Source organism: Suricata suricatta, chromosome 1, assembly GCF_006229205.1.
Source record: "Suricata suricatta isolate VVHF042 chromosome 1, meerkat_22Aug2017_6uvM2_HiC, whole genome shotgun sequence".
NCBI lineage: Eukaryota > Metazoa > Chordata > Mammalia > Carnivora > Herpestidae > Suricata > Suricata suricatta.
In genome coordinates, this window is record NC_043700.1 from 37038441 (window position 1) to 37110529 (window position 72089).

General features: G+C 39.8%; 1 protein-coding gene and 1 pseudogene across 2 annotated transcripts; one reads left to right on the plus strand and one right to left on the minus strand.

Moving 5' to 3' along the window:
- Positions 1-12925: 12925 nt before the first annotated feature.
- Positions 12926-29322, minus strand: CHRNA6 (cholinergic receptor nicotinic alpha 6 subunit). Of its 2 annotated transcripts, XM_029940512.1 has the most exons (6): positions 29244-29322; positions 27227-27366; positions 17852-17896; positions 16819-16928; positions 15739-16717; positions 12926-14180 (listed from the first exon to the last, which is right to left on the minus strand). In XM_029940512.1, the coding sequence occupies exons 1-6, from the start codon at positions 29320-29322 to the stop codon at positions 14049-14051; spliced, it is 1485 nt and encodes a 494-aa protein (XP_029796372.1). In that variant the 3' UTR covers positions 12926-14048. The 2 variants fall into 2 exon arrangements, with proteins under 2 accessions (XP_029796372.1, XP_029796439.1); XM_029940579.1 differs by lacking the exon at positions 17852-17896.
- A 1646-nt stretch (positions 29323-30968) lies between these two features.
- Positions 30969-31345, plus strand: LOC115300755 (annotated as a pseudogene).
- The last annotated feature ends 40744 nt before the right edge of the window (positions 31346-72089 follow it).

The following is a 72089-nucleotide window of genomic DNA, read 5'->3' on the forward strand; positions in this document are numbered from 1 at the left end:
CTTCCTTTTCTCTATATCTTCACCAGCATTTATTATTTCATATCTTTTTTATGGCTGTAAGGTGGTATCTCACTGTGGATTTGATTTGCATTTCTCTGCTGTTGAACACCTCTTAAGGTACCTGTTGGCCATTTGTATGGCTTCTTTGGAAGCATGTCTATTCAGATCCTTTGCCCATTTTTAAATTGGGTTGTTTGGTTTTCTACTGTTGAGTTATATGAAATCCTTGTATAGTTTGTTAGTTTGTATACTAAATTCTTATCAGATACATGGTTTCCAAATATTTTCTCCCATTTCATAGGCTGTCTGTACATTTTGTTGATGGTTTTCTTTGCTACGGAGAAGTTTCATTTGATGCAAATCCACTTGCTTATTTTTGCTTTTGTTGCCTTTGATTTTGGTGTTAAATAAAAAAAATTATGGCCTCCTTTTTGTTTCCATGTGTCTCCCTACCCCTCTGGGAGCACTGCGTCCCCCAACTTGTAACTCCCTCTTAAAGATTCATCACAGAGAGTCTGTTCAGGTGCTTTTTGCCCTCCAAAATTGCTGCTGCCAAGTCCTGGATTTTAGCTTGAAGTATTTGCTCTTTTTTCCTAGATTGAAATCTTAATCCCTTCTGGACTATTTGGTTTGGGGCATGTTTCTCATGAACAGTTTACAGCTGACACTTGGGGTTTCCCCCTTTCATATATATTGTTATCACCCAGATGGTTAGTCTTATTCATGCTGTTTTGTTTTGTGTTTTCTGTGTAATGTTTTCTTGTTCTTTCTTTTTTTATTCCTTTTCTGCCCTGGCTGTATTTGTCTGCTCTTTCTTCTTTACTGGTTTGAAAGTTATACATCCACTTCTATTAAAACATATTCAGATTTCTTTCAGTTGATGTTGGGATTTAATGACCATAGGCACCACTCTTGAAATGAAACAATTTCTGGGATACCTGGGTGGCTCAGTCAGTTAAGCATCTGACTTCAGCTCAGGTCATGTTCTCACGGTGTGTGAGTTCAAGCCCCACGTCAGGCTCTGTGCTGACAGTTCAGAGCCTAAAGCCCAGATTCTGTGTTTCCCTCTCTCCTTGCTCCTTCCCCATTTGTGTTCTATCTTTCTCTCAAAAATAAATAAACATTAAAAAATTAATTTAAAAAAAGAAGTAAAACAATTCCTTCAGCACTTTCCCTTTTCCTCTTCTTTTATCATCTTTTATATTTTGTCTAAATGACCCAGAATTTTAGTTCCAGGTTATTAACTTTTTATATTATGTGTCTCTTTCCTCTGAATAATTTATTGGCAATACATTTTGTCCACAACCACATTATAAAGAAGTAATTGTTTTACTCATTTCTTGGTTTCACAGTTTTTTTTTCTCCTGTTTTCCTCTTTACTTGATTCATTTCATTATCTCAGAAGAATACATCTCCTAGCAATTCTTTTAGAAAGTTTTGAGTGTGGTTACCATTCTGAATCTTTGCATTTCTGAAATTGTAATGTATCTGGCCCTTATAGGAGAGGTCAATTGGGCATGGAATTTTGAATTCAAAATCTTTCATCCTCAGAATTGTGAAGATATTATTCTATAATATCCATGTTCTGGATAAGAAGTATTGCCAGAGTCCAGCTCCAGCAGGTCGAGGGCTTCCTGAAGGATGGACGGTGTTGGTGAAAGGGAGTGAGAGAGCCTCAGCCTCTTTCTGCTCACCAGGCAGGCATCTCTGCACTGACCTGAGAGTCATCTTTATTTATTAAAAAAATGTATGGGATACAAAACAGAAGTGGCAATCCCTTAGACAATGATTTCTGATGACAAATTCATTGGTATGTAAAAATTTCCCAGAACATAGATTAGTAGAGGACTTATGCATAATCTTTATCAATAGTGATTGATTGTAAGTGATTTAGATGCTTATCATATGGGGAAGGAAGGTGTCCTCAGCATTCAAATACAAGGCAATGTTTTTAGCATAGCAAAAGCAAAGGTTAGTCCTTTGTGAGCAGCGTTCAATAGGCTGTTTTCTTGAGGGGAAGAAAAACAGGTTTCCCAGGAAATGTAATATTTGCTCCCATAAACACAAAAGAAATCCCTATAATCTCCTTCACAAGGTATAATTTAGCATATTTTTAGCATAAGGAGACAAGTCACTGATGCCAGTTGGCAATATGCCCTGGGGGTCAGTGCTCAAGCAGAAATGGTTGAATGGGGGTAGATGATGGTTGCCATCTGACAGCGGAAGCCTTGCAAAACCAGCCATACCTCACAAGGAGATTTTTCTCAACTCCGTCAGTCCAGAAACTAGTTCCCAGCAAAGTATGAAAGTTCTTATTCCATATTCCTATAGATTCCTGTTTTTTCCTTGATGAAACTCTTGGATTTTTTTTTCTTTTTTTTATCTTTGGACTTTAGAAATGTCACCTGAAATAAAAAAGAAAAAATGTCACCTGAATGCTGGATGTGTCTAAATATAGGGCTCTGTCTCTCTGTCTCTCTTTCATTCTCTCTCTTTCTCCCTCTCTGTTTTTATCTTGGAACTTGATGACTAATGTCTTTCTTCAACTCATGAGAATTTTCTTCTCTTACCTTGCTGGGAGCTGCATCAGTCTTGCTGGATGACACAGTCACAGTGAGGAAATGGCAGACGTTTGCACGGCTCCTGCCATGAGAGGCAAAACTGGTATCTCCTTCTACTACTACTGCTCATGTTGATAATAAGCCTATTGTCATTAATGAGGCCTTACAGCATTCCAAATCAGACCAATATTCCCTAAAAGTTACCCCATGAGAAAAAATATTTTCCTGTCCCTGCATAAGAGATTTTGGATCAAAACACTATAAATGTCTGACAAAAGACTTTTCTAATGAGTCTTTCAAACCCAAAACATAGGCTTGAAGGGGTTAAAAACACAAAAATTGCATTTAAGTCTGGCCTGGAGAAAAGAAGCCTAAATTAGAGATGAAAAATAGAATACAAGGTCAAAAACATAGTCCATTTGAGTCTGGTCTGAAGAGTATTAGAGCCTAAATTGGAAATTAGAAGTAGAAGACAAGGACAGAACATAGTGCCTTCCCAAGGTCTACATTCTACCTTGTGCTGACTTCAGTTATGAGGATGGATAAGGATGTGAGAAACCCAGGTCCAAGGCCAACACACATGGGGCCCCCAGTGTGCTTGCATCAAAGAAAGGGCTTTCTCAAGCAACTTGTTAACAAGCATTCTTTTTCTTGTGGTTTGTGAGCCTAATGAAATGGCTCCTGGCCTATCTGTGTACAGCTTGGCCTATGTTTTAATCTTAGCTTTACTGGCTTAAATATGTATATTTTCCTGGTTTTTGCTGAAGAGATTCTGTTATGTTCTTGGTTGTGGGATTTGCTCAACCTCACTGTCAGTGCATTACATGACTTTGTTGTAATTTGTTAATCAAAAACAAAGTCATAATTATTGGCAAAAAACCAACCCATACAAAATGAGATAGATAGGTTTGTCACTTTCTTAATCTTGGGGACTGATGCAAAAATCAAGGAGATAGTTCTCTGTATAGTGTCGATGATTAAAGTGTCTTATCATAAGAAATTAGTCATTATAAAAAATTTCTATTTTTCTAATGTCATCACTTCCAATGATTAAAGCATCTTATCACTAAGAATTAGTCACAATAAACAATTCCTATTTTCTGATGTCATGTTATTGCTTGATCAAAGAGACACCAAAGCACACAGAGCAGAGATGCCTGCCTGGTGATCAGGAAAGAAACTTGTGGCTCCCTCATCACTCTCTCGCGCCAACACCATCCATCCTTTCAGGGACCCCTGGACCTGCTGGAGCTGGACTCTGGAATTACCTCTTTTATTATTTCCTATCCTCTATTCTCTACCTCCTCTCCTTTTGAAGTTTCTAATAGAAGGATCTCGGTATTCCGGCATCTGTCTTCCATGTTTATTAACTTATTAACTCTTCTCGCATTACTTTTTATTTCTTTAATTGTTTACATTGTCAGCTTGATGATACCACTAACTAATTTGATATTTAGTCATTGTCTACTCTGCTATGTATCCCACCTACCAAGGTGAGGTTTTGTTTGTTTATGGATGAATCATGTATCTGATATCCAAGAACTCTAATTCTTATTTTTGGATGTCATATCTGCTATAATAACTTGGGAGCATACTAATTATAGTTATTTTTAAATCTTCTTCTGTTGTTTGTATTAATGGTTTTTCTTCAGGGGTTAATTCTTCTATTGATACTTTTTATGTTTTTTGTGGTAGTTTTATTCCAATGTTGTTGGTTTTTGACATTGTTTATTTACCTAACAGTGGAAATTATTTCTAATGACAGAAAACCAGGCTCTAGTTGCTTTCCTTTACTGTCTATATCCAAGAAAGCAATTTTCTAGGGTATGGTTACTCAGCAATTATACCCAAAGTCTCCTCTGTGTATAATCTTAGAATTATTGTGGGGTTTTGTCAGGAAGAAAGTAATTTCTTTGGTGGTCCTGTCTTTCCTTCACAGGACCAAAATTCCACTTCTCTGATAGGTTTTATCATAAATCCAGTCTCCAGTCCTGCATATTTTAGCCATTCCCCACCAATCTGCTCTATGAAGATACCTCAGCCAACATTCCAGTGTAGTCATGGATGTATTCATCTTCCATTTCTTTTGATATATCAGCAGGATTTGGAGGACACACACACATAAAAGGAAACAAATCAGCCAACCATTTTTTTAAATGTTTACTTTTGAGAGAGAGAGAGAGAGAGCATGAGCAGGAAAGGGGCAAAGAGAGAGGGAGACAGAATCTGAAGCAAGCTCCAGGCTCTGAGCTGTTAGGACAGAGCCCGATGTAAGGATCAAACTCATGAACTGCGAGATCATGACCTAAGCTGAAGTCAGGTGCTTAACCAACTGAGCCACCCAGATGCCCCCAGCCAACCATTTTATACAGCTCCTTTCTAAATATCAATCCTTAATATGCACACCCAATTGTATATGGAAACTATGACACTGAAAAATCACCACAGGTGATTATGCCATGAGAAAAGTGTGGATCTATTTTAAGGACTCTGATTAATCTTGACTTTACAGGCTGGCAGATGCTGGACACAATAGGGACTGGAGAGATGATTCTGCTAGGAATAAAGTTGCTAATTATTGACCAAAAAAAAAAAAAAAAAAAAGGGAAGCACATCTTCAAGTCAATGACCCACATATGTTGTTAGATTTGGCAGGACATCCACTCTAATGGGATTCTTCATGTCTGGCTGTTTATAGTCTCCTGAACATTTGCACTAGTTTCCAAACTGTTTTTCCTACTTCCAGTCAGACCTCCACCCTGTTCGTACCAACTAGTCCTTGTGCTTTTCAGACCTAATCTCTCCCTCCCTCGTGCCCTTGATCTCTCCTCCTGGAAATGGTTTCTTTAATTACCCTGCTGTCTTGTAAGGCTCCCTTTCCTAGGCCTACAAAGTGCCCAGATCCGCTTTCATTTTAGAACAAACACAGGCCATAGTGAACAGAAATAATAGAATTTTTTCTAATAGCCCAGACTACTTTATTAGAGAGATTCACGCCATTCTAATCACCCTCAAAGTTAGTTATAAATTCCAAAACAGAAATCACATTTATATCTAAGTGTGTAAATAATATTTAACATGGTCAATTTCTTTTTCAATATACACCAAATTTTTACCATAGGATTATATTTTTATGTGCTATGCACACACATTAAGAAACGTTGGGCTCCTTGCTTGATCTACATATCTACTATTTTTCTGCACTGGGCTTTTAAAAGGGAAACAACATGGTGAAGTGGAACACAAGACTCTAAGATGCAAAGGGCTCTAAACCAGCCATTATCTCACTGTGTGGGCTGTGGGGCCTTATGTGGGTCACTTGCCCTCTCGGGGGGGTTTTAGTTTTCTGGTCAATTAACTAAAGGTTAAGACTCATGGTTCTCTCCTGCTCTAAAATTCTATACTTTGGAGATTTTCACAATTTTTAAAGCACACAGCTTCTAATTATAACTTTGTTCCTTTGGGGAAATGTAATCTTTTTATCACTGCTTTAGAACAGGATTTGTGGGGATACATTGTGATGAAAATCAAGGATTCTCTGCTTTAAATCCCTGACCAGATTGTGGATTCAAAGGGCACATCATTGTTCTTTCCTTTATTGAGAACACTGTTTACTTTAACTCATTACTTAAATGTATCTGACTCATTAGTTTGCTAGATAAATGACAATATTAATCTTAGAAAAATGCATTTAAATTCATATTCAGTTTTAAAGTGTGATAAATACTGCATGAAACACTTTCTTCAGCAAGCCTCTTTCTGACCAGACACAAATACAGCAAAGGTCAAACATTTATATGCATACACACAGCTTTTCAAATACACCCCAATAACCCAAAGATAGTAATGACAAAAGATAACCTTAAAGCAAAGAAATTTTCATTTCGAATGTATAACAAGAAAAACCTTTGGGGGTAAAAGCAACCAGGGAGCAAGGGCACAGAAGCATGTGGTTCCGGGGGGGCTCGACCAGATGGGCAGCGGTCACTCACTGCTGACAGCGTCCAACAGCAGAGAGACTAGTGGTGATGGAACCAGAAAGGATTGTATTTCCACGAGGCCAACACTGGAAAGACAGCAGGCTAACATCTCAGACTGTCTGCAAAGTGCTGAAAAAACTTTCAGGTTTGTATACAGAAAATGGGGGACAAACATCGTGGGTAAACGTAGGTAACCAGTAAAGGTCAAGTGGACCAGTGTCTTGGAGTCAATCACATGGAGTCTTGCTGGCCACAGAGCAGTCACTGTTATTGCATGAGGGGTGGTAGGTTCAGTCCCCATCACAGGATGCTTTGCCCCCAGCAGGGTCTTTTGCCAGAGTTAAGAGACGTGTTGGAATGAACTTAATCAGTTAGTTAGAAAGTACAGACTGCAGTGAAAATGGAGGTCGGTAGTTGAAGTCCCCCTCCACTACTTCCAACAAGTGGCTATTGTGAGACCTGTACCCGTCCATCACAAGTGTGAGCGTGCGGGACACACACCTGTACAGACCCACAGAGAGCTGTCCTAAATTATCCTTATCCTTCACCTCTCTGCTCACACCCCACCTCATGAAGCCTCAGAGAACATGTGCCCCCGACTAAGCTCCCTGTCTCTGAGAGCCTGTGGTGTTTTCAGTCTTTGCTACAGAGTATATAGAATGTGATTGTCCCCTATTATCTTATCAAGTGAATTTTATTTTCTTAGCTATATCATAGCATATAATCCATTATATCCCCAACAGCGTCTCTAATAGAACTGGGTACATGGTCAAGGCTTAATTAATATCTGTTGATTAATTTTTTAATGTTTTTTTTGAGCAGGACAAAGCATGAGTGGGGGAGGGGCAAAGGGAGAAGGAGACACAGAATTCGAAGCAGGCTCCAGGCTCTGAGCAGTCAGCACAGAGCCCGATGTGGGGCTTGAACTCACAGACCACGGGATCATGACCTGAGCCAAAGTCGGATTCTTAACTGACTGAGCCACCCAGGTTCCCTGTTGAGTAATTAAACCAGTACCTAAAATGAGGGCAAACTTATACTCTTCCTTAGTCAGTCTCTCCCAGTATTTCCAGTTCTGTGTGTATGCTCATATGTGTAATTTTCAGTCTGTGCCTTAAAGAAACATTTTCTTACATTAAAACATTTCTAAAATATTATTACCATACTTAGAAAAATTAATAATTCCATACTCAAACTTCTAACTATCTGAAACAGCCTAAGCGTGTAGCTAGCTTGTTTAAAGCAGCATTCGACCCATAGTGTCATGCCTCTTAAATCTACTTTAATTTCTTTCTTGTCACTGACTTGTTGAAAGGACCAGATCAATTTTCTCCAAGAAGGTCTCATTCTGGGGGGTCGTCTGGTTGCTTGCTTCTGGTGTCATTTAGCGTATTCCTCTGTTTCCTATATTTCCTGTAAATTTGGAGTTATATTATAGTGCTGCCTAAATAGTTTTGGCAGAAGACATCAGGGATTATACTGTGTAGTTCATACTGTACCGTAGGAGGAGACATACCATCTGTCTATCGCATCATTAGTGTTAAGACTAATCCCTGGAGCAAGATGATGAAGCCTGCTGGCTCCACCCACCCAGTGGTCAAGTGAGTGGTACAGACTATGACAATGACACACAGCAAGGTTATGAAGACTATGACAATGACACACAGCAAGGTTATGAAGACTATGACAATGACACACAGCAAGGTTATGAAGACTATGACAATGACACACAGCAAGGTTAAGAAGACTCTCACCTATGACCGTGGGCCCCTTAACAGGTCTCTAACCAGCTTCATTAGAACATTACAATTTCCACAAAGTAACATTTTTCTGCTGGCTTGGACCTTTTGGTTGTGTCATAATTCTTTCTCAGAGCCCCTGTTATTATATATTTAACTGAATTCATTTCATGAACACCATGGTGACTAGCATTTATGTTTAACCTAATGTGAATTCTTCCTTTGTATTAAGACTTTCTGTAAATAAAATAATAGTGAAAATAAAAGTAACATTACTTCTTTGGTTCAGGGACAATCTTAGGTTTGGGAAAACTAGTCAAGAGCAGCAATATATCCCGTGGTGTATATTATCATTCTCCAAGCGGAGTGACCACTGCTGGGGCATGGCAGCCTGGCCTGTTGTAGAATTAGACATGCCTCTGAGCTCAAGAGTAGCCTCAGCTTTGGGCAACAAAAAGAGATCCAGCCAAATACACATTATGAAGATTAATTAACTCAGACAAGCTTCTAAACAGCACTACCATCATCCCTGCTCACAGGTAAAGTCCTCTTCATGGGCAAAAGTCAACCTTTGGGGGAAAAGAGTGCAAAGGATCAACCTTACTGTTTCTCCTGCAAAAAGGATGTTCTTACCACCAATAAATACCCAGTGAGGATGTGCTGGGTGCGACAGGTGTTGGTGTGTAAGTGCCTCTCAACAAGCCTGCTTAGCATGTGTTCCAACCAATGCCCTCAAGAGGGCTCTGATTTTTCATAGGGAGCCCCCTGGGTATTTTGGTAATTCTACATTGTCCTGTATCACACATTGCAGGTTGCTTGACATCTCTAGTCCCAAGGCCCTAAGTGACAATAGTTATTGCAACAAGCAAAAATGCCCTTTTAGATATATCCAAATACCAACTGGAAAGAGAGAGAGAGAGAGAGAGAGAGAGAGAGAGAGAGAGAGAGTGTGTGTGTGTGTGTGTGTGTGTGTGTGTGTATAAATGGGTTACAATAGCATTTCTGGCTTGCAGTGGCTGGATACTGCTGAAGCGTCCAGATGACAGATCTCAATTAAAAGGGGGATGGGCAAAGAGAGGTACTCAGACATTGCGCCCCTGTGCTTGTTGCCCTGTCCCTTTGCTACACACAGAGGCATACCCTAGGCCCCGTGGGAGGATGGGGTTGGGTGGAGATATCCCAAGTAGATGCTCCCTAGGCCCTCAGATGGTGCCTCCATGGTTCTGAATACACCCTTCCCCTTCCCAGGACTTAGCCTCCTCTGGTATGGCCTCACCCAACAGAAGGAATCAAGCACCAGTTTTAAGTCAAAGCCGCAAGCTCATGTCCCTGCTACAAACTCCTGGCCCAGCACATGGGTCTTTTTTGGCTAACACGACTTTATTCTTGTTTCTTAATTTAGTTGCCACACTTTAAAAGTAGGAGATTTTATATAAAAAGCTGGATTCTCAGCTTTTCTCAAAAAATCAGAAGTTCAAGGACCCAAGCCCATACCTATATCTCCTATCACCATTAAAATAAACTTTGACTTTAGAAGTCCCGACCTTCCCCAAATAAGAGAGTAAGTTCAGCTCTCTAGCCTGATTTCCATTTCACGTACATTACATGTCTTCCTCCTGATCACTGTCCATGAGAGAGGCTTTCCCTGCTTTGTAAGGTTAGTGTGGGGGTGTGAGGGGAAAAGAGGGCCACTTAAGTGATTTACTGGTTTTTTTCTATTCCCTCTCACAAGAGCGACTGAATTATACTAGGGCAGGGAAATGGTTTAAGAGTCGGGAGATGTGGAATCTGTTAGCTGTGCCTTCATGAGCAAGGAACTCCACACTTGAGATTTGAAAAAAAAAAGAGTGAGGCTAAATAACCTACGAGTTCCTTTCTATTCCTAAAAGTCACTGATTTAATAGTTCAGATACACAAAGACACTCCCATGCATGTGCACTTGTGTGAACCATACACACACACAGATATTGATAATGAAATCATCACCAAGAGAATTTCAGGCCAATTCTAAAAGTCAAAAACCTCAGTTAACAAGAGTTCTTCAATGTTTTACTGTCTTCATGACCGCTTATGAATTTTCAATCTTTGCTTCCCTTGTTTTTCTGAACAAAGGCTATGACTTCCTTTAATTCAGATGCTTATCTCATTTCTTTTGCATATGCTAATTTGTTTACTGGTGAACACAAGATCCTTTCTCCTCTGAGGATCACTAAGCAAATTCCAGAGAGTTGGGCTGGAAAGTCTGAGGTGCGTTCACGTTCACGTATAAAAGAATGTGTAAAGAAGTCAGGATCAGGGTTTCCCTGCTCCTGGCTGGGAAAACTTTCCTCCCATCTTCTTGCTTTGCAGTTTTTGTAAGTCCTGTGTTTATATTTAATAAGGGTATATAAAGAATTCGACAACCCAAATGCAATAACAAAAACCAAATAACCTGATGTTTAAAAGGGCAAAGGACTTGAATAGACATTTCTCCAAAGAAAACATGCAAAGGAGGAGGAAGAGGAGGAGGAAAGAAAGAAGGAGAAGGAGGAGGAAAAGGAGAGGAAAAAGAAGGGGAGGCGATGGAGGGGGAGGCTGGGGGAGAAGGGATGAGGAGGTGAAAGGAGGGAGGGGAGGAAGAAGGGGAAGAAGAAGAAATATGAATGGTCAATAAGATGCCAAACATCACAATGATTAGGGAAATGCAAATCAAAACCACAAAGGGCTATGGCCACTAGAAGGAAAGAAAAAGCAGAAAATAGCAAGTATTGGTGTGGATGTGGAGAAAATGGAGCATTTGTGCACTGTTGGTGGGGAGGAAATCGTGCAGCCACTGTGGAAAAAAAACACCATGACAGTTCTTTAAAAAATTAAACCTAGAACTACCATATAATCCAACAATTCTACTTCTGGGCATATATTCCAAAGAACTGAAACTCAGAGATATTTGTAAGCTCCTGTTCATAGCAACATTATTCATGACAGCCAAAAGGAAGAAAGCAACTCAAATGTCCACTGATGCATGAGTGGATAAACAAAATGTTGTAAGTACATGCAATGGAATATTATTCAGCCTCAAAAAGCAAGTAAATTCTTACACCAACTGTACTTCGATTAAAATTAATTATTTTTTAAAAGCAAAGAAATTCTGACACATGCTACAGCATGGATGAAACTTGAAGACTATACTTAGTGAGATAAACCAGTTACAAATGGACAAATAAGATATGATTTCACTCATATAAGGTACCGAAAGTACTCAAATTCGTGGAGACAAAGTAGAATGGTAGTTGACAGGGGTGGAGTGACGGGATGAGAGGTTGCTGTTAACAGGTTCCAACTTTCAGTTTTACAAGACAAGAGAGTCCTGTGGATGGATGGTGGCAAAGGCCGTACAACACGGCGAAGGTACTTAATGCCACTGAACCGTATCCTTAAAATTGTGAAGACAGTAAATTTTGTTATGTGCGTTTTACCACAATTAAAACTTTTTTAAACAATGATATCAAATATTGATTTGGCTTAATATAAAAAAAATCTATCAAGTAAACTAAACCATTGTAGAAAGATAAAATATAGATATGATCACAAATATGAAAGGCAGTAAACATACTTTATTTTTTAAATTTTTTTAAATGTTTGTTTATTTTTGAGAGAGAGTGTGTGTGTGAGTGGGCGAGGTATAGAAAGAGAGGGAGACACAGAATCCAAAGCAGGCACCAGGCTCCAAGCTGTCAGCACAGACCCTGATGCAGGGCTCGAACCCACATACTGTGAGATCATGACCTAACCGCCTGAGCCACCCAGGTGCCCCTGAAGGGCAGTAAACACACTTTAAAACAGAGTTCAAATTCAAGTTCAAGACCTCTGCCTTGTACACCACAGAGAGCCTTACGCTCCTGGATAAGGAAGACAAGGAAGAATGAACATGAGGTAATAAAAGTTATGGTGTATCAACACAATGGAGATCATACAATCATAAAAAGTATACTTCAGTGTAGAGGCTGCTTTTAGACAACAGGCTTGAGTAATGGAAACCTGAACAGGCAAAAGGGCCAATGGGGACCACCAGCCTGAATGCAGACTCATTAAGTGACCACCTCAAAATAGCCATAGGCCCTAACTGACCAATGGGCTACTGACAACCAGGCACAGGTACCAAAAAAGAGAAAATTCCATATGTTCCCCACACCTCCTCATCTTCTAGCTTAAACATGGCCTCTCCCCACTGCCTCCTTGCAGACAGTCTCTCCTCTGCTGTCCTGCTTCCTTGCCCTGTATTCAGTAAACCCATATCTCCATTGTTCTGCCTTGGGTGAAAACTCTTCCACCACCCACGCTGTCACCCCCCACAAGTCAGGACACCCCACACTCAAGACCACATAACATCATGGAGAAACGTCTCTTGACATGTTTTGAGAAAACAGCAACATGCAAAATGGGAAGGTAAAATTGAAGTGTAAAAATTATGGGTGCACATAGAAGAGGATGAGATGGAAAAAGGCAGAAATGAAATTAGTTTCTTTTTTTTAATTTTTTACATAGTTCATTTTTGAAACAGAGAGAGACAGAGCCTGAGTGGGGGAGGGGCAGACAGAGAGGGAGGCACAGAATCCGAAACAGGCTCCAGGCTCTGAGCTGTCAGCACAGAACGTGATGTGGGGCTCGAACCCACAAACCATGAGATCATGACCTGAGCTGAAGTCAAACACTTAAACCAACTGAGCCACTCAGGCCCCCCAATGAAATTTAGTTTCTTTGTTAGAGTAGGTTTACTTTTTTCTGCTTTGAAACACATCTTTAAAATGACAATACTGTTTATCCAACAAATATGAAGATAAATTAGAGTAGAATAAAACAGAATCCCTAAAGTGCTCCCTCTCAGAAAAGGTATTGCTCCAAAAGGTACAAGATCACAATTTCTTACAGAAGAAATAACTTTGTTTGCAGTCTCAGCTACAACGAACACATGGAAACTGCTGGCAAGAACAGACACCTCTCTGACCTGCAGCAAAGCCTGCTTCGGCCTTACATGGCCACCCCGCATCATGCTCTCCTATTTTGGGCTGCTTTAGTTACATTCCCATGATACCTAGTCTTAAAGATCTTTGTGTTTATGACTTTTCCTAAAAAGCTGCAAGAACTTGGGGACAGAACCCATTTCGGTTGCACTTGCAATGCCTGGCACAGGGCTGGGTTACCACTCAAGTTTCTTGCCAGATGAATGCTAATTCGATGCAGCCTGCTGAGATAGACTTTGACTATCTGCTATTACTCTTTGCCAATTAATATATCAAATAACGTTGTGAAGTGTTGAAATACAGAGGCATGTGTAAGAAAGCAAGCACATAACAGTTCCCAAGCCTTGTAGATGCCAGCAAGGTACAAGCCCCAGAGTTTTGTGTCTGCCACGTGTCAGTACACTGATGAGCAGCATTAACTGGAGGTACAAGAGAACCCCTTTTCAGCGTGGCTTGATGTTGATTACATGGCTCGCTGTATCATGAGTCGTTCATGTCCCTGGAAGTCAAACATGTACAGAGAAGAGAAGCCTGTGGGTGCCACCAACTCTGGGTTCCAGGGTGATCAAACATCATAAATGTTCTGTGTGCTACAAAGGAGGGCATTGAGCCTCCCAATTTGCAATTAAGTCCTCTTTTTCCATCTAGCCATCAGCCTCAGTAGATGTGGGACTTGGGTGAAAAGCTTTATGTCTCCTTCCTTATGGTAGGGAACATAGATCAAATGCGGCATCCGTAAGTTTCAAAAGATAAAAGGAAAATACATCCTTAAGACTTTCCTGTGTTCCCCAGTAGTGGCTGTAGAAATAGCCCTGCAGTTCCAAACACACAGACAATTATAAACACCCAAAGAAATACTCTGTCCACCACCATGGCTACGTATTTCCAGTCGTCTTCTACCTGAAAGGCAAACAAAAAGTCAAAGCAATTTTAAAAAATTGAAACCATAGGTAATATGCTGTCTCATAAATAAGCTGCTTTCTTTTCAAAGAAGACTTCTCTGGCAATATTTTTAATAGTTACTTTTGAGAGAGAGACAGAGTGCAAGTAGGTGAGGGGCAGAGAGAAAGAAACACAGAATCCAAAAGAGCCTCCAGCCTCTAAGCTGTCCGCATAGAGCCCGACGTGGGGCTTGAACTCACGAGCCATGAAATCATGACCCGAGCTGAAGTTGGACACTTAACCAACTGAGCCACCCAGGCACCCTTCCCTGGCAATTTTTAAGGCAAATGTTGGTTTTATCATTTTTAACCCGTGTTGCCTATAGAGGTCATAGAAGAACTTTTGTTTTGTCTGAAGAGGGTGGATACACATGCCCCTTCAGTTCCTCGTGCAGATGGCTAGAGTCTAAGCAGATTCCATGTGACAAAGGGCTGTTCTTGCAAAAACCACTCCTAAGAAAGCTTGTCAGATAGCTCAACCTTTGTCATTGGCACCACTGGATATTCTGACACCTTGGCAAGTCTGGAAAATAGGTATGAGGCAGGGGGTATAGGACATGAGGAATGATGGAAAACTCCTGATCAGGGATAGGCAGCCTCTAGACTCCAAAGTCATGCTGGTTGTGAAGAATTCATTTGCATTTCTTACATCCTTCCAGTTCCTGCTCCAACTCATGCCCAAGACTTAATGTCTCAGGTTATATCTTGAGAGCCTTACCTGGTGGTGTTTAAGTCAACACCTTAAACCTTCCCTTGATTTTATGAAGATGTCACCATGACACTGTTCTGGGCTCACTTGTCCCATGATGCGTCCCTCCACCCCTAACTTATGACTTGCAGTCTCAGAATCCTCCCCTGCACCAACGGTGTGGACTTCAGGTCTCAAGACATCCTTTCACTAGGAGATATGGATGCCGGCAGCGGCAATATGAGGTCAAACCCAGACACCTGACATAAGTTTCCACATGCCCTCAGCTAGTCATCCTTAGGTTATGGAAAATTGGCATGATTTTCTTGAGCTCTCTCTTTGGAGGATGGGGGAGGTCCATGGTGCTATAGTCAGACTCTGGACACCAAGAGCAGAATATGTTGATGCTAAGAATATCCCTGGAATTCATTCAATAAGCACCTAAATCCCTCTCAGGTAGAGTAAGTGGGACTGGAATTGCAGAGGACTCACTCTGCCTGTTCCCACCAAGTTCAGACTGCAGTCTGCTCTGCGGGAATTTCATCTGCCACTGTAGGTAAGAAACTGTTTCATTAACCAAGGCTCTCTTGAATGTTTATTTTAACTTGATTTCACCTGAGTTAAGATTTCTGGAGGTGGAGGTTTGCTCTAAGGCTTTACTTTACTCCACTCAACCCCCAGGCCACTTCACTTATAACTGCATAATAGAGCTGGGTCTTAGATTAATGTTCCTTGGCCCTCTTGTGAACAGAATTCCCCCTGAAGATGTGACCTTAGGTCTGATCTAAGCCAGCTGAGGGATACCAGGCTAGAGGAGACATGCCTTTACCTCCTTTGTTTCATTTTGGTTCTTCATGTTTTCTGCTATGAATTGTACACTGTTAATTACATCTTCAACATCAGGCGAGTGCTCTGAATTTTCAGTCATCCATTGTAAAGGCTGATGACTTAATCTTCTCCTGCTAGTGGTGAGTTCACTTGATTTATGACAGTGGCAGCATTCTTTAGGAAGTTTGGTCTCTCTGTGATTATCAACATTGACTTCGGTGGGCCTACCAGAAATGCCTCTGGAGTTTTTATCTGAACTTGTCTCCTTCATCTTGTCCAGAGGCCTCTTCATCATTAGGATCTGGGGTAACAGCTGGAGGAAAACCGTCTTCACCCACTTGGGCATGGTGTGTGTCGTTGGGGTGCGATAATGTATGTTCAATACAAATACAGTCACCGCAATGGACAGGGTGACAAAGATCATGGTGAACAGTAGATACTCACCCACCAGTGGGATCACAAGAGACGTGGATGGGATGGTTTCTGTGATTACCAGCAAAAACACTGTCAGAGAAAGCAAAACTGAAATACAAAGTGTCACTTTTTCACCACAGTCAGAAGGGAGGTAAAAGACCAGCACAGTTAGAAAGGAAATAAAGAGACAGGGGATGATCAGATTAATGGTATAAAACATTGGCAATCTTCTAATGTAAAAAGAATAGGTTATATCTGTGTATATCTCCTCACAACAGTTGTATTTTATGTCATGCTTGTAGCCAGAAGCATCAACAATTTCCCATTCACTGTTTTCCCAAAAATCATTCATATCCACTTTAGATCCAATGATTAAAAGATCAATTTCAGCTTTGTCATATGTCCAGGAACCAAATTTCAGGGAACAGTTTTGATGATCAAAAGGGAAAAAAGTGATATCCATAGGACAGGAACTCTTAAAAATAGCTGGTGGAGTCCAGGTTATCATGCCATCATATTTAAGAAGAGCTTTTGTCTTGCCTTCAACTTGGAAGTCACCTACAGCACTGCAAAGTAGACCAGACATCATTAGTAACAATCCCTTGCCCAGGTCAGCATGTACCAAAGGAAACTTTGGAAAGAGACTACTGCTGTTAGAACCCCATACTTGTTGTAGAGAACAATGTCAGGCTTCCAGATCTTATCCGCGGGAACACGAAGAGTCTCAATGCCATCATATTCCATTGGGTCCCAGCGCAGTTTATAATCGTTCCATATCTAAAGGGAATAGAAGTCAGGTGAATAAGAAATTCTTAATAACTTACAAGTTATTACAAGTTACAAGTAACTTTCTTCCAATGTTAATTCTATGTTGGTGCAGCAGTTGTTCGGAAAAAATAAGTTCTTATTTAAAGAGTACATTGGAGGGCAGCTGGTTGACTCAGTTGGTAGAGCATGTGACTCTTGATCTCAGGGTCGTGAGTTCAACCCCATATTGGGTTTGGAGCCTACTTAAAAAAAAATAAAGAGTACATTTGTTTCTATCAAAAGTTGGGAGATTAAATCCACGTGGAATAGGGGGCCAGGCAGCTGAGCTGACTTTGGCAAATATAAAGCATCTGACATTAGGTAATTAACTATTGATTATTAAATGCTGGCCAAGTTTACAGACCAACTTCCATGTTCCATAGGCTGTCTTCACACTGGAGTAGCAACTCATTTCAAAAAGACAGTTGAAGTGTACAATAATGAGTGTTATAAATCTGTGTAAAATATTAAGACAAGAAGAAAGAATGAAATCAGTATAACTGATAAAAACAGCTGATGGGACTCTAACCCACGTGTTCTTGTCCTCACATCCTTCCTTCCCTAGGCCTGGTGCAGCAGGACCAAAATGTGGGCCAGCACCTGACCCTGGGGCTCAAGTTACAGATAAAAATAGGAGACTTGAGGGGAGAAACTGGAAGGGACAGCTCTCTATGTCTCAGAGAACTTTATCACTATGTTTTTGCACCTGTGAAGTTTACATCAAGCAGCTGTCCCCAGAGCTGAACTCTAGGCTTTGGGGAAAGATAATATTTTATGCTCTGTATAAGCTGGAGATAAAAAGAGGTCATTCTAGTGGAATTTATCTATTATACATTATTAGGCTGACACACAAATAAGACAGATCCAAGAGGACATATGATGCAGACACATACATGACGTAGCCACAGATTAGTTTCCATGATCTGGTTTACTTCATCCTGGGAAGAAGAAATAATATTTTTAGCCTTAAATGATCTTGCTAATAAAGGTAGCTCTTAGAACAAGAATTACAACAAAAGAGAGCCAAATCTGAGTTTGGCTAACAGAGGAAAACAAAGACTAAAAAGGCAACTTATAAAATGCAACCAGAAGTATGATATTTTCACAACTGGTGTCAATTTCATGACTCTGAAAGAAAATGTGACTTAAAGACTGTCTTTCAAATTTTAATTAAGTCTCACTTAATTGAGGCCTTTCTGATCCCTGCAGCTCATTAAAGGTTTCTAATTCCATGAAAGAAAAGAGGAAGAGCAGGGACAGTGGGAAGGTGGCAAAGAAAGTACTGCAGATGGTGATAGGTATCAGAACTTGATTCACTGTTTTTACTGTCTTCTTACCCAGTCCTTGAAAACCTCCCTCCTCAACTGCGTTCAGCACTCTCTAGGCTCTGAGTCCTGAGCCCAGTTGTCTCTTGAAATGTAAGCCTCTGCTCACCCTGGAGTTTTCCAGCTGGAACTTGCCACTCCACTATAACACATCCCATTTCACATCTAAGCCATGCTGATTGTTTCAATTATTCATTATCCAAATATGTATTGAGTACCTACTATGTGCTCTATAAATTCTGAGACTATAGCAGTAAACAAAATGGGAAAAAACCTTTACCTTCATGTGTCTAAACTTTTAATTTTGGAGACAAAAAATCAGTAATAGATATATAACATAATGTATGATAGTTATAAGTCTTATGAAGAAAAATAAAGAGGGATGGAGTGATGTGTGCATGCATACCTACATATACACATACACACATCGTTTTTAGACAGAATGATCAAAGAAGGCTTCTCTAAAGAAGTTTAAGCAGGTACCTAAATGACTGAAGAGAGTCACGGAGCTATCTGGGAGAAAAACATTTCAGGCCAACATCCAAATATAATGTACTTCTAAGCAGCTACCAGCCTTCAGTGGAAAAACTACCGAAGACACTCCAGAACCTTCAGCAACATTACAACACAGCAGCTTGGGAGTTACTGGGTATTCCCAGTGGCCAACAGTGGGTCCCCAAAACTTACCAACGTTGCATTATAATATACATGAACACCCTCAGAGTAAATGACCTCAACTGTGGTTGACAGAGCCATGGACTGACACCAAACTGCTCTTTTCCACTGAGCTTCCCTGTAGTTCTCCACTCATCCTGCCAAGCTTCCTCCTTCAAATGTGTTTGTGTCTAGTCATGGTAAGCCCCGGGTTTAAAAGGTCAACAAAAGGTGTTACATACAATCATGGTTTCCTATTGGTCAGGAAAAGCAAAAAGAAAAAAAAAGAAAGAAAGAAAGAAAGAAAAAGAAAAAAAAAACTCATTGGCCAAGCAGTTCATGACTTTACAATTACCCAAGTCTAAGGTAATTGCCTTCCACTCATGAGAGGGTCATGCTGTGACCTATAGATCCCAGAAGGAGCCATGTCAATAAATCTGTTAGCTGTCAATCAAGAATGGACTAGCTATGCAGTCCTATGCATTCTGTCTGTATTCTGTGTTCACAGAACTAGTATACACTATGAACTAGTATTCAAAGAATTTTAACTCAAAGAATTAAATCTGTTGGCAATATCATCCTATCAATATCTCCCTCTTCCCCAACACTTCCACAGGCTGGTGAGGCTCAGTGTGGTGTGCGCATTCTTAGTGGTGTCAGCCAATTTTATGGGCCAGGGCTTGGTCTGGCAAGTCTCGTTCTCCATGCAATTCCATACCACACTGATGGTCATGGGCGCTACCATCAAACAGCCCAGCTGGAGGAAGCAGAGACCCAAAATACCACTCCACATTCTTGGGACCTTTACCCTGTATCTCTTTCTTGGGGAAAAAAATTAGTTAGCACCCTGCCTATATTAAAGGATTGGAGTTACAATTTCAAAAGAATTAGCTTCTGGTGCAGCAGAGATTGAGATCAGAAAGGCCAGGTGGGCTACACTTTACAGGCCTTTAGGTTAGTCACTTCAGATAGTGAGGCCATCAAAACACAACATGGAGACTTTGTCTTGGATCCCTGCTGGGGAGACAGCAGACATACTCCTACACTGAAAGATCATTTGCCCAGAAAAACGCTGTGGCCAGAGTCATTCCGTGTGTTTGCAGCAAACACACTTCCATGTAGAGCAGCAAGAGGCCTTTGATAAGGCCTTTGATAAGTTGGTGATTGTGCAACCCAGTTGTCCTGCATCACAGAGCCATCCCCAAAGCTCCCCATGGCTCAGTGACAATGAATATGGCCCACAGGGACTTCTGGTGCCCCCCATGAGAACAGGTAGCTTCCAATACAAAAATAAGAATGGCTATATTAATATCTGACAAAGTAGACTTCAGAAAAAAAATTACTGTAGACCAAGAAAAACATTACCTAATGCTAGAAAAATAAATTCACCAAGAAGACATAATGATCCTAACTGTACACACACCAAACAGTAGTCTTAAATTACATGAAACAAAAATTGATAAAAATGAAAGAATGAACAACCCCCCAAATTTAATTAGAGATTTCAACACCACCCCCCTCAGCAACCAATAAAACTACTAGAGAGGAAATCAGCAAAATAGAGAAGATCTGAAGAACATAATCAACAGGATCTAATTAACATATACAGAACATTTTACTCAAAACAGCAGAATACACACCTATTTCAAGAATGCATGGAATATTCACCAAGATAAACCATATTCTTATCAGGGTCCATAAAACAAATCTCATCAAATTTAAAAGAACTGAAATCATATAGTGCGTTTTCTGGCTATAATGGAATCAAACTAGAAATCAATAAAAAAAAAAGACAACAGGAAAATCTCTAAACCCTCAGGAATTGAACACACTTCTTTTTTTAATAATTTTTTTATATTTATTTATTATTGAGAGACAGAGAGCATGAATGGGGCAAGGGACAGAGAAAGAAGGAGACACAGAATCTGAAGCAGGTTCGAGGATTTGAGCTGTCAGGCCAGAGCCCGACGCCAGGCCCACGAACCACAAGATCATGACCTGAGTTGAAGCTGGTTGCTCAACCGACTGAGCCACCCAGGCACCCCAAACAACACATTTCTAAATAATCCATGGGTCAAAGATCAAAATGGGTTTAAATCTCAAAGGAGAATTTTAAAAATACATAGAACTGAATGAAAATGAAAACACAGCATATCAAAATATGAATGTCATAGCTAAAAACAGTGCTAAAAATAAAATTATAGCATTATATGCTTACATTAGAAATGATGAAAAACTCAAATCAATAATCCAAGTTCTTACTTCAAGAAATTAGAAAAAGAAAGACAAAATGAGCCCAAAGCAAGCTTAAAGAAGGAAAAATAAAGTTAGGAGTAGAAATTATGGGGCACCTGGCTGGCTTAGTGATTGGAGCATGCAACTCTTGACCTCCAGATCATGAGTTTGAGCCCTATGTTGGGTGTAGAGATTACTTCAATCAATCAATCAATCAATCAATCAGTCAATCAAATAGACTTACTAAAAAAGAGTAAGAATCAATAAAATTGAAAATGAAAACAGTAGAGAAAATCAATGAAACAAAAAGCTAATTCTTTGGGGGGGGACCCATAAAACTGATGTACTTGTCTCAAGATTGGCAAAAATAAAAACAGAAAACACAACTCATCAACATCAAGAATGAAATAGGAGCTATCACTGTAGATCTTGAAGCCAATAAAAAGAATAGATAATATGATAAACAGCTTTATCATACATTCAAAAAATTTTTTAAAATGGACTATAACCTCAAAAACCACAAACCATCCAAATTCAGAGAAGATGAAATTGACAATCTAAATAGCCTATAACCATTTTTAAAAATTGAATTTGTAGTTTAAAACTCCTGGGAAAGAAATCTCTAGACCTGGTAAGTTTCCCTGGAGAATTCTACCAACTATATAAAGAAGAATCAATATCAATTTCACACAATCTCTCCCAGAACATAGAAGAGGATGGAACAATTCCAAATACTTTTTATGAAGCTGACACAAAATCCATACAGAGATAATACAAAAGAAGAAAATTACAGATTAATGCCTGTCATGAACCCATCAATAAGTATTAGCAAAGTGAATGCAACAATGTACAAAAAGTTATACACCATGACTAAATGAGATATAAGGCTTGTTTAACAACCAAAAATCAATCAATGTAATTTACCATATCAACAAGGTAAAGAAGAAAAATAATGTGATCATATCAATTGTTGCAGAAAAAGCATTTGACGAATATTCAACATCAATCCATGATAAAAACAAAACTCTCTGAAAACTAAAAAAGGAGAACTTTCCCAACTTGAAAACCTCTATAAAATGCCTACAGCTATCATTATACTAAATGGTGAAAGAATAAACAATTTTCCTCAAGACTGGGAACAAGGGAAAAATGTCCACTCGCACCACTCTTATTCAACACAGTACTGATAATTCTAGTCAATACTATGCAATAAGGCAAGAAAAAAGAAAAAATGATATAAATTGGAAAAGAAGAAATAAAACCATCTCTATTTGCATATGACATGGTTGCCTACATAGAAAATTCCATGGAGTCTATAAAAATGCTGAAAATAGTAAGTGATTTCAGCAAGATCTCAGGGTACAAGATCAACACATAAAAAAACAATTTAATCTCTGTGTACTAATAATGAACATGGAGAAACCAAAATTAAACGTATAATATTATTTTATATTATTTTCAATTGCCTCAAATAAAACAAAATACACATAATAATACATGTACAATAAAACTAATAGACACATAATAATATATGGACAGGATCTGCATGCTGAAAATTACAAAATGCTGATGAAAAAAAAGACCTAAATAAATGGAGAAATAGCCTGCATTCATAGATAGGAAGACTTAACATAGTAAAGATGACATTTCTCCCCAAATTGATCTATAAATATAATGCAATTCTTTTCAAATCCCAGCAAGCCTTTTTGTATACATAGGCAGCTTACTCTAGGGCATAGTCCCCAGAATAGTGAATATAATTTTGACAAATAAGAATAAGGGGGCAGGATCACTCTGGCCAACATTAAGACTTACTATACAGCTACAGTAATCAAGACCATGTGATATTGGTGGAGGGTTAGTCACTTTGATCAATGGAATAGAATAGAGGACCAGGGAATAGATCCATGCAAATATGCTCAACTGATTTTTCACAACAATGCACAACCAGTTCCGTGGAAAAAAGATAACCTTTTCAACTAATGGAGCAATTAAACACCCATAGACTAAAAAAGAAAAAAGTCCAAGTCTCACATTTTATACAAAAATTAACTCAAAATGGATCATAGTCTTAAGTGTAAAACATAAGTAAAACTTTTAGAAAAAAAATCTGAGAAAATCTCTAGGATCTGCAATAAAGACAACCAAAAGCACAACACATAAAAGGGAAACGTCCTAAATTGGATCTCATCAAAACTGAAAATTTTGAGTGAAAGTCTATGTGAAAAACATGAAAAGAGAAGCTACAAACTTGTGGGGAGCGGCAAAGACTCAGCTGCGTGGCCATTTGCTGGCCGGATTTGTCACTCCCTGAGGGGAGGTGCAAAATAGCAGGGGAGCGCCACTCCCTGTCAGAGAAGCCAGAAGACCAAAGATCAACCGCCTGCAGGCAGGGTGGAATCGGCCCCTCAGGCGCTGTGCTAGAACACTTCAGTCTGGTTCCCCTTTTACTCCAGTCTTAATCCCTTAACCCTGTTTCCTAGCAACTGACCTAGGTCAGCTGCCTTGATTTTCCCGCCTTGAAGCCTTTATAAGAGACGGTTTCTGACTAAAGCTCTCTCTTTCGCCTGATCGGAAACCGTGAGTTCTGTCTTTACTCTCTGCGTCTCCCTCTCCTGCCCCCTTTTTCTCCCTCCCTCAGGAGAAGGACCCGCGAGGGTTCTCCGCCCCGCCCGTCGGGGCGGACGAAACAGGCACCGCTGAACGCCGGGGACGAGCGCGCCGGCACCTGGCTTGGTTAAGACACAAACTAGAGTAAAATGCAGCTGATCCCTGATACCCAAACCTGAATACACAGGTTTGAGCTGTGTGAGTCCACTTACATGTAGAATTTTTTACACTACAGTACTGTAAATGTATTTTCCCTTCCTTATGATTGTCTTAATGACATTTTACTTTCTCTTACTTTAGTGTGGGAATACAGAATATAACACACAAAGTATGTGTTAATCAACTGTTGATGTTATCAGTGAGGCTTCTGTTCAACAGTAGGTTATTCGTAGTTAAGTTTGGGGAGGAGTCAAAAGTCACGTGCAGAATTTCGACTATGCAGGAGGCTGACGTCCCTAACCCCTGCATTTCTCAAGGGTCAACTGTATTTGCAAACCACATTATCTGGCAAAGCATCAGTATCTAGAATATAGCAAGAACTCTCAACACTAAACAATCAAAAAGAAATCAAGCAATCCAATTAGAAAATGGGCACAAAAACATGAACATTTTACCAAAGAGGATATACAGATGTTCTATTTGATGAGTCATTAGGAAAATACATGTTAAAACTACAATGAGATACATTATATACCACATGGAATGGCTAAAATAAAAAATAGCTACCACATCAAATACTGGTGAAGATGTAGCCAAACCAGATCACGTATATATTGCTGATAGGAATGTAAAAGGGTACATTCACTCTGGAAAGCATTTTGGCAGTTTCTTAAAAAATTAAACACATAACTACCATATGACCCAGCAATTGAACAGCTGAGGATTCATCCCAGGAAAATAAAGATTTACATTCTCACAAAAACCTATACCAAAATGTTCATAGTAATTTTATTTATAGTAGAACAAAACTGGAATCAACACAAATGTTCTTCAACCAATGAAAAGTAAATAAACTGCGGCACATAAATACCATGGAATATGGCTCAGCAACAAGAAGAAATGAGCTATTGATATAATCAACATCTGGGATGAGTCTTTAGAAAATTATGCTGAGTGGGGGCGTCTGGGTGGCTCAGTCAGTTAAGCGCCTGACTTTGGCTCGGGTCACGATTCCACCTTTTGTGAATTCAAGCCCCACGTTGGGCTGTCAGCACAGAGTCCACTTCAGAGCCTCTGTCCCTTTCTCTCTCTGCTCCTCCCCAACTCGTGTGCAATGCACGCGCTCTCTCTCTCTCTCTCTCAAAATAAACATTAAAAAATTTCTTTTTAATTATACCAGTGGAAAAGCCAATCCCACAAGGTTACGTACTGTATCATTTTCATATAACTTTCTTGAAAAGATAAAACTTTAGAAATGGAAGACATATCAGTAGTTGCCACTGGGAAACTGGGCATAGTGGAATTTTCCTATTATTTCCTGCAACTGAATATGAATCTCAATAAATAAAAATTCAACTAAAAAAAAACTACATTTCCCAAGTCTCCCTTGCATCTAAGAGATTGTCAATGATAAAGGAAGCAGAAGATATTAGTAGGACTTTTAAGAAAACTCCTTAAGCAGTCACAGATGTCTGTTATGTGCCCTTCTCCCTTCCTCCTGCTTCTTACGAAGGATGTGAACATGGTGAGTGAAAATCAGCAGTTATCATGGACCACGAGGCAACACTGAGGAAAGAATCCATATGGTGAAATAGAAAGATAGGAACCTTGATCAATGTCACCATGTATGATTTATGCTTTTAGCCTCATGGTCCAAGTGATTGGCATATTTTGGAGTTACGCAGTGCCCAACCTAGGCAAATGAACACAGTGGTACGTACAATCACCAACACCACAAAACTACCTGGCATTAACCTTCTAAACTTTTAACTTTCAGATTTCTGTTACATAAGAAAGAAATCAACTTATTTTATTTAAGCCATGTTATTTTTTAAAATCTCTGATAACAGCCAAATGCAAATGTCAAAATCTGTATTCCACCCTCTTCACACACCATCCTCAGAACAATGTTCTGAAAGGGTGTATCAACCAGGAATTTGAAGCGATGCTGTATAGTGAAATAGACTGACTTTGGGTGAAACTTACTTTATTAACAATCCACAGCAAATTGTGGCTTCCAGCCCCGTAGGACTCCAGTAATCAGTACAACACTATTTGGGGGTGAAGGGGATCAGATTAGGTACCAAATAAATATTTTTTAAAGAAATGAGTATATCCATCTAGGCAAAAGAAAACATGCGGCTTTTTTTTAACCAATATGTACCAGTGTATACATACTTCCAATTTGGGCCAGAAGCTAGAGGACCAGGCCAGGGTCAGCCTAGTCCCTCAGGAAGCAAGGACTGGAGAAACATGATAGGCCTTGACGTCACATCTGTAATTAAGGTCTTTCCTGCAGTGACCCTGAAGAGCTACCACTGTTTCCCACGGGGCAAATCTGGGAAGACAGAGGGCTCCTTCCCTGTGCATAGCCTGGGACTGATCAGATGCAAGGGGCTCTCTTTGTAGTGCACGGTTGCCTCAGGAGCTCTCTCCAGCATCAAGATCTGCCTCAGGAGCTCTATCTAGCCTCCCCTTACTTCTTGAGCCTGCCTGTTCCTGGAATTTGGTCAGCAAGCCAGCTCTGTTCCCTTCTATGCTTTGGAGCCCCAAACCCTGCTCTGTATTACACTACCGGGCCCCAACACCTCCTCCCCCCGGGAACTAGGGCGTGAAGATTATTCAAAGCAAAGAACTGTAGTCCTACTTGTCCGTGAACATACTAGCAATAAATTTAAGAGCTCCAAGTTGCCATCTGTTTTCTCAGGGCTGGAGGAAAGAAGGTGATTTTTTTTCTTTCTTGCATAATGTAGAAGACTTAAAGCACTTAAAGAACTTTAAGTTCTTTTTCTATAGAGTAAAAAGAACGTGAGCTTTGGAGTTGGACAGGCCCAATTAAGATTTCAGTTCCACCATTTTATAATTGTATGACCTTGAGAAAATTGCTTACCGGAGCTTCCCTCCAGCTGTAAAATGCAGATGATAGCCACTAAATGCAGACACAGTGACTGGTGCATAATAGGCGCACCATGAAGTTAGCTCGCTCTGTATCCTCCCTTCAACTTCCTTTCACCTCTCAGTTTCATAAACTGGTTCTGAAAGCACTTCCGGAAAGACACTGCCTTGGACGTGAATAATTACAGCGTCACTGGGGAAAGTGTCTTCTTCCCAACAGGAGGGCTTTGAAGAGCCAGCACTCATGTAGATGTGTGTTTGTTCATATTTAAACTTTTCTCTATTTGGCATGCGCAATAACTGAGACAACGGCTGGGAAATGCTCTGCCCGCACCCCTCACCCCGAGTCAGCGGTCCTCCAGGGACACGCGGCGAACTGGCGGCACTTACCACATTGGCCAGCTGTGTGATGGCCACTTCAAAATGCACCGTGACGGGATCGGAAACGTTTTCCACAGGCCTGATGAACTGGTTATAATGAGAAAACAGTTTGTGAAAGAGCCTCTCTTCAGATGCACAGCCTGCAGAGCCTGCAAGGCCAAGCAGAGGGAAGAGTTAGAGAGGCCAAGAGGGTGTCCGCAGATGGAGAAGTTCTGGCAGCTCCCATTGACCGGCCACGCGGCCACTGGGGTGTCCCAGCCAGCTGAGTGCTCCCGTCCCTGTGTTCTGTCCACCCACACAGGCTGGTGCCCATTGTCCCTAGCCTCTCAGAGCCCTGAAGATAAGAAGAGTAACGCCTAGGGGCGCCTGGGTAGCTCAGTCGGTTAAGCGTTAGACTTCAGCTCAGGTCATGATCTCACAGTGTGTGGGTTTGAGCCCCGTGTCCGGCTCTGTGCTGACAGCTCAGAGCCTAGGGCCTGCTTCAGCTTCTGTGTCTCCCTCTCTCTCTGCCCCTCCCTCTCTCGTTCTGTCTCTCAAAATAAAATAAAGACATTAAAAAAAATTTTTTTAAAGGAGAGTAATGCCTACATCCCAGCACTATCGTGATATCAAATAAAATACCATTGGTCAGAGCACTTGTACAAGTCTAATGCCCACAAATACAAAGGATAGCATGAGCTCCAATTTTTGCTTATGTCATTGAAGGTAACTCGCAGTCTTACTAATCTGGTTTTTAAGGAAAAATCCTGCCCTTTCTGGTCAAAATGCTGATCCAACCACCTGTTTCCACAAGGTGTTTATCTGGGGAAACTTCACCAAGCAAACTGAAATAGCCAGCAAGTTTTTAAGACCTTAGCAAGCCATACTTCATTTTAAAATCAGATCTGAATTCCATTATTTTGGAGATTTGTGTCAAATGCTGGGTTTTTAAGGCAAACTTATTTAATTGGTTTTAAAAGAATTCAATATTAGTTCTTAAATAACATCTTCAGTCACTAAATTTTAGACAGCTTAATATGAACATCTGTGTGTTTCCAAGAATGTATTAAAATTAGGTTACTTGCCATCATTTGACATTATGCATTTCATTAATACCCCTCTGTATTTTCCCTTATAGAACCCAAATTTGACATCAGAAAAATGACTCCCCAAACTTCCAAAAGAGATTTATACCCTGAAAGAAAGAAAATTAAAGGCACTGAAAACTCGTTCAGCAAAAATGAACAAGGATACCCAAGGATAGCTGTTGTATTACTATATAAAGAGTCATTTGACAAATGAACCAGAAACACTGAAACCCAGATTTCAGCAGGACAGAACAATTTTAAATGTAAAATAGGCCTTTTGCCATCATAATTAATAATGATACAAATATTTCTACATAATGCAGACAAAAAAAAATCTTCCCCACGACCCCATTACCATTTGCCCCTCTTTGAGACGCTGCAGATAAACCCTCTGTGAATCCTGAGGAATAACCCCCTGCAAAGCCGACGTGGGAATGTGGTTTTCTTCAGCAAGAACAGCACTTCTCTGTTTTCAAGTCTTAACTTTTAAAATGAATGATCCTACTCTTAGGACACATTCCAGCATAGTAATATGACGTGTGTCCCAAAACAAAATGATTACCTTCAAAATGGACTAAGTCTCAGCTAACAAACAAATCACAGTTGTAAAACAATATTAAATACAAATACAAATAAATCAGCTGAATACATCCACAGCAGAGATGATAAAAAACTGCATCATCATTATTATTACCATATTTTTATTGGAACGACAAGATATGGTTTACAATGCTTCATTGTCTCCCCCACAGCACCCCCAAAATCTCATGTTCAGTGTTAAACCTAACTCATAAGAAATAGGTTAGTTAACAGTTGTAACAGCAGTAATTCCCGTGCAGACCCTCTACATAGTTACACAAAGGTTATTTCATCTCTGCTCGATCAAGCACAGCTAGAAAAGAAGAATAAATACATGTAGCTGAAAAGAGAAAATGAGATAAAGCAGAAATAAAACCTACCTTTAAAGAAAGATATGAACATACACAACCAGAGACACAAACCAAAGTGAAGGAATCCCTTGCCCTTCCTGGTCAGCATGATTAAAACCCACTGTGATTTCTTTTTCTGGCCAAGGATTGTGGAAAACAAAGAGCTATCAGAGAGCCACATGCCTCAGACCTTTAAACCGTCTGAGTCCCACCGCAATCCATGCGTGTCTTCAGTGAAGTAAAAACATTCACAAACGTAACACGGATGTTCCCAATATCAGAGACTGAGGCCAACAAAAGGGCAAATGAAAAGGACTCAATCTGATGTCAGATGAATCATCACTTTTCCTGTCACCCTAGATCTCTTTCGTGCAAGAACAGTGAAAGAAAGCAGTGAGAGAACACGAGGCAGCCAGGATGGAGAGGGTAGAAAACCTGCCTTGCCTTCGGTCTTACTGTATCACAGTCTCCACAGTAATCCTTGGGGGAAGGAACACCCATGTACTGAGCTCCAGGTACAGGGAAAGCACACGCTAGGTCCCACATAGTCTAGTCTGATTTGCTGATTTACCTATTTAATCAAGGCTTACCCTTGTTATTAGAAAACTTTTTAAATATGAGTCTCCTTTTCTGTCTTGGTAAGTGTAGTTTAGACAGAACAGCACTCATCTGGTTTTGTCTGACTCCAGGGCTTCTAGCGTCTTGTCTTTCCGAGGTCAGTAATCACCATCCAGTGCTAGAGATTAAGTGTCAGAACGAGAGGATGAGTACCGAACACAGGATGCCACCTGGACAGCCCTGTATTTATTTAAATGTCCTTGTCATCAACTGGTGTTCCTAGAAGTTTCTTCTTGCTTCTTTAAGCTCAATGTCAATAGGATTTTGGTAAGATTTTGGTGTTGGTTAAAGAGAAGTTAGACCCACAACAAAATGAAAAGGCAATCTGCAGAATGGGAGAAAATATTTGCAGCCATTTGTCTGACAAGGAATTAATATCCAAAATATATAAAGAAATCAATATAACTCAAGAAAAGTCCAATTAAAAAATGGGCAACAATTCATAGCATGGAATTTGAGGGTGTCATGCTAAGTGAAATAAGTCAGGCAGAGAAAGACAGATACCTTATGTTTTTATTCATAAGTGGAACAGCAGAAACTTAACAGAGGACTGTGGGAATACATATGTTTATACAGGTTTGTTGCCTATTTTTTTTCTTTTATAGTTTATTGTCAAGTTGATTTCCATATAACACCCAGTGCTCATCCCAACAAGTGCCCTCCTCCATGCCCATCACCCCCCTTCCCCTCTCCCCGTTTCCATCAGCCCTCAGTTTGTTCTCAGTATTCAAGAGTCTCTCATGGTTTGCCACCCTCCCTCTCCCCAAAGAAGACATACATATGGCCAACAGGTATGTTGATAGGGAGTCATGGATCATCAAGAAAATGCAAATCAACCACAATAGGATATCACCTCACACTTATTGAGATGGTTTTTGTCAAAAAGACATGAGATAAAAAGTGTTGGTGAGGGTGTAGAGAAAAGGAAACCTTTGCGCACTGTTGGTGGGAGTGTAAACTGGTGCAAGTGCTATGGAAAACAGTCTGGAGGGGAGACCCTTAAAAAATTACAAAAAGAACTACCAGGCGCACAGGGCCCACCATTCATGTGGCTCACACCTTCCCAGCCCCCAGAATTGCCTCTGCACCTTAGAGGAAGATTATGCGGGAGCCAGTGAGAACTCTCTTCCTGCTAAGATGTTTATTTGTGTGCCAATTAAAGTCCTACACGAGGCTGCGGGTCACACCATGACTTGTGAGGCCAGCACTGGCGAGGTGCATCGTGAGAAGCTCAGTGGAGGGGAGGACAACGTAAACTGCCAGATGTCCGACATGACGCCACACAGGGAAGGCCCACGGTGCAGCTGGAGCAGGTGTACATCCGGGACAGCAAGACCCACTTTCTCACCTCACCTGACATGCTGACAAATGTACCCATGCTAAAGAGCACGAAGAAGAAACACTGAGGCTCAGGGGCTGGCCAGGGAAAAGCTACTATTCTGAAGGCCCAAGTGGCTGCAAGAGGAAGAGGATGTAGACTGCGGTGTGGAAAAATCTTCCAGAAACAAAGTTAAATTTATCTGTTGAACAGAACTTTGTGTTACTTTTTTCTTTTAAGTTTTCAGGGCTCAAGGGGTTGGGGAGCATGCTTATATATACATTCTAGGTTTTCTTTTTGCATCTTTCTCTTTAGATCAGGGGAAATGTTAAAATATATATGGTGATGGTGATTGGGTCTTTTTTTAATATATTAAAAACAATAATAAAAATAAAAATAAATTTAAAAACTACCCTATGATGCAGCAATTTCATTTCTGGATATATATCCAAAGGAAATCAGTATCTCAGAGAAATATCTGGGGGCGCCTGGGTGGCTCAGTTGGTTGAGTGTCTGATTTCGGCTCAGGTCATGATCTCAGATTCATGGGTTGGAGCCCCATGTCGGGCTCTGTGCTGACAGCTCAGAGCCTGGAGTCTGCTCCTTGTTCTGTGTCTCCCTCTCTCTCTGCCCCTCCCCCATTCATGCTCTGTCTCTCTCTGTCTCAAAAATAAATAAAACATTAAAAAAAACTTTTTAATAAAAAATGAAAATAAATTTAAAAACTACCCTATGATCCAGCAATCTTATTTCTGGATATATATCCAAAGGAAATCAGTATCTCAGAGAGATATCTAGGGACACATGGGTAGTTCAGTTGGTTGGGTGTCTGACTCTTGATATTGGCTCAGGTCATGATCTCAAGAGTCAGCTCCTTGCTGACAAAGTGGGGCCTACTTGGAATTCTCTCTCTTTGTCTCTCTCTCAATCTCTCTCTCTCTCTCTCTCTTTCTCTCTGCCTCTCCCCTGCTTGTGCTTTCTCTCTCAAAATAAATACATAAACTTAAAAAAAATACTTATTTGGAGCACCTGGGTGGCTCAGTCGGTTGAGCATCTGACTTTGGCTCAGGTCATGATCTCACAGTCTGTGAGTTCAAGCCCTGTGTTGGGCTCTGTGCTGACAGCTCAGAGCCTGGAGCCTATCTTCAGATTCTGTGTCTCCCTCTCTCTCTGACCCTCTCCTGCTCACACTCTCTCTCTTTCTCAAATAAATAAAAACATTTAAATAAATAAATACATTTAAATAAATAAATAAAAAGAAGTTTTTAAAAGAGAGATCTGCACTTCTATGTTCATTGATGCATTATTCACGATAACTGCAGTATGGAAACAACTTAAGTGTCTGTCAATGGATGAATGGACAAAGATGTGGTGTATAAGTGTGCATGTATGTGTGGAATATTGCTCAGCCATGAGAAATCCTGCCACCTGAGACACGGATGAATCTGAAGGATGGTGTGCTAAGTGAAATAAGCCAGACAGAGAAAGCCACATACTGTATGATCTCACATATGTGAGGAATCTAAAGAAGTCGAACTCATAAAAGCAGAGAGTAGAATGGTGGATACAAACTTCCAGTTATAAAATTAAATCAGTTCTCGTGATCTAATGTGCAGCATGGTGACTATAGTTATTGTATATTTTAAATGTGCTAAGAGAGGGGTACCTGGTTGGATCAGTTGGTAGAACTGTCAAGGTTGTGAGTTCAAGCCCCTGATTGGGCTGTCTGTCTCCAGGAGCCTAGTGGGAGAACTAGGGACTTTATGGAGGAAGGTCACAGAAGAGCCTCACTGGAGGTGAAGAATACAGAGGGAAGAGATTCGACTCTGGAGTCAAACAGACCTGGATTTATATTCTGATACTGATACTTGGGGGATGTTTGGACAAGTTACTTAAACTCTCTTAGAAAAGTGTGATCAAATTCAGTAATATAAATCATTTAATCTCTCCCTATCCATTTTTTCATGTAATTCTTACTTTAAAAATGGTTTATTTATTTAACTAATCTCTACACCCAACATGGGCTCGAACCCAAGACCCCGAGATCAAGAGTCACACACTGCCTACTGAGCCAGCCAGGTGCCCCTCTTGCTCTTTCACCACTACAAACAGATTAACACAACTAAATAGCTCTTGGGCCTGAACTTGTAGGAAATATATGCTGTATTTTAAATGCTTATGTAGAATATACATTCTCCTACCCAAAGAAAATATTTATACTATCCCTTCATCATCGAAAAAATTCTTAAGTTTTGTAGTTCAGTTATGGGTTCGCCTCCTGCTTCAAACTCTTTCTGAAAATTTCAGGGATAAAAATTGAAACCAAATACACAGAAGAAAAGAAGCACATTTTCCCCCAAAAAAATGTTTTGAGAGAGAGAGAGAGAGAGAACAGAACGTGTGCACGAGAGGGAGGGGGCAGAGGGAAAGCGAGAACCTTAAGTAGGCTCCACCCTCAGCGCGGAGCCTGATGCAGGGCTCAATCCCCTAACCCTAAGATTATGACCTGAGCCAAAACTAAGAGCCAGACATTCCACCAACTGGCCACCCAGGAGCCCCCCAAAAAATTTTTTTAAATTTATTTCAAGGAACAAAAGAATTAAAGACATTTTATCTTTTCCTGCTGCTGCTGGTTACCATTTCATGTTCATATTACAGTAATTAGTTTAGCTGTGTTCTTGAACCAGCCAGAAGTTTAATGCAGCTCATGATTTTTGTGGTGGAAAGGGGGGGTGAGAGGTTAACCAACATGGGAAAAATCCTGTCTTGCCCTCCCCACTCTTGGCCCCTCATTCCTCTTAGCCTGTTCCAAAAAGAAAAAGGAAGAAGCAATGGAACTTTTTTAAGGTCATAAATCTGATGAAAACTATGGGTCCTATGCCTCTCCTCCATACCCTGTGCATATCAAATACAACTTGAGGTCTAGCTCCTAGGAATTCCCAACCCTGGGGGAGAGATAACCACAGCGAGTTTTACTATTTTCCCACTTTCTGTTCCCAATGACCCCATATCGTCCCTTTTTCAAATAACATTCTAAAGAGCTAATGTGTCAAGAAAGTGATAAGCTTCATAGACTAATTGTTGGGTTCTCTTTATTTTTGCGGGGAGAGGTGGGACGTGGAGCCAAACTCACGGCTTGAACTCACAACCCTGAGATCGAGACCTGAGCTGAGATCCAGAGTTGGATGCTTAACCCACCCAGCCACCCAAGCACCCCTAGTTCCTTATTTGTTTCTCTCTGTAGACACTAACTTCAATTTGGAAGTTTTTCTCGGGGGAGGGGCATGATACTGCTTAATATGAAACTTTTAATTATTAATATTATTTTAAGCATTCCCAGTTGCTAAATTAAAGCCATTCCTTCATTCACTCTAAAAACAAGGGCGACTATTTGATAAGGTTCTATAAAATTGGTTACGTGATTATTCAAAGTCTGAAGGGTTTTTGGCATAGAAACTGCACGGATGAACGTTTTGTTGACCTTTCTCCAACTGTCAGTTCTCTTTAAACTCAAAACAAGAAGACTCTTCAGTTGTCCCTAAAGAAATGTAAAGGAAATAACACTTTAAACATGTATTATTTATAAACCCACTGCAGCAAAACATCATCAATAATTTAATGATCCCATATGCTGGTTGTTTTTTCTAAGTACTGTCGTTAAAACTGTCACATGTTCAATATCTTAGTCAGTAGTATTTCACATCCACCCCACTTGACATTTCCCATGCAGGAAACATAAAAGAGCAGCAAGGTACGTATTCAAATTAGATGCTAATTTTAGACCACGAAGAAACATTTAATAAATAGCTCATAAGAGAGGCTCGAATTAACCTATGTTTTGCCCACCTAAATTTTTTTTTAAAAAGGAAAGCCTTAGAACCTGGGGTGGGGTAAAGCAGTGAAAGAAAATCAAAACTGGGTTGAAATGCTAAGACCATACATAGCAATGGTGGATCCTTCTTAGCAGCCTATGTGCCAATCAGGAGACTAAGTAAGCCCTGTACCTTCTCTTTCAATCCCCACAGTAACTCTAGGAAGTGAGATTCAATGTCATAGGTGAAGACACTGACACTCAAACAGGTTAAGTAACTTGCTTAAAGGTCCAAAGGCCGAGTTAGGATTCCAATCTAGGTCTGTCTGAATCCACAGTTAATGCTTTTCACCTTAAAGCTATATTCAAGTGCTTTTGGATCTATGAATAATTTATGAGTTCAATATCTTTTTAGAGGGCTGTTATTGAAATGGACCATGGATAGCACTAACTTCATTTTCATTTGCCACAGATCCCTCACATGAGCCAAGGAAGCCCAAGTTAATATATAAAGGGAGTTGTAGTGGATCACGTAATGCCAAACAGAAATGAAAGCCTAGAGATTGTCCCACTTAAGGCACAAGCTGACATCAGGCAAGTTCCCAACTCTGGGAGTGTGGGCGATGGCAGCCACATCACATCTTCAGGGGTGCTGTTGCTGGCTGTGCCATGAGGGCCTGATAGGCCCTGACGGAGGGCATGATAGGCCACACTCTTCCAGCAGAATGATTCCTACACAGACCTTTGGGAATTCTATAACTTCCCTCCAGGCTTTCCTCTTCACTAAATGGGCAGCAATTATCTCTGGGTCCTTCAAGTAGAAGAGAATGTGTTTAAATCATAAATCCCCTAAAAGGAAGTATCGATTCAAGTTACCATTGTCCCAGAACCCAGCAGTAATAAAATTGTAACAAAATTTATCACACTTACAGTAGACCCAGCTCTGCGGTGGTAAGTAGGAATAACAATGCCAATTTGTATCCATTTCTGAGGGCTGCAGTAACAAACGACCACAAACTTGCAGGCTTAATGCAATGGAAGGTTGCTCCCTCACAGTTCTAGAAGCTAGAAGTCAAAATCCAGGTGTCAGCAGGACCACACTCCTCCCTCTGGAGGCTGTAGGAAAGAATCCTTCCTTGCCTCTTGCAATTTCCGGTGGCTCCGGGCATTCCCTGGCTTACGGCCACATCACTTGGACCTCCGCCTCTGTTGTTACGAGGCCTTCTTCTCTACGCCCCTGTCTTCTCCTCTTTAGTATCTTCTCAGGAAGCTAGTTAGTTCTTCAGTTGAGGTCCTAATGGATAATCCAGGATGAACTCATCTCAAGATTCTTAACTAAGTTACATCTGCAAAGACCCTTTTTCAAAGAAGGTAACATTCACAGGTACCAGGGGTTAGGGCGCAGACATGTATATTTTTTGGAAGGGCCACCATTGAAGCCACCACAGAATCTCACAGGATTGTGGTGAAGACTTAATTAGAAAGCGTATGAAATAGCAGCTACTGAAGTGCTGTCGGGGCAAAACACATCCATTTCATTTTCCAGAGAACAGTACTCTGACATGTATAACAGACTTTGTGGACCAGTGGGGAGGCCCAGAAAGTATGACCACTTTTGTATAGAGTGGGAGATTTCTTGTCCTTTCAAAGAAGAGATTCTGAAAAGTCCTAATTTTCCTGATTAGTAGTTCAAATGTTAGTGTACATCAGAATCAAGGGTAGGAGGCAATCTTAAAAGATCAGTGGGTTGGGCTTCTGACTCTTGATTTTGACTTGGGTCATGATCTCATGGTTCCTAAGATTGACCCTGAGCTGCATGGGGCTCGTGCTGATAACGAAGAGACTGCTTGTGATTCTCTTTTTCCCTCTGTCTCTCTCTGCCCCTCCCCTGCCCTCATTCTCTCTCTCTCTCTCTCTCTCTCTCTCTCTCTCTCGCAATAAATAAATAAATAAATAAATAAATAAACACTCTCACACACACACTCACAAAAAAAACAAAGGCAAAAAAAAAAAACCCCAAAGATCATATTTCTGGCCGCCATCCTCAGAAATCGTGATTCACTGGGTCCGTGGTGGGACCTGGAAACTACATTTTTAAAAAGCTCCGGAGCCGGGCCTGACACAGGCGGGCAGCGGCGCACACGTGAGGAGCTCCCCCACCGACTGCAGGATTTCCACCCGGTCCATCTGTGGGTGCTTCTGTGATATTATAGACTTAGACGTTTCTAGGACATACATGTCCCCACAACTGCTTAGGTTGCAAAACAGAAATGTTAGTTTGCAAAACTGAAGTTGCTATGTAGGCACTGTGTTTTGGGTGAAAAAGCTCATTGAGTGTAGGTGTTTACTAAGTCCGGCTATGCTTTGGGCACGGGGATAGACGCTGACATATAGCTGTAGAAAACACACATTTATGTTCTCAAGTACAGGTATATTTACAAATGGTATATTTACAAAAATTGACCTCTCATTAGGACCAGAAAGTCTCAAAAAGTAACAAAGAATCTACCATATGGAACAATCTCTGTCCACAGAAAAACAAAATAAAAATTCCAAGATAATGTTCCAAATTTTCCGTTCTTGCAGATCTCAAAATTTTCTCTCAGCCTTCTCTTTTTCTAGGGCCAGGGAGGTAAAGCTGACAGGGGATAGAAGTCACATGGCTCAGGTTCATGGGTCCGAATATAACGAAGATTGCATTGATCCTGAGGTGCTGATCACACCAGCCATGCAGCGTGCAGCCCCTTCCCAAGGCTGCCTCCTCTTCAGGCTGCTGCCCAGGCCTCCGTGAGAGCTTGCCTCTGCCCCTAGGCTCTCCTGCTACTTTGCTGAGCATGGCTGTCTTCCCAACACCAAAGCTTCCCTAAGGCCCGAGAGGTAGAGATGAGGAATGGGGGTGGGGGTGGGAGTGGGAGTGGGGGAGAGGATCTGGGCAGGGAGGAACCAGAAAGAACATGGCATTGGGGTGCCAGCTGGGCCCTCAGCTAGGGTACAGTCTCCCTTGGCTAACGCCTGCACTCTCCGTGCACTCTCTCTCCTGGAGCCCTCACACCAGAACTCCTCCCTCTTCCTCAAACTAAAAAGGTAGAGGCCCAAAGATTTACCTGTGGATGTGAATTGCTAGGGAGAGGGTTGGCACCAGAAGCAACGAGTGAAAGAAGGGAATGAGACGGGAGGAGGGAGGCACTCCTCACAGGGGCCACTGGGATGGGTCACTTGATGTGCTGTTACTCAATAAACAGAGCTACGTGGAAGGAGAAAGAAAATCAAACTTGTGGAAAGGGAAGTGTTCTGTTGCTTAGAGCGCCGTGTAAAGCAGAAAGCAGTGTGGCTGTCAGGAGACACGGCTCTGCCTCTGCCACACCTGTGTCCTGTGCAAAGTAAGACCCTGGTTTTACCTCTCTGGGCAGCTACTTCTTCCTTTAAACGAGGAGATAGGACTGGAGGAACTCAAGGCCCCAGCTCTTAGCTGTTCTCAAAGAAATATAGCAACATGGGCAGGTACCTGCAGTTGTGGCCAACTGCAGCCAATGTTTTAATTTGGTTTTTATTATTTTTTAATGATTTTTTTTTAAATTTTGAGATAGAGAGACAGAGCGTGAGCAGGGGAGGAGTGGAGAGAGGGGGAGACACAGAATCTCAAGTAGGCTGTCAGCACAGAGCCTGACGTGGGGCTCGAACCCATGAACTCTGAGATCATGACCTGAGCCAAAGTCAGATGCTTAACTGACTGAGCCACCCAGGCACCCTACCAATGTTTTAATTTAAAAACTAGCCAAATATCAGAAAGTGCCGAGAAGTGCCTTGAAAGAAGGCAAGCAAGCATTCACTTAAGCAAGATGAATGCCAGGGAGCAGTTGAGGCAGGGGGAGAAAAGAAGTGAGAACGTAGTGTATCTGGAGATGGTCAGTAGATCAATTTGGCTACACAACTGAGGACTGGTGATGCCATTGGATGGAGAGCTCAGAGCTAGATTCTGAGTAACCTGAATGGTGAGCTAACAGATTCGGTCTTTGGGTAATAGGAAACCACTGGAAAGTTAGAATGTGGGATTAGCATGATAGAAACTGTATTCTGAGAACATTAACTTCCACTTTATACTGTTTGTTTTGATGTATCAGACTTTTTGTTTTCAATAATTTATAAGTATTTTCTCTAGCATATTTCAAAGAATTGAGAAGGATTGAAATGCATTAAACTAATTCTCTTAAGACTTTAAAACCCTGTGCTCTTTTGGAGTCCAATGCTTTCCTGACTTACAAGAAAAATTTTAGAATCTACCACAAACTCATATGCGCTACGGTTTTTACATTTTAGTTTGGACTTAATGAATTTACAACCTAAGACTTGAAATATATTTAGTTTCTGTGTGCTTGCTAGAGAGTCCGAAACTAAGCAGGTTAATTTATCTGACATCTTATAGTTCAGTTGAAATGATTGGTAAGGCTATTTTTCATTTTCCCTAACAAACATGAGTATACACCAAAGGAATTCAACAGTTTTGACCTGTTTTTGAGCCTAATTTTGTATGGCTCAGCTGATTATATTGTTATATGTCTTGTTAATGCCACACTTACTGTTCTATTTTCCTCTAAAAGTACCCATAGAGTATATAATACAGGTACGGCATGGGGAGAGGGAGAGACACTGAGCTAAATAGCAATCGTCCTTAACCGCATATACCTTAAAATCTAGAGGTTTGTCAAACTTGCAAATATATAAGAATTGTCTGGAGATATTTTTTGAAGGGCAGATTTTTTTAAATTAGTGCAAATACCCAGACTCTAATTTTCACCAAACACATAAAGCCAGAGTTCTCAGACTATCTTCTCTCAAACACTGATCTACAGAGAGAAGTGTTTTAATAACTAATATGTGTAAGATGTAGGATAGCTGGAAGTCAGAGGAGGACCATTTTCTCCCTGCAACTCTGGGGAAGTCACACAACATTTGAAAAGCTATTGTCTACTCAAGGTCCTCCCAGAAACAGTCAGGGATTACTTTTGGAGAAAAGAATTAGGTAGAAAGAAAAATCAACTTTAGACTGTTAATAACGCTTCCCTTGCCAAAGGGTCTCCCAAGGTAGTAACAGTCTTTTTTTCAAAAATGGCCCAGAAATAGATCACTAACCTAACTTTCTCAGCTTGGTAAAACTATTCTAAATGGCCAAACTTCTATTTTCTATGTAGAAAGTTCAGATTAGAATTCAGTAGAAGTTCAGAATTTTTATTTCCAGCAATATGACATACACTAAAAATACTGCAAAGCTTTTGAGAAATGAACACTTAAAATGAGATTTAAAATACCAAAAAAAAAATGCTCAGTTGGTTGAGAATCAGACTCTTGACTTAGACACAGGTCATGATCTCAAGGTTTGTGTGTTCTAGCCCTACATTGGGCTCTGTGCTCACAGTGTGTAGCCTGCTTGGGATTCTCTGTCTTTCTCTCTTTCTCTCTGTCCCTCCCCTATTCTCTCTCTCAAAAATAAAGAAACATTATCTTAAAATAACAAAAAAAATTTTATTTTCAAGGTTTATTTATTCTTCAGAGAGAGGGAGGCAGAGCACGAGTGGGGGAGGGGCAGAGAGAGACGGAGCCACAGAATCTGAAGCAGGTTCCAGGCAGAGCCTGAACCCACGAACCGTGAGATCATGACCTGAGCTGAAGTCAGACGCTAAACCAACTGAGCCACCCAGGTGCCCCCCAAAAATATCTTTTAAAAAATGTTTATTTTGAGAGAGAAAGTGTGTGTGCATGGGGGAGAGGGACAGGGGGATGGGGCAGAAAGAGAATCCCAAGCAGGCAGCGCAGAGTCCCACGGGGGACTTGATGCCATGAACCATGAGATCTTGACCTGAACCAAAGAGTTGAATGCTTAACCAACTGAGCCACCCAGGTGCCCCTCTCAAAATCTTTTTAATTCACGGATGAGATGGCAGGAAAGAGAAAATCATGAAAGTCAAAGAAAGAAAGGGAGAGAGAAAGAAAGGAAAAGAAGGAAAGAAGGAAAGAAGGAAGGCATTAGAGGCCCCAAATCCAGATAGGTATACCAGCCAAATAGGTAATGAAGCAATAAAGTGAACATTTGGCCTGAGGTAGCATCTGTTGACTCCTGGTTTCCGGGAGGAGACAAAACTGCAGAGTCCCCACCCCTCACACATACGTGAAAACAGAACACGAGTGTAGGGCTGGTGTTCACTCAATTTCAATTTAAAATTCAGTTTAAAATGCACAGAGTGCACAGGTTGGCATTTGCACCCTTCCCTGCAGGTTCCTGAAGGAATAGAAACCTATCTTCTCTGGATGCACCTTTAAAGCCCAATCCTCAAAAACATCAGACAAATAAAACCCCAAGTAGGGGCGCCTGGGTGGCTCAGTCGGTTAACCTTCTGACTTGGCTCAGGTCATGATCTCACAGTTCGTGGGTTCAAGCCCCAATTCAGGCTCTGTGCTGACAGCTAGCTCAGAGCCTGGAGCCTGCCTCTCCCTCTCTCTCTGCCCCTCCCCAGCTCACTCTCTGTCTCGTTCTCTCAAAAATAAACACATTAAAAAAAATTTTTTAAGTAATATGAAGAATAGTATTTAAAAATCACAGACACATAGGGGCACCTGGGTGGCTCAGTCAGTTAAGAGTCTGACTTCAGCTCAGGACACAATCTTATGGTTCATGAGTTCAAGTCCCCGCATTAGACTCTGTGCTGACAGGTCAGAGCCTGGAGCCTGCTTTAGATTCTGTGTCTTCCTCTCCTCTGCTCTCTGTCTCTCTCTCTCAAAAGTAAATTAAAAACATTACTAAAAAATCACAGATGCATAAAAAAATTGGCCACTCTGAGTAGAAATAAAAAAAAACAGTGAACTACAGAATAAAGCTTGCAAAGATTTAATTAAAAATTATTTATCTGATACAGATTCTGAAATATTTTTTACATGTTTAAAAAGAAATAAAAGATGTTTATCATAAATATGATGAAAAAACAGGAGACTCTCAAAATGACCAAATGACAGATATGAAAAAGAATCATATAGAACTTCTAGAAAAAAAAACATAATTGAAATTGGAAACTAAATGGATGACTTAGACTGAAATTAAACATAAAGAAATAGTGGTTTGAAAAATTATTTAGAATGTAGCACAGAGAAAGAAGGTCTAAGATAGATACATCTAATTGGAGAGGATAGACTAGGATTACAAGGAAGCTGATGAGATGATAATGGCTCAGGGTTTTCTAGAGTTTATTAAAGACATTACATTTATAAATTGGTATAAATACCAAGCAGGACAATTAAAATGAAATCCACACAACAATAAAAATACAGAATGCCATAGGAAAAAGTATCTCAAAAGAAAGCAGGTAGAAAAGACAAATCACATACTAAGATATGATATTTAGACTGAATATAAATTTATCTGGTCAGAAGGTGGTGGAATAGTATCTTTAAAGTGCTTAGAGAAAACTACCACTACCACTGTGAACCCTATAACACTGTCTTTCAAAACCAGGATGAACTAAAGACATTTTCAACAGAGATAATACAACCTAAGAATTAACTAAGAGACCCTTGCTGTGGTACCCTCTAAAAGATGTACTTAAGAAAGAAGGAAAGTGGGGCACCTGGGTGGCTCCGTTGTGTAAGTGTCCAACTGTTGATTTCAGCTCAAGACATGATATTGAAGTTCAAAGAATCAGACCCCCGCATCGGGCCATTTGATGACAGCACAGAACCTGCTTGGGATTCTCTCTCTCCCTCTCTCTCTGACCCTCTTCCTCTCATTCTCTCTCTCTCTCTCAAAATAAATAAATAAACATTTTTTTAAAAAAGAAGGAAATTTATCATATTAGAGAAGAAAGAAGAAATCACAAAGGACATCATAAACATGTAGATTGATGTTAACAAACATTACTTATCTTGACTATTGACTTTTTTTGATACTCTCTTAAAGTTTGTGCCCAAGGCAAGAGCCTCACTCACCTAACTAAGCCCTAAGTGGGGGCTGGGGAGGGGGTCTCATCATTCAATGGGAAGAATTTCACTTTATCTCCCCATTTTATTTTTTAAAATTTTTTAGGGGCGCCTGGGTGGCTCAGTCAGTTAAGCCTCCGATTTCGGCTCAGGTCAGATCTCACATTCGTGGGTTCGAGCCCCACATCAGGCTCTGTGCTGACAGCCAGCTCAGAGCCTGGAGCCTGCTTCCGGTTCTGTGTCTCCTTCTCTCTCTGCCCCTCCCCCTCTCATGCTCTGTCTCTCTCAGTATTAAAAATAAATTTAAAAAAATTTTTTTAATATTTTTTATTTATTTTTGAGAGACAGAGAGCATGAGCAGGGGAGGGTCTGAGAGAGAGGGAGATACAGAATCCAATGACAGGCTCCAGGCTCTGAGCTAGCTGTCAGCACAGAGCCGGACACAAGGCTCGAACCCACGAACTATGAGATCGTGACCTGAGCCGAAGTTGGATGCTTCACCAGCTGAGCCACCAAGGTTCCCCTTTATCTCCCTATTTTAAACATGGTACACTCCTCTCAGCCCCATCCTTGGGCCAGACTCCCTTTGGTTCAATATCTCAAGATAATGAAACTCTAGCCTTTTGCTTGGAAGAAGAAAATCCGGGATCTGGTGTTTATTATACAGACATTCATAAATCTTTCTTTTTTTGTCTTCATATGCATCCCTCATTTCCTAAGTATCGGTGTTTCCAATTCCTGACCTTTCTGGGGATCTGCCAATCAATTGAGGGCTTTTGCCACTGCTGGCTTAGATTTCAGCTTTTTTGGGTTCATAACGTCAATTATCACTCATCTATCTCTCTTCTAGCTTCCAAAAGTTTGTCCTTTTCTTCCAACATCTTTACCCTGTGTTTATTCCTAGCATTTTAATGGAGTTTCAGTTGGATGGTTCAATCCACCATATTTTAACTACAGCTTTGTCTCATGTGACTCTTTCTGCAGAGAGAGAAAACTCACCAGAGGCTCCAGCAGACTTCTCTGTTCATCTCAACTGTCAGAACTAAGTCACATCCAATCCTAAACCAGTCACAGGTAAAGAGGAAAGAACTGCCAATGCTGATTCAAATCTTATTATCTGGGGTGGAATGGATGTTTGAGATTCACCACACCCACAAGAACCCTAATCAGGAAGTGGAAATACCAAAGTCCAAACCACTTACCCAAGCCAGAAGATGACCTCTTAAAGACAGTGGTCATATATTATTACTCTTTATACCTTTAGCAGTGAATGCTGGTGTTTAATTGACTGAGGGAATGACCTATTTCATAAACACAATGTATGGAGATCATATTTATGTATAAAACCATGAGATGGTGAAGGCAAGATGATAAAGGTTATCCACTCAGAAAAGACCTGGAATCATAGAGTGAAGAAAGCTTTAGAGACTGTGATTAGCTGCCTGGATCCTGCCAGGCTACCCAGAAACAGTGACTTTCTGTGTAAAGAAGTTTTTAAATGTCAAGGAGCTAAAAGACAGGATTATGGTAGCTCTCAAGCAAAACACAAAATCAAATTACTTTGAGGATTCCAGCCTGAAGGTCATATTTATATAATGATGGGTGAATTAGACTAGACCAAAAAGTTTGGACTGTTTTGTTTACTGTGGCTTATGTGTATATACATATGTATGTATCTGGAATCCTCCCTGTTCTGGAAGGCATTAAATTTTCTAACAAATTTTATCAAGGTTGGGTCTGAAATTAAAATTTGTCATAATCGTAAGGCTCGGGCTTCATATGAAATTTTAAGAGAAAGTCAATAATTTATTAGAAAATATAAAACACAATTATATTGGTTGCCTAAAAAATAATCTAAAACTGTGGGAAGGCATGTTTTCTCATAGTTCTGAATGCTTTTCTGTCTGCTATGAAAACCTTGTAGTTTAAGAAAGAATGTATGAAATTAAAGAGGTTCCATTTTTTTTTGTCTTGTAAATGTCTTGTTAGGAGCTATTTAAGTGAGAGATGCCTGGGTGACTCAGTTGGTTAAGCGTCTTGACTCTTGATTTCGGCTCAGGGCATGATCTCATGGTTTGTGGGTTCAAGCCCGGTGGCTGGCTCAGTACTGACACTGTAGAGTCTTGTTGGGATTCTCTGTGTCCCTCTCTCACTGTCCCTCACTCTCTCTTTCAAAAATAAATAAATAGGGGCACCTGGATAGCTCAATTGGTTAAGCATCTGCCTTCAGCTCAGATCATGATCTCACAGTTCATGAATTTAAGCCCCACATCAGGTTCTCTGCCATCCATGCAAAGCCTGACTTTCTCTCTGCCCCTCCCTGCTTGTGTGCTCTCTCTCTCTCTCTCTCAAAAATAAATTTAAATAAATAAATAAATAAACTTTAAAAAAAAAGCTGTTTGTGTTTGTAAATGCATGTTTCGGCAAGATTTGGATGCATAATTGAAAAAGAATCTGGGGGTCTCTGAGAAAAATACTTATCTATACTGTTAGTTGAGTTTATTGCTAATGCAGAAATCCAGAAAGTCACTGGCCACTTCCAACTTCCAAAGCTGCTGAGACACAAACTTGAAAAATGAAGAAATATAAAAACTATACTGGCACCTTTTAAAGGAAATGGTGGATTACATTCAAATTACATACAAATAAGCAGTGCAATTACTTCAATACTGTTTTCCTAGAAATGTACTTTATACTGATGATAACATTTCCTACAATATCAATTTTTATGTGCTATGCATATGTGAAAAGAATAATACATTTCTAAATATGATGCCCCTTCCCAGAAAACTCACGAGTTTATGACATTGCCATGGGAAATTTACTCAAAATTTCAAGGAAGAAAAAATATATAGGAAATCTTCTAAACATTTGAAGCCAATGGGTGCTATATCTGAGAAAAGAAGAAAACTGCATCGCACTCTTCCGTGATATTAAAAAAACAACCAGTATCATAAATAAGATTTTTAAAAGACAACAGAACTCCAGACATTTGCAAATACCAATCTGATATTCTCAAGTTGTTCTCACTGTGGATAATCAAGAGAAACAGGAGATAGTGGACAGTGAAACCCAGCTCCTCCACTGCCGGCCTCTAACCTGAAAGATTCACAGAGGAAATAGATGGTGATGAGGAGAAAATATTTACTCTTCTAAAAGAAAGCCAGTTTAAGACTATTGCTCTAAGCAAGAGCAAGAGCTGCCAACTCAAACACCGTTAGAGCCAGAAACTTCTATTTTTAATTTTTTGAGGAACCTCCATACAGTAAGCTCTTACCACGGGGTAAGCACATAGGCAGTATTCAACAGAGTAGCCATTAAAAAAAGAAAACTAGGGGCGCCTGGGTGGCTCAGCTGGCTAAGCATCTGACTTTGGCTCAGGTCATGATCTCACGGTTCGTGGGTTTGAGCCCCACGTCAGGCTTTGTGCTGACAGCTAGCTCAGAGCCTGGAGCCTGCTTTGGATTCTGTATCTCCCTCTCTCTCTGACCCTCCCCTGCTCATGCTATCTCTCTCTCTCTCTCTCTCTCTCTCTCTCTCTCTCTCTCTCAAAAATAAATAAAAACATTAAAAACAAATAAATAAAAAGCATTTTCAATAGCTTGTGGCCCGACAAATATGTCTGCTGGCCAGAGTCAGACCATGACCTAGAATTTTCTAATTCCGCTCTAGAGGAAAAACAATACCTGTAAGTAGACAGTTGCAGTGCCCACTTAGGAAAATATGCAGATGGACTTTTTTGCTGAGCTAGTCTGCATTGCTTAGTTCCTCTACATTACAAAGTAAGGTAAATATGTAATTTTGGTGGGATTTGGGGGCAAAAAAAAAAAAAAAGAACAAAATGCAGAGCTGATGGTCTGCATTTAACCTGAGGGAGATGGCAAGAAACAGTGATAGGGGGACTGAAGCTTTGCTACCTGTGTGTCTGTGAGAGAGCGATAGGGAGGGGGACAGGAGCACTGCAATAGCCCTCTCCTACCACAGCCCTGCAGTGCAGGCCCAGTTTCACAGAAGCCCTGCAGAGGTGGCATTGACACAATGCAAGCCCAAGTTGCCCCACTGGAAAGTTAAAGAAGGTTTGCGAGAAAGATCGCTGTATAATTATTAAGAACAATGGCTACCAGAATGCAAGTGTGTATGGAAAGGAAGCTAGTAGTTTTGGCTACTTTTTTTTAATTTGGAGAGTGCCATGTGATCCCAGGGACTTTAAAGGAGGCATTATTTAGGGCACCTGGGTGGCTCAGTCGGTTAAGCTTTTGACTTTGGCTCAGGTCATGATCTCACGTTCATGGGTTTGAGCCCCGTGTCGGGCTTTGTGCTGACAGCTCAGAGTCTATGCTTCAGATTCTGTCTCCCTCTCTCTCTGCCCTACCCCGACTCATGCTCTAACTCTGTCTCTCAAAAATAAATAAACATTAAAAAAAATTTAAAGAAAATAAAATAGATTAATAAATAAATAAATAAATAAATAAAGGAGGCATTATTTTTCTGTGATTGAGGAACGGAAGAAACTGGGTTTTTCTTTTGACTCAAATACCAAGCTTTCCCTGCCATCTGCTGGTCATTGGTTGAAGCTTTAAAAAAATATCTTCTGGAAAAAATATATATATATATCTTCTGAATAAGTCCTAAAGTTTAAAGAACATCACCTCAATGTTCCAACTTAAGAAATAAAATATTATCAATGAAGTTTAGAATCTCCTGTATTCCTCTTCCTAACTGCATCTCCCTCCTTTTCCAAAGTATTCATCTTGAATTATATGTTTATCATCTCAACTAACTTCTTTATTTTTCTGTGGATGTATCTCTAAGCTATGCTGGTGTTACTTTGCATGTGTTTAAAGTTCACCTAAAGAGTATCATTTTATATAGAATTTTCTATATGAAATCTGCAGGTTAGGGGCCTCTGGGTGGCTCAGTCAGTTAAGTATCCGTCTTCCTTCCGCTCATGTCATCATCTTGTGGTTTGTGAATTCGAGCTGCACGTCAGGCTCTGTGCTGACAGCTCAGAGCCTGGAGCCTGTTTCAGATTCTGTGTCCACCTCTCTCTCTGTTCCTCCCCCTCTCACGCTGTCTCTCTCTCTCTCATTCAAAAATAAATAAACATTAAAAAAAATTGCAGGTGACTTTAAAGTTTATTTATTTATTTTGGTGGGGAAAGACAGAGAGAGAATCCCAAGCAGTCTCCGCATTGTCACCGCAGCTGGGGTAGACCATAAGAGCATGACCTGAGCTGACATCAAGAGAATGCTTAACCCACCGAGCGGCCCAGTGTCCCTGCAAGTTACTTTTTGAATTCGCATTATGTTTAGGAGATTCATCCATGTTGACCAATGTATTTTCACTGCCATATAGAATTCTACGTAATGGATATGTCATAAGTTATTTGCCCATACTCTTTTTGATATGTATTTACATAGCTTCCAGTTTTTTACTAATACAAATGTAGTTGCTCTGAACATTCTAGAATATGCCCTTACATGTAAATGGTGAGTTTCTTAGATAGCAATAATGTAACTGTTTTGTACTTCATACTGATAGGATTTTGGAATGATGGAGGTTCGGAGCTGACAGCCAAGAAAGAATCCTTGAAAACATCTTTGGTGCAAAAAGGTGATTTTATGAAAGCATAGAGACAGGACCAGTGGGCAGAAAGAGCTTCCCTGGGGTTGTGAAGAGTGACTGGTTATATACTAAGGGGTTCCGAAGAGATTTTTATATGCTAAAGACTCACAGATTACTGAAAGCCTAACTATTATCAAGTTAAGGTTGTTTGTCCCTCCAGCAAAGCAATACCATTAAGATCAGGCTATTGATAAGATTGCCTTTTTCTTGTAATATTACTAAGATATTTGTAAACTGATGGACACTTTATCAGATTAACCATTTGTTTTCCATCCTTCCCTTTGTTCTTGGGCAGCCAGAAGTGCCTGAGGAATGTCACACATATTTGCCTTCAGCTTGCCTTCTGCTCCCTCATCAGTATTGTCAGATTTCTGAATTTTTGTAGTTCTAGTGGGTGTGCGGTGATATCTCTTTGTGGTTCTAGTTTCATGTGCTTGATGGCCTTTTGCACAGGATCTGTGAATCAAGTTTTTTAGGGCATCTTGAATAAAGGTTTATAATCACCTCTGTAAAGATCTTTCATTTCTTTTATTGGAGTCATATTATTTCATATTTTTATTGTAAATGTATTGTTTTTAGTTATTTTTTAAAAGTTATTATTATTATTACTTTATTTATTTTAGAGAGAGAGAACATGAGCGGTGGCGGGGAGTTGCGGGGCGAGGGGCAGAGATGGAAAGAGAGAATCATAAGCAGGCTTCATGCTCAGCATGAAGTCTGATGCAAGACTATATTTGCAGATTCTTCTGGATGTTCTGTGAAAGAAAATTATATTTTCCATGGATTTTTATTATCTTTTTTCATTTTAAATTCTTATTCTTGTTACCTGTTTTCCTGATCTTATACTGTCCTGTGATGTAGTACAGAGTTAAGTAGAAATGGTGAAAACAAGCACTTTTGGATAGTCCATGATCTTATCAGTTTTGTAAGAGTGTACAGTCCCAGTATTGTAAGAGTTTACTTTTTGTTTTTTTCATGAATGTGTGTTAAAACTTATCTTTCTAGGGGCACCTGGGGCCTTAGTTGGTTAAGCATCCAACTTCAGCTCAGGTCATGATCTCACAGTCCTTGAGTTCAAGCCTTGCATCAGGCTCTGTGCTGACAGCTCAGACAAAGCCTAGAGCCTACTTCAGATTCTATGTCTCCCTCTCTCTCTCTCAGAACTAAATAAACTTTTTTTTAAAAAGAAAAAAACCTATCTTTTTAGCCCTGCACATATTTGGTTTGTCTTTTTTGATGAAATCTGAGGCGTAGTTCATGAGCAAATGACTAAGAAAGAGTTCTTGAGATGTCTTTGGTGCAAAAAGGTGATTTTATTAAAGCACAGGGACAGGACCCATGGCAGACAGAGCTGCACTGGGTTGTGAGGAGAGACTCATCATATACTTTTAAGTTTGTGGAGAAAGGGGATTTTCAAGGAATTTCTGGATTCTGAAAGCAGGGTTTCATAGGACCCTGAAGATTTAGCTATTATCAAGATAAAGTTGCTTCTAGTTTTTAAGAAAGCGTAAACATTAAGGTATTAAAGCAGCCATAAATGTCCTGAAGAATGTTACATGCTGCAGGTCTCTGACATCTATTAATGGGCTGCAAGCTGGATTTTCACTTAAACGACATTTTTCTTAGCACTACTAGGAATTTATCCAAAGGATACAGGAGTGCTGATTCATAGGGGCACATGTACCCCTATGTTTGTAGCAGTGCTTTCTACAATAGTCAAATCATGGAAAGAGCCTAAATGTCCATCACCTGATAAATGGATAAAGAAGATGTGGTTTATATATACAATGGAATACTACTTGGCAATGAGAAAGATTAAATCCTGCCATTTGCAGCAACATGGTTGGAACTGGAAGGTATTACACTCAGTGAAATAAGTCAGTCAGAGAAGGACAGGTATCATATGTTTTCACTCATATGTGGATCTTAAGAAACTTAACAGAAGACCATGCTAGAAGGAAAGGGAGAAAAAAATAGTTACAGAGAGGGAGGGAGACAAACCATAAGAGACCCTTAAATACAGAGAACAAACTGAGGGTTGATGCAGGGACGGGGGAGAGGGGAAAATGGTGATGGGCGCTGAGGAGGGCACTTGTTGGGATGAGCACTGGGTGTTGTGTGGCAGCAATGAACCAGGGAATCTACCCCCAAAACCAAGAGCATACTGCACACACTGTATGTATGCTAGTTTGACAAAAATTTATATTAAATAAATTTAAAAACTGTGTTTTTCTTGCTTTTCTTTCCTTCATCTTTCATTCTGTTACTCCAGCAAATAACATTGATTTTTTTTTTTCAGACTTAAACCATTCTTGCATTTGGGGGATAAACTCACTGTGAGTTTATCTCAAAATGAGTGAGCTCAAGCCTGATATGTTATTTTCTTACACTGTCTGGTTCTGGCATATTGGTCACATAAATTAATTGGGTCACCTTCTCTCATCTTTCCTCTGCCATGAAAATTAAAAGACTTGGTAGAAATATTTGTTTCTTAAATCTGAGGCCTCAGTGGAAACATTTAAAGAATGGTTCACTTCACTTTACAAATGTACAGTCTGCTGTTAAAAAGAAAGCCACAGGCCCAAAATGGTGTCACTTAGGTTGAGGCCCCAGTCAGTAAACCAAGACTTAAAAGCCAAACGAACTAGTTTCAACCCCTCAGAAATGTGACTTTCAGGCAGTCAACATGGGAGTTTCCAGGTCAGCTCTAGGAAGTTTACTGATAGACCTCTTCCATTCCCTTTAGGGGGAGGGCAACCTTGACTAAAACAATGCATTTTTTGCTAGCAATTTCCTTTTTACCACTCCCTATCTACTTTTAAAAACCTTTCTTTTTCTGTAGCTCTTTGGGATTCCTCTCTACCCCATCTACCAGATACTGCCAGATTTATGAGTTGATTAATAAAGCCAATTAGATCTTCAAAATGTATTCAGTTGAATTTGTTATTTTTTAAAGTATTTGTTATTTAACAGAGCATGTGTCAAAGATTTCTTTAACTCCTTCATAAGGGAATCAGCAGGATAACAACCTTGGTTGAGTGTTGGAAAGACTGAATAAGTAGTGAAGCCAGACGCTGGAATATGATGGCTAGATTAGATTCAAAACAGGTTAATGTTTATACAGGGAAATAAAACTATAACCTATGGGGTTATCTCTTCTACCAGATAGAAATCTCATGCATCCCTATCGGGCAAAAATGGATGGTTTAGCATGCAACTTGAAAGGGTCTTAGTTCTAATCACTTTACATAGTCCATCAGACAAAGGTATGGTTTCTTAGAGTATGAAATGGTCTTTGGTGGGCCTGTTAGATAATGCTATGGTAAGACACTGAAGAGACTTGCAGGCATCCTTTGCCCCATTTCCATGTTTTGTCTTTGATTTATTAACCATTGAATGCCCATTTCAGGCTGAGCACCCTCTTGGGGACTAAGGTGAATGACTTCAGGCTTGCTTTCAGTATCTTACAGTCTAGCCGAGAAAGACAACCATGTAAAGAACTAAGTTCAATACTGTATTAAAGGTTCTATGATAAAAAGTCTCCCAGGGCACAGGAAACAATAAGAAGGGGTAGTCCAGTGTTACTAAGAGAACAAAAAGGCCAGGGGCATTGCCCAGGTGCTGGGGAGGGGAGGCCATTCCAGGGAAGAACAATCAAAGACAAGAAGGTATAAATAACTGTCATCTTACTCGTCACAACCATTGTTTATAGCCTCTAATCACATGCTGCCCTTAATTGTTGTTCAGCTGCTTTCTATTATAGCAGCTTCTCAGCAGTATCATATCCGTGACATAGGGAAACACTGGGCAGAGATGCTCATATACGTTTTGAGAAAAGTAAATGGTCATGGGTAGATAATTAGATTTGTAAAAATCAGGAAAATTGACCTTTGGAGCCGGGTTCAAATCCCAGCACAACTATTTGCAAGCTGTGAGACCATGGGTAAGTTAATAAAGTTCTTTCTGTGATTGCTTTGTGCAAAAGGGTCCCCATACCACCTGATGAGGTGGCACCACGAGGTATAAATGAATAGTGTTACCTTGAAAGCTCGCAGGCAGAAAGGCAGCAGAATCTAAAGGTCCCTGTGGGTCTGCCATCCTTCAGGTCCGTGTGCTTGGCTGGGCACATCACAGAAGTGCTCAGTACAAGGAGTCCACTCCAAAATAACAGTCTAGCTATGTTCAGGGGAGGGGGAGAGCCAGAGGGAACATTTAGGTGAAGCCATAATGACAAGAACTACCTAGAGGAGGAAATGACTTTTTTAGAAGGATGGACCTCCAGAGGCAGCCTCTGGTTTCAGCCCATCGGACCTGTGTTCAAAAGTGACATCTACAGAGGCGCCTGGGTGGCCCAGCTGGTTAAGCATTTGTCTCGGTTTTGGCTCAGGTCATGACCTCATTAGTTTGAGCCCTACATAGGGCTCTGTGCTGACAGAGGAGCCTGCTTGGGATTCTCTCTCTCTCTCCCTCTCTCTCTCTGTTCCTCTTCCACTTGTGCTCTCTCTCTCTCTGTCTCAAAATAAATAAAAGTTTTAAAAAACATTATAAATGCAGGATTTTAATTCATGAGTGGGAGGACCAAGTGCCAATAGGAGAGGCCAATGCCATTGAGGGAATTTATCACTTAAATTTCCCAAGAGAGGGGGATACACAAGGCCACACAGGGCCATGGGGAAAGCCAGGTTTGGTCAGGTGGCAGAAGACAGGAGGGAGGGGAAAGCCAAGGCCAGATTTTCTGTTGGGGTTTAGGCAGAAAAAACAAGGTAGGCAGGGTTTACAGTTTAGGCTTGGCTAGTTCAGGTAATTCCAGTGGCGTGGGCTATAGGAGCGGTCTCCAGCTGTCCCATTGCTGGCCCTGGGGAGATTCAGGGCTGGGGAGATACTGATGTGCAAGAGTCTGAGAAGGGGCTGGGTCTCATGTCTGCCAGTCTGCACATAAAAGGTGCATTCTAGGCAAGCTACCCACAATCCCCAGGAAGTTGCTAGCCCTGGGAAGGACAAGGTCTCTCCAGGACAGAAAGGTTCCCAAGAGATATCAAAACATCATAAGATACAGAAAATTTAAAAAACATGAATAACCTGTGGGGACAGCTCCTTGCTAAGCTACTCGTGTGCCTTCAGCACACCTGGACTTGTCTGTCCTCACCTCGTCTACCATACGAGAGCATTCATGTTAACCAACCTCACAAGGCTATTATGAGACTTCTGTGTAGTAGCAGACACTTCATAAGTGGCAGCTCTGAAGCCTGAGCTTCCATAATCGCACATCACTTTCTTTATTGTAATGAAATATATGTAACATAAAATTTACTGCCTTAAGCATTTTAAAAATATTTTTAATGTTTCTTTGGTTTTTGAGAGAGAGAGAGAGAGAGAGCAAGCAGGAGAGGGACAGAGAGAAAGGGAGACCCAGAATCTGAAGCAGGCTCCAGGCTCTGAGCTGTCAGCACAGATCCCAACGCAGGGCTCCAACTCACAAACAGTGAGATCATGACCTGAACCAAAATCAAGAGTCAGACACTTATGCGACTGGACCACCCAGGCACCCCCACTGCCTTAACCATTTTTAAGTTTAGTTAAGTGATATAAATACATTCGTCTTGTGCAGGCATCATCACCATCCATCCACAGAATTCTTTTCATGTTGTAAAACTGAAACTCTGTATTTAATAGGTTAAACAATAATGCCTCATTCTCCCCTCCCACCAGCTCTTGGCAACTACTGTCACACTTTCTGTCTTTTCTATTTTAACTACTCTAAAATGCCTCGTATAAGTGGTATCATACAATATTTGTCTTTTTCTGACAGGCTTATTTTCCTTAGCATAATGGAACAAGATTCATCCATATTGTAGCATACTGCAGAATATCCTTTTCCAAGGCCAGATAGTTGTATGTCCATACCCCATTGCGCTTCTCCATCCACCTGTCAATGGACATTTGCATTGCTTCTACTTTTGCCTACTGTGAATAATGCTGCTGTGAACATGGGTGTACAAATATCTCTTTGAGACTCTGCTTCTAGTTCTTTGGGGTAATAGCCCAAAAGTGGGATTGCTGAAATATACAGAGTTCTATTTTTAATTTTTTGAGAAACCACCATATTATTTTCTGCAGCAGTGGTACCATTTACATCCCCCTTGGTAGTGTGCGAGTTCCTCGTTTTCTCCACATCTTTGCCAACACTTGATTTCTGGTAGCTATGCCAAAGTGACGTTTTGTATATTGCTGGAGTTTTGATTTGCATTTCCCTAATAATTAGTAATGTTGAGTATATTTTCACATGCTTCATGGCCATTCCTATAACTTCTTCAGAGAACTATCTATTCAAGTTCTTTGTCCATTTTTGAATTGGGTTGTTTGTTTTTTGTTATTGAGTTTTAGGTGTTCTCTATATATTCTGATTATTAATCATCAATAAGATACACGATCTGCAAACATTTTTTCCCATCCTGTGGGTTGCCTTCTCACTCTAAATAGTGTATTTTGACGCACAAAATGTTTGAATTGTCATGAAGTCCATTTTGTCTACTTTTTCTTGTGTCACCTGTGCCTTTGATGTCATAGTGAAGAAATCATTGCCAAATCAAAGTCATGAAGCTTTTGTCCTATATTTTCTTCTATCAGTCTTATTGTTTTAGGTCCTACATTTAGGTCCTTAATGCATTTGGAGTTCATTTTTGTATAAGGTGTTAGGTAAGGATACAACTTTATTATTTTACATGCATCTGCATCTAATTTTCCCAGTACCATTTGTTGAAAAGACTTTCCTTCACTGAATGGTCGTGGTACCTTTGTCAAGAGTCATTTGACCATCTCTGTGAGCATTTATTTCTGAGCTTTATATTCATCCTATTAGTCTATATGTCTGTCCTTATGCCATTACCATACTGTTTCTAATACTGTAGCTTTGTAGTTACTTTTAAAATAAGGGAATGTGAGTCTTCCAGTTTTGTTCATTTTTCAGATTGTTTTGGGTATTTGGGGTCCCTTGAGATTCTTTATGAATTTTAGGGTGGATTTTTCTATTTCTGCTCAAAATATCATTGCTTTGACAGGGATTATATTGAATCTGTAGATTGCTTGGGCGACATTGTAACAATATGAAGTCTTCCAATCCATGAGCCTGGGGGGTCTTTCCATTTGTTTATATCTTTTTTAATCTCCCTCAGTAATGTTTTTAAGTTTTCATTATACATGTCTTTTACCTCTTTGGTTAAGTTAATTCCTAAGCGTTTTTTTTAAACTACTGTAAATGAAATTGCTCAATTGTAATTTCCTGCTCTAAGTGTTTATTGTTCATGTATATAGATATACAGATGATTTTTGCATATTGATTTTATATCCTGCTGTTTTGCCAAATTCATGGATTAGAGTTTTATTAAATAAATTTTTAAATGTTTATTTATTTTTGACAGATTTTTATTTCTGACAGAGGCAGAGCATGAGTGGAGAGACACACAAAGGGAAGCAGGCTACAGGCTCTGAGCTGTCAGCACAGAACCCAACATGGGCTCTAACCCATAAGTTGTGAAATCATGACCTGAGCTGAAGTCAGATGCTCATAGTTTTTTTTTTTAAGCTTTTAAAAAATATTTTTAATAGTTCATTTATTTTGAGAGGGAGGGTGAGGATGAGTGGGGGAGGGACAGAGAGAGATAAAGATAGAGCAAGAATCTCACGTACCATGGGGCTCAAACTAATGAGCCATGAGATCATAACCTGAACCGAAGTCAGACACTTGCCTAAGTGTCAGTTGGCTCTGTGCCAGCAGTGTGGAACCTGTTGGAGATTCTCTCTTTCTCTTTCTGTCCATCTTTGGCTCTCTATCTCTCTCAAAATATATAAATAAGGGTGCCTGGGTGAGTCAGTTAAGGGTTGGAATTCAGCTCAGGTCATGATCTCGCAGTTTGTGAGTTCGAGTCTCACAGTGGGCTCTGTGCTGACAGCCTCCTTTAGACTCTGTCTCTCTCATTTTCTCTCTCAAAACTAAGTAAATATTTAAAAAATTTTAAAGTAAGTAAATAAATAAATAAACATTTTAAAAATAGAAAGCAGGGGTTGGAGATGGGGAAGAGCCCAGGTCTTACTTCCATTTCTCCCAGATGACTTCTTGGTTCCTACACAAATTTACTCACTTCTTCTTACCCACAAGTTTCTTTTGAAAATAAAATTCTTGGGGCACCTGGGTAACTCAGTTGGTTAAATGTCTGACTTTGGCTCAGGTCATAATCTTGCAGTTGGTGAGTTTGAGCTCTGAGTCAGGTTCTGTGCTGACAGTTCAGAGGCTGGAACCTGCTTTGGATTCTGTGTTTCCCCCTCTCTCTGCCCCTCCTCCCATCAAAAATAAACAAACATTTAAAAAATTATAAATAAATAAATAATAAAAAGTTCTTTTGGAGCACCTGGGTGACTCAGTTGGTAAAGCATTTGACTCTTGATTTTGGCTTAGGTCATGATCTCATGGTTTATGAGATCAAGCCCTGCATTGGCTCTGCACTGACCACATGGAGTCAGCTTGGGGTTCTCTCCCTCTCAATGCCCCTCCCCCAAGAGCGTGTGACCACATGCTCACTCTCTTTCTCTCTCTCTCTCAAAATAAATAAAAAACATTTTTAAAAGTCTTTAAAAATAAAATAAAAGTAAAATTCTTTTCTGGTAGAGCAACCTGGTCAGACCAAAATAATGGACACATTCATCTTTTACATACAGTGCCTATTTATCTAATAAATGAATCATGATTCTTCACAGATCATGGAAAATCTGCTCTGAGAGGACTAAGTAGCTGAAAACTCTTAAATGGCTCTTTGACTATGAATGTGAAGTTAGGGGTGCCTGAGTGGCTCAGTTGGTTGAGAGTCCAATTTGAGCTAAGGTCATGATCTCACTGTCTTTGAGTTTGAGCCCCACATCAGGCTCTCTGCTGACAGCTCAAAGCCTGGACCCGGCTTCAGATTTTGTCTCCCTCTTTTCTTCCACACTCATACTCTAACTCGCTCTGTCTTTCAAAAACAAATCAACACTAAAAAAAAAAAGTTTAGTTCTGGTAATTCCTCCTTACAGTAACTATTCTTATTGTTGATTTGAATCATTGGAATAAGATAATTACCAAATATGTTTTAAATATTAATAAGTGAATCAAGCTACTTATTTATAAATCTTGGCCTATGGTGAAATATCATTAGTATCTTCTAATTGGAAGACATTACTTAGATATTTCCTAGGATAAAATAACCTCAAAGTGAGTTCCCCCATTCAATGCACATGCATTATTTACATTCCGTGTTGGTGTCCTTTTATTGGTGGGAACCATCAAATGACTCAGTTGTAGGTAAGCATGTTAATAAAATGTTAAACATCTGTCAACTTGACTTCCAACATCTTATTTCATAGGAGTGTGTTCAGTAGCCCTATGATGGCCATACTTGTAAATATGAAGGCATATTGTATCAACTGAATGAATAAATGTGAGCAGAGATCTAAGCTCTCTGAAGTCTTACACTGACCTAACAGGGAATCCTGTGCCGAGTATACCACCTAATGACAAATGCTATGGGGAGGAGAAAAAAATGTTTGGACATACTTGAAAAACAAAGGTTTCAAAAGTTTAGGAAGTAAAAAAAAAAAAAAAAATCAGAAGTTTCAAATAAATGACAGAGAGACTGGCCAATGATCATAACTCTTGGTCCCCTGCAGTTATCCCAGGCCAGAAGTTGATCAGTTACTGAACTTTTCCCCACCTCTCAGCAAAATTTAAGCTTTAGCCAACTGAGTGGTTCTCCTGCTCATCATGGTTCCCCCAAGATGGAGAATTGGGGCCCAGCTGGCAACCAGGCATCATACACTAGATAATGAAATGGGGAAGGTATGGGGGATGGTGCACACTAAGTCCTTCTACGCACCGTATTCCCTAGAGTTCTATGTGAAGGCCCTAGCTATTATGAATGTCTAATTTGAATGTGTGAGTTATGGAGTGTATCTGTCAAGGTTCTTTGTTTTAAACAAACAGAAATCAATTCTGGCTAACTCAAGCAGAGCTAAAATGACCATATTTCATTGATTCCTATACATATATTGTTTGCTTTCAACATCTTTTGAAATCAGGAATATCTTTCAGTAGATGATGCTTTGCAAGTGCTGTTGGCCAGGTGGTAGCAATGATATAGTTGTCACTGCCTAAACACTGATATTTCCATGGCATGATGGAAAAGTGCAATCCTGGACATTTCTGTCAACAGTCCATTTAAGGTCCATGTGAGGAAAGACCATGAGCCTGGTTTTGTCCAACAATCTTCTATTAACAACTATGGTGAGATCAAGAAAGTGTGAGCACTGCAGCTTGGACAACTAGTATAAGAAATGTGGAAGAACCTTGAGTGACCCATAGTGGGGCACTCTGGTAGTAAATCACTTAAGGTCTCGGTGGCATAGAGGGTGATGTCGTATGAAGAAAACATTTCTTAAGGATTCTAAAAGGTCACACTCTGAATGAGAAGATGTTTTAGGAATATCTTAAGCCATTTGTTCTTTAATATTTTCCTTTTTCATGTATCCACAGGTGATATATGGTAAGGAATTATGTCTAAATACATCCTTAAGAACATCTTTGATGAGTATATAGATTTAAAGTTCCTGGTGATAAGAAGACATTATGCCATCATTGAATTGGCAACCACTATGAAAGATAGTGGCACATGAACTGTTAGTTCATCGATCATTTGAAAGTTTCTTAGATTTGATAACATTGGGATGGGATGGTAAGTAGGAATTATGGAGAGAACCAAAAAGCCAAATTGAGGTTAGAAGTCAAGAATAAAGCTGAAAAACATTCCAGAAAAATGGTATGGTGGGAACACCGCCACTCCTCTTCCCAAGTATGGATACAACACAGCTCATACCACCTTAGCGCTACAGCATCATAACCAATGCTGACCAGACTCAACCCTGCTCTGTTATAATCCCTGATGGAGACCATGTCTCGCTTGCTTTTTCCCCACCCCTACCCTCTCTATGTCTCATCTTTTTGCTTTATTAGCTTCTGGTAGAAAGACTGAGGAAGGTATTAATGCCCTTGCCACAGAGACTGGGAAAACAACTATCTGGCATTTTGATCCTTCATAGTAGAAAGTGGACTCGGTTTCTGGCCAGTACTTATAGATAAGAGAATTCTCCAACTAAAAAAAAGGGGATTCAGATAAGGGGCAGCCAGTCTACGGCCATACCACCCTGAATGCGCCCGATCTCGTCAGATATGGGGCAGCCAGAAAGAATGACAAATACCCATACAGGGAGGGTTGGGATAAGGTCTACTGGGGAAATCAAAATGCACCTTTATGGAGGCCCATGGTAAAAAAAAAAAAAAAAAAAAAAATCATGCTTAATGCCAGGGAGAGGCCAGAACCACAAAAACTCTGAGCCCACCCCAAAATCAAAGCCCATGAACACCCAGGATCCCCAGGGACTGCAGTACTATATCAAAAGGTTCTAGGCTTATCATATTACATGTTTCAGTTTCATTGGTCCTTGCCTCCAAAATAATAATTGACAAATTATTTCCACTTTTACTCTTGGAAAGCCTTCATATATTTGAAGGCTCCTTAGAAAATATTTCAACAATTTTAAATTTTAAGTTATGAGAAAACAGAAATTGAAAAATTCCATGCCAGTACCCTCAAACTAAGGCATTATTTTGCCTTGTATAAAACTTGTCATTGCACATCAAAAAATAAAATAAAATTTATTACAGGGCTAAAAACTACTCTTTCCAAGTTAAGTGAGAACTACACAGAGTGGAATAACATAAAATATTTATGATGACCTTTATTCATCATTACCTGAATCAGAATTTAGGTTTGAATTTAGATTGTAAATCGAAATAGTCAAAACTTAAAATGAAAAAGATTTGACTGAATAGAAGTGCTTTCTGCATGAGTAACAATAATGATAATAATTTTTAAAGCAAATATTTAAATGTATTAAATTCATTATCATGCATTCTTTTTCCCCAGCTTCATGGAGATGTAATTGACATATAATTAACTATAAGTTTAAAGTGTACAACATTGATTTCATACATTTATATATTGCAAAATGATTACTGTGCTCAATCAGGTCTCCCAGATACATTTTTTAATGAAAATATTTAAGATCTCTTAGCTTTCAAGTAAATGATAATATTGTTAACTATAATTACTATGCTGTACAACAGATCCCCAGACCTTATTGGTCTAGTAACTTGAAGTTTGTACCCTTTCCAACATCTTCCCATTTACTCTACTCAGGTTTTGGTAACCACTGCTCCATTCTGTATGAGCTCAGCACTTTTAGATTCCAGATATAAATGAGATCATACAATATTTGTCTTTCTCCCTCTGACTTCCTTCACTTAGAATAATATGCTTAAGTTTCATCCGTGTTGTTGCAACTGGCAACAAATATTCTTAAGCTTTCTATATGTCCTGAAATTTGTACAAGTATCTGAGGTCATCTCTAACTTGCTTTTAGTTAATTCCTCACAAGAGGCTGTAATTCAGAATGTTCAAAATGTGTAGCCATTTATTTTTCTTAAGATTCTAGAACACTAGTCAAGCCCTGGGTTTTAGATTCTTTGCTTTCAAAGGAATAGTAGCATGTCTAAATAGGCATGGATTTCTTTACCATACACTTCTGTCATCTAGAATTAGACCACTTTTTTACTTCTTAGGGAAGGCAATATAGCATTATGGCTCAGGGTGCCAATTTTTGAGTCAGGCTGCTCGAGTTCAAATCTTAGTCCTGCCTCTTTCTAACTATGGCATTTCTCTGTCCCTTAGTGGTCCCCTGTGTAACGTGAGGATACTAATAGTACCTCCCTGACTCGTTGAGGTGTCCTGAGGATCAAATGGTATGAAGGTGTCTAATGTACATTAGCTGCCAGTAGAGTAGCTGTTTGCTGCTATTTTTGTTTTTTTGATTTTGGAACCTGGTACAAAACTGTTTAATCCTTTATTCACAACCCACTGTCATCATTAGTCTATATAAGTACTCTTGTTTTATTCATTTTATTTCGTGTTCATTTTTAATTTTTCTACATTAGCTTATTTAATAGTATACTAGATGCATACCAACACAGTCAGCCCTAGGAGTAGACTATTATCAGTAACTTGCATCTACTTAAAGCCTCTCACCTTGTCCTCCACTTTAGTCTCCCTCCCAGAAATAACCACCATCTTAAATTTTATGTTAATCCTAAATACTTCTTTATTTTTTATTTTATTTTTTAAAGTTTATTTTGAGAGGAGAGAGAGAAAGAAAGAGAGAGAGAGAGAGAGAGCACAAGAGTAGGTGAGAGAGAATCCCAAGCAGGCTCTGCACTATCAGCATGGAGCCCGACATGAGGCTCGAACTCAGGAACCGTAAGATCATGACCTGAGCCAAAAGCAAGAGCCAGCCACCCAACTAACTGAGCCACGCAGGCACCCCTTATAAATACCTTTTGAAGAAATAAGTTACATACTTGTATGACTCAACAATGTATTATTTAACTTTGTTGGTTTTGTACTTTAGAATAAGGGTACAAAACTATACCTTGTATTCTAAGATTTGCTTTTATCACACATTATTTTACTACAATGATTCATCCATGTTATTTCATGAGCTCTAATTCATTCATTTTTCACTGCTGTATGATATTCCATTGTGTGACTAAACCATAGTTCATCCATTCTCCTATCAATGGGAGTTCAGATACTTCCCTTCTTTCTTTTCCAATAGTGTTTCTATGAACAGTCCAGTGGATGCCTCTGGTGCATTATGTGCAAGAATTTCTCTTGTGCATATAAATATAATTGATATGCTAGTTTATAGGCCAAATTGTTTCCCAAAGTGGGTATACCAATATACAATCTCACTAGCAATATATAAAACATCACATTGGTCCATATGCTCTCTAATACTTGATATTGTCAACCTTTTTTTTTTTCAGTGATACATTTATTTTGGGGGGCCTTGTTCGAGAATTATACAAATAAGCAATTGCTTTTCTGTTAATTTATTAAAAATAGAGAAAGGTAGGGGCACTTGAGTGGCTCAGTTCATTAAGTGGCTGACTCTTGTTTTCTGCTCTGGTCATAATCTAGCTGTTTGTGAGTTCGAGCCTCACATCAGGCTCGGTGCTGACAGTGGGGACCCTGCTTAAGATTCTTTCTCTCTTTCTCTCTCTGCCCCTCTCCTGCTTGTAGTCTCTCTCAAAACTAATAAAATAAACATTTTTTAAAAGGTCATATTTATTTTTTTATGTTTTATTTATTTTTGAGAAAGAGAGAGAAAGAGAGACAGCGTGAGCAGGGGAGGGTCAGAGAGAGAGTGAGACACAGAATCCGAAGACAGGCTCCAGGCTCTGAGCTGTCAGCACAGAGCCTAACGTGGAGCTTGAACCCACAAAGCGCGAGATCATGACCTGAGCCGAAGCCGGACGCTCCACTGAGCCACCCAGGCACCCTTAAAAGGTCATATTTTAAAAAAGAGAGAAGGAAATTTGAAAAATATATATGGCATTTCAATTGCTGAGCACCAAAGTTGATCTTGTGTTCAACTGAAAAATAATAGAATGGAAGCTGTTTTGTCTCAGCAGGCTTAATTTTATGTTTGTCACTCATGGGTTATATGCATACATTACGATTAAAATGCTAGGTTAAAAATACTAAATGAATTAATTGAATGAAAGTTGAATGAGCAAAATCATTTCTGTATTTTTGTTTCCTGTAAGATATGTCTCAGATTGCTGTTCAGCTAATTGAATATTCATTCATTTAACAGATTTGTTTTTTGTTTTTACCTTTTCATTTCTTAATTCTTAACCACCAAATGCGTATGAAATTATATCTCATTAAGGTCTTTATTTCCATTTGTCTAATTGTTGATGGGATTAAACATTTTCTTATATGTTTATTAGCCAAATGTGTTTCCAGTTCTGTGAAATTCCTTTAAGCAGGCAGTCATATTGGCATTTAATTATTGTTGGTTAGTCTAACTAAAATTTGTCTATTTTGCTGAATTTCCCATACAACTAACTTTGTTTCTTTTATTTTCTCTATCATTTTTCTATTCTCTATTTCATTCATTTCCACTCTAATGTTTATTTTCTTCCTTTTGCATACGTTAGGTTTAGGTTGTTCTTTCTTCAAGGTCTTTAGGTGGAAGCTTAGGCTACTGAGTGGAGATCTTGCTTCTTTTTTTCAATATAGGTTATAAATTTCCCTCTAAGCACTGCTTGGGCTGCATCCTATAAGCATTGATGCTTTGTGTTTATTTCTATCTATCCCAAAAAATTTTTTAATTTTTCTTGTGATTTCCCCTTTGTTCCATTGGTGGCATCAGAACATGTTTTATAATTTTCACATTCTTGTGAGTTTATCATATTTCTTTGTTAGTGATTTCTCATTTAATTCCATTGTGGTTAGAAAATATACATTGGGGGCGCCTGGGTGGCTCAGTCAGTTAAGCGTCCGGCTTCGGCTCAGGTCATGATCTCATGGTCCATGGGTTCGAGCCCCACGTCGGGCTCTGTGCTGACAGCTAGCTCAGAGCCTGGAGCCTGCTTCAGATTCTCCCTGTCTCTCTGACCCTCCCCTGCTCACACTGTCTCTCTCTGTCTCTCAAAAATAAATTAAAAAACATTAAAAAAAATTTAAAAAAAAGAAAATATACATTGTATGATTTTAATACTTAAAACTTTTTGAGACTTTTTATGGCCCAGCATGTTCTATGTGATTTGAAAAGAATATGTACTCTGCAGTGGTTGGGTGCAGTGTTTTATAGAAGTCTGTTAGGTCTAATTTGTTTATAGTGGTATTAAAATCTTCCATATTCTAATCAATTATCTGCTTAATTGTAGTTGATTATTGAAGTTGTAAACTGTTATTATTGTATTGTCTATTTCTCAATTTCTGTCACTATTCACTTCATGTATTTTGGGCTCTGCTGTTAGGTGGATGTATGTTTCTCATAGCTATCTGATGGATTGAGCTTTTACCATTACCAAATATTATATATATATAAGTCTGTTCTGTCTAATATTAGCATAGCCACTGCAGCTCTGTTGTGGTTGGTTTTTTGCCTGGTGTGTCATTTCCATCTTTTTACTTTCAACTCATTTTTATCTTTAATGTAAACTGTGTCTCTTGTAGACAGCATATGGTTGGAGCTTGTTTTTCTTAACTCCGTCTGACAGTCTCTGCATTGTGATTGGATTGTTTAATCTATTCACATTAAATGCTGTTACTGATATAGTTGGGCTTATGTCTGGCATTTTGAGTTTTGTTTTCTATATGTCTCATGTATTTTTTCCTCTATTCCTCCTTTATTGCTTTCCTTTGCATGGAGTGAAGTTTTCTCGTTTAAAATTTTAATTCCTTTAATGATTTTTCGCCCTACACCTTGGAGTTATTTTCTCATTCGTTGCTATAGGGCTTACCATATTTATCATAATTTATCATAATTTACTTCAAAGTTATACCGACTTAATTCCAGTGAGATATAGAAGCATTACTTCTAAGTAGCGCTTTACTCTTCTCCCATTCATCTATTATTATGCATATTACCTCTATATATGTTACAAACCCAACAATATGTTTTTATAATTACTAAAATGCATATATAATTTTACATCTTCAAAGAAAGCTGAGAGAAAAAAGAAGAGCAAGTGTATATTTATAGTTTGTTAGCCTTTTAGTTATCATTTCTGTTTCTCTCCATGTCTTCTTATGAATTCATGTTACTATCTGGTTATTTCCTTACTTCAGGATAACCTTCTTCCCACTCACTTGTTACTTATCAAATTAATTACATTTCTCCATGTTATAGGCTAACAATTATATGCATAGATTTATGCAATTGCTTTTTAATCAGAGTAAAAAATGCATTTATACTGTCTTTTATAATTACAAAATTACCTTTACGGGCCATCTTCTTATTCAGATTACTGTTGGGTGTCACTTGTTTTCAGTCTGAAAAGCTTCCTCTAGCATTTATTTTAAGGTGGGTTGGCTGGCAACAGATTCAGTTTTTGTTTACTTGAAAACCTTTTTACTTTATCTTCATTTTTGTAGAACCATTTCTCTCTTCAGCTGTGCCAAATTTTTCTTTATATTTTGGTGGCCTGTTATTAAGTATGTGAATGTTTATAATTGTTATGTAACTTCTTGCCATGTTGAACCTTTTATTAAGATAAAATGCTCTTTTTTGTCTCTTGTAAACTTTTTTATCTAAACCTATTTCGTCTGATAGCCGCCCCTGCTTTCTTTTGGTTACTGTTTGCAGTGACTATCTTTCTCCCATTTTTTCATGTTTAATCTATTTGTGTCTTTGGAACTAAAGTGAGTCTCTTACGGACAGCATATAGTTCGACCGTATTTGTTTAAAACCATTTTTTTAACGCTTATTTATTTTTGAGAGACATAGTGTGAGCGGGGTAGGGGCAGAGAGAGAGGAAGACACAGAATCTGAAGCAAGCTCCCGGCTTTGAGTTGTCAGCGCAAAGCCGGATGTGGGGCTTGAACCCACGAACTATAAGATCATGACCTGAGCCGAAGTCGGACGCTTAACCCACTGGGCCACCCAGATGCCCCTGTTTGTTTTTTAATTTTTTTTAATATTTTTTATTTTCGAGAGAGAGAGAGAGAGAGATCGAGTGCGAGTGGGGGAGGGGCAGAGAGAGAGGGAGACACAGATCTAAAGCGACCTCCAGGCTCTAAGCTGTCCGTACAGAGCCTGATGTGGGGCTTAGAACCCACAAACTGTGAAATTATGACCTGATCTGAAATTGGACACTTAACTGCCTGAGCCACCCAGGCACCCCTGTTTGTATGGTTTTTAATCCATTCTGCCAATATCTGTCTTTTGATTGGAGAATTATCCATTTACATTTAAAGTAATTACTGATAGGGACACCTGGGTGGCTCAATAGGTTAAGCAGCTGACTTGGGCTCAGGTCATGATCTCGCTGTTTGTGAGTTCAAGCCCCATGTTTGGCTCTGTTGCTGACAGCTCAGGGCCTGGAGCCTGCTTCAGATTCTGTGTCTCCCCCTCTGCCCCTCCCCCACTCATGCTCTGTTTCTGTTTCTCTCCCAAATAAACATTAAGAAGGGACTTACCGCTGTCATTCAGCTACTTAATTTCATTATGCTTTATAGTTTTTTTGTCTATTTCCTGTACTATTGTCTTTTGTGTTACATTGAATTTTTTTATAGTGAAATATTTAAATTCCCTTCTCATTTCCTTTTGCGTATATTCTTTAACTATTTTCTTTGCAGTTACCATGGGGATTACATTTTACATCCTAAAGTTATAACACTGTAATTTGAATTTATACTATTTTAACTTCAATGTCATAGAAAAACTCTGCTCCTTTACAGCTTTATTCCTACCCTTTTCAATTACTGATGTCGCAAAATTACACTGTGTGTCTAAACACCTAAACTAATACTTTTTGTTAGTGTGTTAGTCTCTTAAATTATGTAGGAAACAGGGGCACCTGGGTGGCTCAGTAAGGTTAAGTGTCCCACTTCAGCTCAGGTCATGATCTCGTGGTTTGTGAATTCGAGCCCCACTTCAGGCTCTGTGCTGACTGCTCGGAGCCTGGAGCCTTCTTTGGATTCTGTGTTTCCCCCCTCTCTACCCTTCCATGTTTGTGCTTTCTCTCTCTTTGTCTCTCAATAATAAATAATAATAAATAAACATTTAAAAATGTTTTTAATTATGTAGAAAACAACATGTGGAGTTACAATACCACCTTTTTCACTAATTGTTTTTTAATGTTCATGCAATGATGTAGAAAAAAATAATTACAAACTATTGTTACAATAATAGTAGCTTTTATAATCGCCCATGTGTTTACCTTTACTGAGATCTTTATTTCTTCATATTGCTTCAAGTTGGTATTTCCTTTTATTTCAACCTACAGAACTCCACTTAGCATTTCTTGCAGGCAGGACTGGCAATAATGAGGTCCCTCAGCTTTTGTTTACCTCTGGGAGTGTCATAATTTCTCTCTCATCCTTGAAGGACAATTTTGCCAGCTACATGATTCTTGTTTACAGGTGGTTTTGTTTTTGTTTCTTTTAGCACTTTGGATTTATCAGCCCACTACCTTCTGGCCACTCAAGCTTCCCACGAGAAATCTGCTGATAACTGATTAAGGATTCCTTATATGCAATGAGTAACGTCTCTCCTGCTGCTTCCAATAGTCTCTTTGTCTTTGACTGTCTGATTATAATGCGTCTTACTATGAGTCTTTTTGAGTTTGTCCTATTTGGAGTTTATTGACTTTCCTGGGTATTTATATTCATGTCTTCAAACTTGGGGAATTTTCAACTATCCTTTCCTCAAATGCTCTCTCCAAACTTTCTCTCTCTTTTCTCCTTTTGGGACTCCCACGAAGCACATGTTGGTCTTCTAATTTGTGTCCCGCATGTCTCTTCACATTTCTCCAATCTTTTTTCTTCCTCTTTCTTCCTTTTCTTCAGATTCACAATTTCAATTTCCCAAGCTTCATGTTTGTTGATTCTTTTGCCTGCTCAACTCTGCCTCTGAACCCCTCTAGTGAATTTCTCACTTTTGTTATTGTACTTTTCAGATCCAGAATTTGTTTTTAATTCCTTTTTAGGTTTTCTGTTTCTATTTTGTTCACACATGATTTCCTTGACTTTCTCCATGTCTTTGTTTAGTTCTTGAGCATTTTTATTAAAGCTGTTCTAATATAAATTGTCTGGTAGGTCTGCCAGCTGTTCTTTCTCAGGAATAGTTGCTTTGGATTTATTTTCTTCCTTTGAATGGGCCATATATTCCTTTTTTCCGGTATGCTTTATGAGTCCTTTATTGAAAACTGGACATTTGAGGGTGTCTGCGTGGCTCAGTTGGTTGAGTGTCTGACTTCAACTGAGGTCATGATCTCATGGCTTATGGGTTCGAGCCCCCATCGGGCTCTGTGCTGACAGCTCAGAGCCTAGAGCCTGCTTCACAATGTGAAGTTTTGTGTCTCCTTTTCTCTCTGCCCCTTCCCCATTCATACTGTCTTTCTCTCAAAAATCAATAAATATTTAAATCTGATTCTTTCCCCTCCTCAGGGTTTGCTGGGATTTGTTTTACTTTTCTTATTTTTTTTATTCATTGTTTTTATTGCTTTAGGCTATCTACTAAGAATCTTCCAAGGGTCAGCATAAAGTGTAAATTTAATATCTTCTCAGGTCTTCTCCAAGATTTTATTTTTCCCTGGGTATTCACAATGACTAATTTCCCTGTATGTGCAGCTGCTTTAAGTGCCCTAGTCTTTAATGCCTGGGCCCCCCAAGTGAAGGGAAAAAATGAAGTAGGCAGGGGAAGGCACCAGCCTTTTAAATTCCCTGAAGTCACTTCAGTCAGAGGAGAGGGGCTTGGAGAGGGAGGGGGATACAACAATCACTGCCTACCTCTGTGTCTTCACCTTTATGATCAAAATAGTAGTCACCGTTTAGAACACAGATCTCTGATATTTGGAGGACAGGATCCTTATTGTTCATCATGCTCTTACCAGCTGCATACAAACTTCTCCCGCAACTCCTGCCACTCCTCCACTGCCTGCCACGGGGCTTGGGCTGGTAAATGGGTCCTTGTCATCGTACTAATAGTTGAAATTGACTGATATTAACTACAAGTTACCATCCAAGCCTTCTTCTGGAAGTTGCAAGCCCTCAATAGATTTCAGAATTCCAAATATTCCTATCAGATAGATTATGTCAGTGCCAGTGTTGCCTAGGTGAGGAGACAGATTTCTGGTGCTTTCTACTGCACCATCATCTTAGAAACCTTCATCTTCATTTTTGATAGTTTTGCTACATATAATATTCTTGGTTAACAAGTTTTTCTTTCAGCACTTTGAATGTCATCCCACTGCCCCCTGGTGTTCATTTTTTATGAGAAATCAGATGTTAATCTATTAGGGTTCCCTTGCATATGTCATTTTGCTCTTTTTTTTTTTTAATCATTTTTACTGTGATGTGTCTGGGTGTGAATCCTTTATCTTACTTTGCATTTATTGAGTTTCTTGAATTTGTAGATTCAAATTCTAACTGAGCCAGCCAAGCACCCTCCTCAAATATTTTTCTGCTCCTTTCTCCCTCTCCCTATCATTTCTATACTACCTCCCTTTTCCTTCCTACCTTCCATTATGCATATATTGATGAGTTTAGAGGTATTATATTTCTCCTGCGGTGCCTGGGTGGTTCAGTTGGTTGGGCATCTGACTTTGGCTCAGGTCATGATCTACAGTGTGTGAGTTCAAGTCCTGCGTTGGTCTCTGTGCTGACAGCTTAGAGCCTGGAACCTGCTTCAGATTCTGTGTTTCCCTCTCTCTGCCCCTCCCCTGCTCATGCTGTATCTCTTAAAAACAAAAACATTAAAAATATGTTTAAAAAATAGATATTATGTTTCTCTGAGACTCTGTTCATTTTCTTTTTTCCATTTTCTCTCTGTTTTTCAGATTGTGTGATCTTTCTTCAAGTTCACTGATATTTCTTCTGCAATCTCAGACAATTGTTAAGCTTCTGAGGGTGCCTGACTAGCTCACTAAGAGGTGTGTGACTCTTGACCTTGGGGTTGTGAGTTTGAGCCCCCCGTTGTTTAAAATCTTTAAAACAACTGTTAAGCATCTCTAGCAAATTTTTACTTTGATTATTGTACTTTAAAACTCCAGAATATCCTTGATATTTTATTTTTGATGAAATATTGTCATCGTTCTTTCATTTCTTCAAGCATGGTTTCCATTAGTTCTTTGGAACTAATATTTATACAGCTTATTTATAATGGCTGCTTTGAAGTCTTTGTCTGTTAATTCTGATGTCTGGCCTCTCTCCGTTTCTGTTGCCTGTGCCCTGCCCATCCCTTCTCCCTGTGTATGAGTTACACTATCTGGTTTCTTTGAGTATCTCATAACTTCTTGTTTAAAACTGATGTTTTAGGGGAGCCTGGATGGCTCTGTTGGTTAAGTGTCTGACTCTAGATTTTGGCTCAGGTCATGATCTCACAGTTTCAGATCAATCCCCTCACAATTTGAGATCAAGCCCTGTGTTGGGCTATGTGCTGACAGCATGAAGCCTACTTGAGATTCTCTCTCTCCCTCTGTCCCTCTCCCCTACTCTCTCCCTCAAACAAAATAAAAAACTTAAAGAAAAAAAAATAGACATTTTAGATATGTTGTAGGATCCTTGGACCTTGACCCCACCTACTATCCCCTCCCAGGCTGTTTTTTTAAATTATTTGACTAATTTAGTGAAGTTTATTTCCCCTCCAGGGGAAGTCTCTGATTTCACTTCTTAGAAAGTGCAGCCTTGGGCATGGACATAGTCACCCAGAGAGACAGAGCTTTTAACAGACCTTTTTCTCTATTTCCTGACCTCTTTGTTAAACTATCTGCCTTTGCTGGTACCAAATTCAGATGTTAGCTCCAATTGCCAGTTGGTGGCTTTTTGAAGATGTCCTAGAGCTTAAGCTACTCTGTAGCCTGATTCACTTAGATTTGGGCCTTCTGCAGGATAGGTTTTCAGGCTAGTCTTCAAGGCTTGTTATGACCCTAGGAGGGCTCTTCTTTCCCTGTTCTCTCTGGTAAATGAGCTAGCCTAAAAATAACAGCTTATTACTCTGGTGGAGCTACTAGGCTCCTTTAATTTTTACCATTAAACTTTCCATTGTGTTTGAGCTCCTTTAGTCCTGAACTTCCCCACACTCTTTCAAATAAAATTAGTTCTTTTGGGGAGAGCTTTAGGGCTTTCTTTCTTATGGCCTCCTCTCCCCTGGGAAAAAAGTCTGTCATTCCACTCTTGCTACCGGTGGCAAAGGGCAGTCTGCTTCTCTAGAATTGATATGCCTGCTTTATGAGAACTCGGTAGGGATGGTGGCTTCTGGTCTTCTTGGCTTACTTCTCCTGGCACGAAAACCTTGCCCTATGAGCATCTAGGAAGAGGGTGATCAAAGTCCTGGTACTCTTGGCCTGCTGCACCTGGGGTAAAGCCTGGACCCTGTGAGTGGGAGCTGGGTGGAGGAAGGGAGTCCTGACCTTTTGGCTGAACTTATCTGTAGTTTAGCCTTCGCAACACAAATCTAGGGGTGTAGGAGAAATATTGGCTATCTGCCCCCACCTTGGGAGATACCAGAGGACTTAACTGGGAGGAGAGTGAGCACTGTCTCCTTGGCCCTATCCACTCAGAATGGAGTTCTGTAGTACTGTGCTGTGTGTGTGAGGGGGTGGTGGTGGAGAGGTGGTTTAGGACAAGAAAAAGTTGTGGCATAAATGCCAAAGACTCTCTCTTTTTATGTTTGTTTATTTTTGAGACAGAAAAAGAGAGGGAGACAGAGGATCTGAAGTAGGCTTGGCACTGACGGCAGAGAGCCCGGCATGCAGCTCGAACCCATGAACCATTGAGATCAGGACCTGGGCTGAAGTCAGACACTTAACCGACTGAGCCACTGAGGCATCCCTATGCCACACTGTTAATCATTTCAGAGATTCAGATTTTCTTGAATATTTCTTCAT

Coding starts and splice junctions, on each gene's coding strand:
- CHRNA6 (XM_029940512.1), bottom strand. CDS start 29,322: ATGCTGACCAGGAAGGGCAAGGGATTCCTTCACTTTGGTTTGTGTCTC. Junction 16,718..16,818: donor GACATTGTTCTCTACAACAA/GTATGGGGTTCT, acceptor TCTACTTTGCAG/TGCTGTAGGTGACTTCCAAG. Junction 14,181..15,738: donor ACCAAAATGAAACAAAGGAG/GTAAAGGCATGT, acceptor TTTGCCTTTCAG/GTAGAAGACGACTGGAAATA.